We start from the raw sequence: 59856 nt of genomic DNA, 5'->3' as shown, positions 1-59856 counted from the left end.
CATCTGCCTTGGGCTCAGGTCATGATCCCAGACTCCTGAGATTGAGCCCCGCATGGGGTTCCCTGCTCTCTGGGGACCCTGCTTCTCCCTCTCCCTCTCCCCCTGCTTGTGTTCCTTTTCTCACTCTGTCTCTCTGTCAAATAAATTGAAACAACAACAACAACAACAACAACAAACAAAAAAAAACCCCACTTTTTTTAAAATAATAAAAACAAAAAAAGAAAACCAAAGTTCAGTATGTTGGCCACTCAGACAGACACATGCCCACATCGACCCCCCCCCCCCCCCCCCCCGCCTCGCTCCTTCTCTGGGCGACCCCTCTGGGAGAAACTGAGTTAACTGTCAGGTCAGCGCTCACCCGCGTAAGACCAGTCTGGGTACTCCGTCAGGGGCCCGTAGCCGGAGGGGTTGGCAGCCAGGCCCTGCCTGGGTGGAGAAAAATACTCGGGTGAGGATTCCGCCCAGCTTCTGGCTTCCCAGTACCCCGCGCCCCAGTACCCCCCAGACCCGCACTAGACCGGCACTCACTGGAGTCGCCACTGGCTACCCGCCTGAGCCGCCACACTGCTGTGCAGCCTCCGGACACCTGCAAAAAAAACAGGGCAGATTTGGAGCAGAGGCCATGGAATCATTTCAGGGGTCCCAAACCTGCCCCAGCGGGCCACGGAACCCACCGACCCCACATCCACTTACTCAATAGCAGAGAACCTAAAGCAGCCATACTGAAGCCGCGGTGACGGAAGTGGGCGTGGCCTCGGTGGCTACGCGCGACGCTGCAGGGGAAGTCGGAAGCCGCCATCTTGAATCTGGGATTCACTCACGGGCCCCGCCATCTTGGGGCACTGTACGGAAAAGAGGATGGAACTGCGACCAGGGTTTGGGGGGGCAGAGTGATTGGTCTGCGTGTGAATCGCCAGTAATGATTACATCCTATGTGGAAGTCGTGTCCTAGTCTGAACCATTTGGAACTGCTCTAGCCACCTCTGCGCAGCGATGTCTAGTCCTTCGGAATATATGTCTTTGTCTTAGAGGAGTATTTACCTCATTCTGCCTTCTTCCTCATCACTGTAACGTTTTTCCGAGCCTAAGAGTCAAATCTAGAATGAATAAGAAAATCTGGGTTTCAGTCCTTATTTATTCAACAAAATTGAAGAGCTTATATTTGACAAGCATTTTGTCAGGTGCAGGGGATTCTATGGAGAGCAAAACAGACGTCATCACTATTCTGATAAGAGCTCCGGGTCTAGAGAGAGAAAACAAAAATAATCACACACATTACTGTAATAGTACCGCTGAGATTGTAGAGGGTGCACAGGGGTGTAAGAGCACCTGGCCGTAGGGATCCCAAACAGACTAGGTTCAGCCACTTGCTACTGACAAAATCCAAAGGCTGAAAAACTGGTGGTGAAATAAGAAAGGAATTCATTTCAGTGTGAGGCCAACAGTGGGAAGACAGCAAACTAGTGTCTCAGAGATTGTCTCCAAAGTGCCAAAAATACTTCGGGGTTTATATAAGGAAGATGAGGGGCAAAGGTGGGTGAATAGATGCAGGTGGGTAGTGAAGGTCAAATAAATTCTTGTCTTAGAGTCATTCACAAGTGGGATCTTGCTGGCTCAGGACAGTTCTTATTTCTTGAGGGGTCATTTCCTTCCCCTAATAGGTGGCTTTGCCCTCAGGGTCTTCCATCTGAGCCCAAAGTGGAGCTGGAAAAAAGAACCCAACTAGGAAGTCTGAGGTCAAAATGGGAGGAGTTGTCCTCCTCTTTCAGGATGAGTGTTGGGAAGGAAAGTACTCCTTTGTAGCTATAATGGAAACTTGATCTGGAGAAGGACACTAAAGAAGGCTTTCTTGAGGAAGAGGTCTTGGAGCCAAGATCTGATTTTATCTTTGTAAGGGCTAACACCACATATTATCTAGAATAATCCGTGCAGGGCACCTGGGTGGCTCAGTGGGTTAAGCCTCTGCCTTTGGCTCAGGTCATGATCCCAGGCTCCTGGGATGGAGTCCTGCATCAAGTTCTCTGCTCAGGGGGGCGCCTGCTTCCTCCTCTCTCTGCCTGCCTCTCTGCCTGCTTGTGATCTCTGTCTGTCAAATAAATAAATACAATTTTTAAAAAAATTGAATAATCCGTGCTGCCACCTGTGAGGCAGGTAGAGAAGTTCCCCTCTTAACCATGGTTTGGCTTTCCATGGGTTTAGTTATCCACATTCAATTGCCCTGTGGAAGCCGATGATTTTTTTTTTTTTTTAAGATTTTATTTATTTATTTGACAGAGATTGATCACAGGTAGGCAGAGAGGCAGGCAGAGGGAGAGGGGGAAGCAGGCTCTCTGCTGAGCTGAGAGCCCAATACAGGACTCCATCCCAGGAGCCTGGGATCATGACCTGAGCCTAAGGCAGAGGCTTAACCCACTGAGCCGCCCAGGCGCCCCAGTCTTTCTGACAAATCATGGGAAGGCCAATAGTAGTCTAACGCTAAGTTCCAATGCCTAAATCATTCACCTCTCTTCATCTTATCATCTACAAAAGAAAGATGAATACAGTCCAATAAGATATATTTTTAAAGATTTATTTATGTATTTATTTGAGAGAGAGAAAAAGCACAAGTGTGAGGGGCAGAGGGAGGAGGAGAGATAATCCAAACAGACTCCATGCTGAGCACGGAGCTAGACACTGGTCTCATTCTTACCACCCTGAGATCAGGACCTGAGTAGAAACCAAAAGTAGGATGCTTAACTGACTACACCACCCAGGTGTCCCAGTACAATAAGATATTTTGAGAGAGACCACATTCACATAACTTTTAGTATAGTATATTGTTGTAATTTTTAATTATTGTTGTTAATGTCCTACTGTGCCTAATTGATAAATTAAACTTCATCATAAGTATGTCTGTATAGGAAAAAAACACCCATAATATATATGGAGTTTGGTACTATCCACGATTTCAGACATCCCCTGGGGTTCTTGGAAAGTATCCTCTGTGGATAAGGTGGGACTCTGCTGTATTAGTACATAGTAAACCCAGATCTGTGATTCCTTCCTTCTTTTTAAATCATTATTTGTCTTGGGGAATTCGTTTAATCTTAATTTCTTCATTTAAAAAACCCTTAACATATCACATTTCTGAAAACATTAAAAATGATAATGTAAGAGCAAATGCTTTATAAATGATGAAGCTCTTACAGAAGTGCCCATTACTTTGTGCTAGGCTAGACAGGGGCTGGGGGGAAACTGAGGGAGTGGTGCAATGGCCTATCTGGAAGTTTATCACTTCCTTCTGCAGGACTGGGAAGTTTTTCCACAGGAGGTGGCTTGGAGCTGTGCTTTGAAAGAGGGGAAGGGTGGATCCTGGTTTAAGAAGTAAAGGCAGCTGTTTCAATAACAATAATGGTATAGGCTGGGGCTGAACCAGAAGAAAGGATGGGAACAAAAGAACCTTGGCTCTAAGCCAACAGATGGATCCCCAAAACGAAGCAAGGGCAGTAGGACAATAAAGAACTATCGCCGTCTTACCTTCAGACACTTCATTTTCACTTATGGAAACACTTCTATATAAATGATTTCACATGACTTTCATAAAAACCTGTAAAGTAGATAAGACAGTCCAGGAAGCAATCACTGTACAGATTGCTTGTAGTTTTCAGAGATCAGGAAATTTAATCAAAACGTGGCTGTGGATTTATTGTTTTACAGTTGCAATCATGATTGAAGGCCACTTTCCCGGGCCTGGCTTCATATACCTTTGGCTGGTTCTGAGATACACAGCTGAGGTAGACAGCACCTGGAATCCCATTCCATAGTTTACAGTTGGCATGTCAAACAGTAGAAGGTAAGGGAAAATAACCTTAGTGTCAACATTCAAGATTGATAGGAAAGATGACAAGCTGGACTACCACCAACACCAACACGATAGAAAGTAATCGAAGCAGCAATACTCCTACCTTCCAGAAGCTCACACACTAGGGAGACACCAAATTATAAAAGAGGGCACACACAATAAAGTGAACAAATTCCGTGAACCATGTAAATTCCAAAGGCAGGAATGAATGCATGTGATAGTTTAATAGCTGTGGGAGTCAAGGAATCAGAGCTGGAGAACTTTGGGGGCAGGATGGGAAGTTTAATTGGGAAAACTGAGAAATCTGGGAGGGGAAAGGTCTTTGGAAGGAAGACAAGTTCAGCCTTTGACGTGGTTGGTGTGATGTGGACAGCCCGTGGGTTGTAAAAAGCAGGAAATATGGGTGAGGATTTTGAGAGCAAGAGAAAAAGAACATTAGTGCTGACAGCTAACAGCAGCAGCATTTTCAGCGACCTCATGGAACACTGTGGCAGGGGTGGGGGTGTCTGGCAAGTGGACAGCACTCCTTAATGACTTCACTAGACTCAAGCCACAGGAAAATGGCTTTTTCATCCCAAACTAGATGTCTTTCAGCCTCTTGACATCATCTGGGAAAGCCTGGCGTTAAGAGCAATGAGAAGCATCAGGAATCTGAGCTTCATGTCTTTCCTCTCTAAACTCCTTTGCCTCTCAAGGGCGTCACAACCTGTATTTGGTTTTAATACTTTGTTGTCCACGAACTTTTGTACAAGGGCACTGCTCTGAGAATTAGGTGCTTTTAATTTTTATTTATTTATTTTTTAAAAAGATTTTATTTATTTATTTATTTGACAGAGAGAGAGAGAAAGAGGTAGACAGTGAGAGAGGGAACACAAGCAGGGGGAGCGGGAGAGGGAGAAGCAGGCTTCCTGAGGAGCAGGGAGCTTGATGTGAGGCTCCATCCCAGGACCCTGGGATCATGACCTGAGCCGAAGGCAGAGGCTTTAACCCACTGAGCCACCCAAGTGCTCCTAAAAATATTTTGAATTAAGTAATCTCTGTGCCCAACGTGGGACTCAAACTCAGGACCCTGAGATCCGAGATCAAGAGTCACTGACTAAGCTAGCCAGGTGTCCCTGGGAAATTAGGTGCTTTTTAAAATTGTTGAGATGAATAATAATGGCATTGGAGAAAATGTCAGTGAAGCTGACTCAGGGTGGCCAATTCCATGACATTTTGTAACTTGTTCTCCTTTTTGCATGCTTCTCACCAAAGTGAAGTTTCGAGAAGAACAAACTATTTGGGAAGTGGCTTATTTTACATTCCTTCATTATTTTCCTCCTTAGGACAGCTCAACAATTAAATCACTGTCACCCATGCAGGAAGTGTGGGAGCTAAAGGCTAGCCCTCACACAATACATTTCTTTGCTTATTATTTCCTTATCACATAATTTATTGGTAACATATTCCCTTTCTTTTCCCATGGCTGCTAAATCAGTTCCGGCTAAATTTTGTGTTAAATCATCCAGCTTCAAGATGGGTAAATTATGACCTCGGACTGTACTCTTTTTTCTTGCCTGGCAACTGGGAAGTCTCTCAGCTGTGTGCCTTTTGCACGTTGGGCTTTAAGGTGGGTAGCTCTTTGTAAATCTCTGCAGAGTGACAATGCTGGCTTTAAAAATGCTGGAGTTTGACTGGAAGGTGTAAAAAAAAAAATCACAATATTTACAAGTCATCTTTTAGCCTTAAAACATGGTGAAAGGGGGCGCCTGGGTGGCTCAGTGTGTTAGGCCTCTTCCTTTGGCTCAGGTCATGATCTCAGGGTCCTGGGATCTTGCCCCACTACCAGCTCTCTGCTCAGCAGGGAGGCTGCTTACCACTCCCCCCTGCTTATAGGTCTCTCTCTCTGTCAAATAAATAAATAAAATCTTAACAAAACAAAACATGGTGAAAGGAGTGTTTCCAGATCCCTTTCCTTGAATCAGCCCAGCAACAACCTCTTTTGTTGTATCCACGCTGTCAGTAGGACTCTTTAGATGAGAAGATGCGTTGGGGACTCCAACCTCTCTGGCACCCTAAGACAGGACATTTTTTGTTAAGTGCTGCCTCCTGGCGGCGGCTCTACTGCCGACACCTTCCCGGCCTGGTGGAGACCACTTGCTTTGAGCTGGGGATCTCGTAGCTGATGCAACAGCTCCCCAAGGGGGCGGGGAGTTGAGACGTCCATCCGAGAGACCCCTCCCCTGGGTCTGGGCGGGCGCCGCACCCTTCCCCCTCCCCCACGGCCTTCGCAGTCCGGAGTCCCTCCCGAGTTTCAGGCTGGCGTCTCGGGACTGAAGGCGGGGTTGTCACGGTTTGGGGCTCCTGCCCGGACCCCCGTCGGGCCGCCAGCGCGAGGAGGCTTGGGAGGGAGGGAAGAGGAAGCTGAGCGGTCTTGGGGTGGAGGACGCGTCTAAGGGTATCCGCAGTCACTTTCAGGCAGCGCAGCTGTACCTGAGTGAGGAGAGGGCAGGAGAGCGGGTTGCGGGCTCTCGGACCCTGGTAACCTTCGTCTACACGGTCCCCATTCCCCCCGCCCCGGGGCTTCCTGGAGCCCGGATGGGGGCTGCTCCGCCAGGTGTAAGGAAGGAAAGGAAGGCACGCCGGGTGGGGTGGGTTCCTGGCCCCCCCAAGGCAAACCTGGACATTGGTGGCGACCGAGCTCTTAAGAGAGGCATTGGGGGAGGGCGGTGGCTGATTCCGGATTTGGGAAGGTCTTCGGGCTGCCGACTTGGAACAACCCGGGGTTAGGGGAAAGATGGTAATAAAGGGACCGGCGGGGGCGACTTTAAGGGCCGGGCAGCGTCAGGCGAGGCGGAGAGCGGAGGAGGAGAGCGTGGGAGAGGGGCAAAGGTGAGAGGTCCGGCGGCCGCTGGGTGGAGGCGGAGAAGTGTGGGGCCTGGGCCACCGGGAAGGGAAGGGCTTCGGGAGAGCGTCCGGGAAGAGGTCACGCTTAAGGGTTTGCGGTTCTCCCCTTGAACTCGCCTGCACGCTCCTGAACCTGAGCCCTAGCCTCGCTCTGCCTCCTCCGCCTCTCGCCTCACCCAGACCGGTCACCTGAGCCGGAGTGTGGGACAGCAGCGGTCCCAGAGGGCGCGTGAGATAGTGGCTTTTTGTTTTTCCGCGACTGAAACGAAACGTTCATTTCAAACCATTCTAGGCCTCGTAGTCAAACTGAAGATCATACCCTCCCTCTCCCTTCAATCCATTACTGTCAAAAAGGATAAATACTTCCAGATACTCCTTGCTTACTTGAGGAGCCAGACCAGCCGCAGCGTAAGTGGGCCAGAAGGGCAAGTTCAAGGAGGTTCCTAGAACCCAGGCTCCTGGGAAGTCAGTCTAGTGGGAACAGCGTTGTTCATTCATTCATTCATTCATTCATTCATTTATTCTTCCAGCAATTTTTCTTGACTGTGTGCATGTGCTCTGCCCTGGGGACACAGGGTGAAGAGCAAGCGCTCTGGTGGGGCTTGCATTCTAGTGAGGGAGATGACAACCAACAGAGCAATGAGCTCTGAATGGTGGTGCCCTTGCAGAAAAGTCCAGAATGCTGAATGGATGAAGAAGGAAGAAGTTGCCCCTTCAGAGACTCCTCAGGGAAGGCCTGTGGTAGTGTGGTGCTTAAGCACAGTCCTGGATGGAGTGAGTGAAGGGATGAACAATGTCACCAAGCATGTATGTTGTGTGGCGACAGCAAGGAGGTGGCCAGGGTGCTTGAGTGGAGTGACAGTGCAGGCGCCATGTCAAGGGGACCATGTTAGGGTGGACATCCCAGGACTTCCCTCCTGTACATCGTGGGCCTGACCCAAGAGGGGAATGAAGGGGCAGGCCATCTGGGCAGTGGCCTGGGTGTAAAAAGGCACTAAGTGATCCTTGGAGGAATTCAGACGTTTGGTGCCAACGAACTCCGATTTCTGTCTCTTGGTGAGTGGTTAAGTTGGCTCCCATCCGCAGACAGAACTCTTGATGACTGCTTACCTGGACTGTCTGTCTCTAGGATAATTTTGCAACACGCAGGTACAGGTCTGAGTTGCAGGGTGCAGCCCTGAGACTAGCCAGCGGGTAGTTGTAGGGAGGCAGGAGTCATAGCTGGAATTCTGAAAATGTCCCATGCACTGTGAAGTGCCATTCCCCCCAGAGAGATTTCCTGAGGCATTTATGCTCTTGTCTGCGATTTATTTTTATTTTTTAAAGATTTTATTTATTTATTTTACACAGAGAGAGACACAGCCAGAGAGGGAGCACAAGCGGGGTTGGAAGTGGGGGTAGTGGGAGAGGGAGAAGCAGGCTTCCTGCTGAGCAGGGAGCCTGATCATGACCTGAGCCAAAGGCTGACGTTTCAGACTGAGGCACCCAGGCGCCCCTCTTGTCTGCAGTTTAAGTGGTTTAATATGCGCACTGAGAAACTACTTCAGAAAGTTGTATGTGATGAATGTAATGAATTCATAGAATAAGCTCTCCTTTTGAATAGGAAGAATGAGTCTTCCTGTTTTGATTCCAAGAAAATCGGTATTCCTCCACCTCCGCTAAGTCGACATTCAACAGATATTTCAAGGACCCTGGTTTGAAGGGGTGCCAACTCATTAGCTTGCCCAAGGTGCCAGAGCTGGCTCTTAGGCGGCATGTGCCTCCCCTGAACCAACTGGGGACCTGAGCTGTGAGTGGGCTTGTGCTGCGGCATCTGGCTGTACTTACACAAGAGGTCTTGGCATGTGTTGCCTGCCATAGGGGCTGAGTTCCAGAGCCCTAACGATGGAGCTGATGCCCTCCGCAGGACCAAGGATAGTATGTGAGTGGGAGATGAGTAGGAGACGGAATGAGGGGAACAGGCGAATAGGAGGGCACTGTCAGTCGTTGGGAGAGCTTTAGTGCTTGGGAAACGTAGGGCAACAAGGAATATTGTTGGGTAGGGGAACAGGAGTTGCTGAGACTGGGTAGAGAAGGTGCCTAGAGGAGGGCAGGCGACGAGGTCCTCTGGGTCTGACCAGGCAGTCCCAGCTCCAGCCCATCCCCTGGCCCCTCCCCGCTGCCGGTCAGAGTCACACATGTGTTTTCCTGTTTTCCATTTCGGTCCCCGTCACCCTCTGCCTTTTCTGCTCCTCGGAGTCAACAGCCGCTGCTGCTCGAGCCTTAGCTGGCTTCCCTTCCTAGCACCTTCCCCACCCCGCCCCCAGTGTGCTGGTAGCCCCTCCTCCTCGCACCTGCCCAAAGGTCACGGGACAGGTAAGAGGTGGGAGAGGAGGGACTATGGGTGAGAGGGGAAGTGCTGGAGAAGGATGTAGTGAGCGTCCTGAAAACTGGCTCACTGGAGACCCAAGAGCCTGTTGTGTCTCGGTCTCGGTCCCGGTCCTAGTCCCGGCCCTCCCCAGGCAGAGCCCTCTGCCCAGAAGCTTCAGCCCTACGCTAATGGGAGCCCTGGCCACAGGAGTAAACAATTTCTTGTTTCACTTTTTTTTTTTTTTTTTTTAAAAGGGACTATCGTAGCCACAGTGGAATATAGAAAAACAAATGGAGAACTGGGGAGGGAGGAGCTGAGCTTCCAGCTTGGGGTGATGGAGGCATCCAGCTGAACCACAGTGTGTAAGTGTTTTCTGTTTCTGTCGTTAGGGGAGGCAGCACAGGCCAGTTGGAGCTAGGAAGGCAGGACATGGGGTATGTTGGGGGTAAAGTGGCTTCTCACATTTAGCACTTGAGCTTGACCCAGCAGGCAAGACCCTGGACTGCGGGCTGGTTCCTGCTTTGGCGTTGCCATTCACGGGTGGGTTTGGGAGCAGGAGCTTCAGTGGCTGTTGTGCTGGGCATGGCACATTGGGGGCCCTGTGCCTGTGTTCCTTGAACCCCTGAATCTGAAACTTCACCCATAGGCTGTAGGTTGAGTGTGTTGTCCTGTAACCTCCACTATGTCCTCAGAGTTGAATGCACCTCAGGCAGGAAGAAGACAGGGTTCTGTGTATCAGGAATGCTCCTATCTTCTAGGGTTCCAGACTCTACAAGTTTCTCCTGTAAAGCCTGTGGTGGGAGAGTGCCCTGGGAAAGGTCCTCCTGGTCCCAGGCTGCCTGAATGGTGGAAGCATTGCCTGAGGGCCAGAGTCTCCGGGAGGAACGTGAGCTGCCAAAGACGGTGCCTTCCTGCCCACAGCCTCCGGTGCTAAGCCGTGGTTGGGGAAGGAGGGCGCATCTTTTCTCTGAAGGACAACCGCCTCTGTCGTTTGTGTAGACTGGGCAGGCTAGGGAGATTCCACTGGCAGCACTTCCTGGAGAGGCCGCTAGGGTGTGCTGTCTGCTGTAGTGTGGGTTTCACAGCCCTCCCCCGCCCCACCCCGCCCCCTCCCCGTGGGTTTCCGTCTCAAGATTCCCTGATGTGGACTTCGCTTTCCCGCAGCGGGGGACTGAACCCTGCACGCTTCTTCCCCACCCGCCCCACGGGTTCCCCTTCCTTTGTCCATCCTTCATTTCTTGCTTTTATGTTCCATTAGGACATCCGTCCACCCCTTGGTGCCAGTAAATGTGGTCTTAAAATGGCAGGCGGGATGATGTGTTTCCGTGTGTTTTTGTTTGCTAAGCAGTGGGCACCCTAGCAATAGCGTCGCTGCCAAGAGGACTTGGGTGATTGCCTCTCATCCCTGCAGACGGATGAGAAAGGGGAGGAGCAGCCGGGAAGAAGATGGACCGGCTTTTATCGAGTCTTGAGCCTAGCCTGCAGGCTAAAGGATGGCAGAGGCTTTTTGTTTAATCTAATCACACCCTCCCCCAGGTAATTCAGGAGGGAGCCATCTGAAGTGTTTTCTTGTCTGAGGGCTAGGCCTGGCGGTGGGGCAGGTCTGAGCAGGTCGGAGTAGGTGGGAGCTGTGTGCGCAGGGGGGTTATAGCACAGGGCCGTTTTTTCCAGCTCTCTGCTGGAGAGCCTCCCCACCTCCCTCGCTTGTTTGGCATCCTGGCACTGGGTCGCAGGCAAGATTGGCTGAGATAAGGCATTTGGGTGCTTAGTGGTATGTCTGGCACCGGGTAAGTGCTCCATAAAAGACAGCTATCATTATAGGAGCATGGAGGGAGGCAGCTGGAAGACACGTACAGGCTCCTCTAGAGGGATTTCCAGATATTTGTGAGGATGGCTTGGGAGAACTGTGATCTCTGGGAAGGCTGACACCAGGATATGCCTCTCTATTAAAAAAAAAAAAATCAAGGATCTTTTTTTTTTTTTTTTAATTTTATTTATTTATTTGAGAGAGAGACAGGGAGAGAGAGCATGAGTGAGGAGAAGGGCAGAGAGAGAAGCAGACTCCCCGTGGAGCTGGGAGCCCGACTCCGAGATCATGACCTGAGCCGAAGGCAGTTGTCCAACCAACTGAGCCACCCAGGTGTCCCTCAAGGGTCTTTTTAAAAAAAATTTATTTATTTATTTGACAGAGAGAGATCACAAGTAGGCAGAGAGGCAGGCAGAGAGAGAGAGAGAGGAGGAAGCAGGCTCCCCACTGAGCAGAGAGCCAGTCGCGGGACTCGATCCCGGGACCCCGAGATCATGACCCGAACCGAAGGCAGCGGCCCAACCCACTGAGCCACCCAGGCGTCCCAAAATCAAGGGTCTTTAATGCAAAGATATAGGGTAGAGATAAGCCCCCCACCCCTGGGGGATTTTTAGAACTTCATTCTCAGGTTGTAGGGTTAGAAGGAGTGTGGGAAGGGACTGACAGATCTCAGAATGGATAGGATGTATTTCTGTTGGTGAAAGAGACGCAGAATACCAGATTGAAGTAGACTGAAAATAGAATATGTAATTTCCAAAAAAAATGCTTAACTTTCTCTGCCTGTTCCGGGCCTGTCTGTCCAGGATAGCTCAGTGAAATCTTATTTCTCCGTATGTTTAGGAAATTGGACTGAACTTGTATGTGAAGGTGTTTATAGGAATTGATGGTTTCCTTTGAGGATGAAAGGACACAGGAGTAGGGAGGGGATGCAGCCAGGGGTTTTGAGTCTCATTTCTTGACCTTGTTTCCTTGGACATAGCTGGACGCTCAGCCTTGGGGTCATGGCTCAAATTTGGGGGCAGCCGAGGGGAAGTGTGCAGAGTTCCTCTCTTAGGACACCCGTCACGAGGCCACCGACTGTGGGGACTGCACTTACACTTCCTCTAATCTCAGCACAGCAACAGGCCTTCATGGCACCCTTGCCACCTCCCTGCCTTTCTCCTAGGGCGGTGAGAGGGGAGCGGGGCTAGGGTGGGGCCCAGAGGACTGAGGGTTGTGCCTTCTCAGCCGCCGCCGCCAGCCCAGTCCTCTGCTCATCGCCTGAGGGCCATCTTCCCAGAGCTGCAGAAATCGCACCCAGCAACCGTCCTTTCTTCTGGGCCGTCAGTCCCGAGCAGCAGCGCTGACAAAGGAGATTCCTGAGAGAGTGCCTTCTTATCACGGAAAGTGCTGAGCCAGGAGCTCCTAGCTGCCCCTTTTGCAGATGTGAAGGGCCCATGAACCTTGGACTCAGACAGTTGCTTAACCCTCCTCTCCTCCTCCCTCTCACCCTCCACCCATCTTGACTTCTCGATTTGATTTAAATCCATAAGCATGCGCCTGGCCTTTCCTTTTACTGCTGGCTGAAGAGGAGGAGCGGTCAGGCCACAGTTGCCAGAGGCCGTGTCTTTGTGGCTGCCGCCCAGGGGAACCTACTAGAACCCCGGCCAAGGGTGTGAGTGTGCTTCCCTCCTCCCCCATTTCCCTCCGCCTGGCCCACCTCGCCCACCTCGCCCACCTGCTGTGCTGTTTTGCCTTGACCAATAACTTCCTCGCCTGGGGCCTCTGGCGGTAGACCTCTCCCTTGGCTGGGACGGAGGGCCTCTCTCTCTCTCTTCCTCCCTGCTGCTGGGGTGGAGCCGGCACCTGCGGACACTTCAGTGGCTTCCTCGCCTCGGCTTTGCATCTTTGGGTGCCAACTCTCCAGCTGCAGCTCCTGGGTGGGGAGCTGTCATCAGCTGCCTCCAGTCACCTCGGGGTTGGGCTGTCCCTTTGGATCACCCTTCTCTCATTCATAATCTTTTGGGTGATGCATCTCTGTTAATGTGAGGAAGTTGACAGCAGGAGGCCTGGAAGACCAGGGGCCTGGGAAAGAGGTCTGGGAAGGGAAAGCAAGGGAAAGAGACTAATCTGTGGTCTTTCTTCCAGGGTGGGTTGCGGGGTTGCCAGTACTGCTTGGTACTGCTTGGGCTGCCAACTTCACCTAAGGGTGGTTAAGAGCGGCTCCCTGAGCAGGGGGAGGGTTGTAGGTTTCCAGCAAGAGGTCCCCAGGGCCTCTCTTTAGGTTTGCTAGAGCCGGTGGCCTTGGGGGGAAGGGGGAGAGAAGTTTGTGAGGAGAACCCAGAAAGGCTGCTTGCAAGGCTGGTTGCTCACTTTGCAGCTTTGCACAGGTGACAGGTGAGGCTGAAATTAGAAGGAAGACAGCCTGTTTGGGGGTGAGGCCGAAAAACGCAGATTCAGATCATGATGGTTATACCCGGGAACTGCCAACTTGCCTTTTATCACAGCAGACTCCGATAAAACCAGGATTTAGTTTTCTCTTCTGTAAATCTGGTGGGCAGCCCCAGCCTAATGAGGAGAAACAGCTGTTTTCTCTCTAGGAAGTGAGAGCCTTCCCTTAACAATTTAAGTTGGGGTTATTTTAGTGAGCCAGTTGGAGAAGAGGAGGCTAATGGGAGATGGGAGGCCAGAGAGAGCTCTCTGAGCTTCCGCAGGGTGTGTGGGGGGGCATTGCCCATATCGACTACTGTGGGCGAGAGTTCTACGTAATCGCCAGCCCCTGATGTATATTTTCTTCCTTAGAAGGTGATGCCAAGAAGCTGGTGACGGCTTGCTTCTCTGCCATGGCCGAGGGCGTTAAGTATGAAGTGGCCTCACAGCGGGAGGGGGATGGCCCCGCTTCAGCCGATGAAGCCAGCCCAGGGTCTGAGCAGGTAACGCTGAAGAAGGAGATCTCGCTGCTCAATGGCGTGTGCCTCATTGTGGGGAACATGATTGGCTCGGGCATCTTTGTCTCCCCCAAGGGTGTCCTCATGTACAGTGCCTCCTTCGGCCTCTCCCTGGTCATCTGGGCTGTCGGGGGCCTCTTCTCTGTCTTTGGGGCCCTTTGTTATGCGGAATTGGGCACCACCATTAAGAAATCTGGGGCCAGCTATGCCTACATCCTCGAGGCCTTCGGGGGATTCCTTGCTTTCATCCGACTCTGGACCTCGCTCCTCATCATCGAGCCTACCAGCCAGGCCATCATTGCCATCACCTTTGCCAACTACATGGTGCAGCCCATCTTCCCGAGCTGCTTCGCCCCGTATGCTGCCGGGCGCTTGCTGGCTGCTGCCTGCATCTGTGAGTGGGGCCGGGACGGGAGGTGTGGGCTGGAGCACCTGGGCAGAGGCGGGAATGTGAGCCCAGGAAGCCAGGGAGAAGGAGCTGGAAGGGAATGCTCCTGACAAACACTCTTGTTTTTATTTTAGTAGTATTTTTAAAGAGTTTACTTTTAAGTCATCTCTATCCCCCAATGGGGTGGAGATCCAGAGTTGAATGTTCTACCAGCTGAGTCAGCCAGGTGCCCCCTCTTATTCTTTTTACATTTGTGTATGGTTCCTGTGAAAATTCAGATGGTAGCAATGTGTAAAAGCAAGCAAAAAGCAAAGAACAATTTACTTTTCCCCTGTTTTCCCATGTGAGGCCCATTAGCAGTTTGTAGGCCATTTGTGACTTTTTCTCGTTCCTTTAAGAAGTGTAGTGTTTTTGGGGCGCCTGCATGGTTCAGTTGTTGGTCATCTGCCTTTGGCTCAAGTTGTGATCCTGGGGTTCTGGGATTGAGCCCGGATCGGGCTCCCAGCTGGGCTGGAAGTCTGCTTCTTCCTCTCCCACTCTCCCTGCTGGTGTTTCCTTTCTCTGTGTGTGTGTGTGTGTCTGTCAAATAAATAAGTAAAATCTTAATTTTTAAAAAATTTTATTTGACAGAAATCTTTATTTTTAAAATTTTTAAAAAAGATTTTGACAGGAGAATCTTATTTTATTTTTATTTTTTATTTTTTTTAAAGATTTTATTTATCTATTTGACAGACAGATCACAAGTAGGCAGAGAGGCAGGCAGAGAGAGAGAGGAGGAAGCAGGCTCCCTGCTGAGCAGAAAGCCCGATGCGGGGCTCGATCCCAGGACCCTGAGATCATGACCTGAGCCGAAAGCAGAGGCTTTAACCCACTGAGCCACCCAGGCACCCCTATAATCAATGAGCCAACCTGAAGGCAGACACTTTATGACTGAGCCACCCAGGCGCCCCCTAAGTAAAATCTTAAAAAAAAAAAAAAAGGTAGTGTTTTGGTTTCTTTTGACTGACTGATTAATTAATTAGTAGACTCCATGCCCAGCATGGAGCCCAGTGTGGGGCTTGAACTCATGGCCCTGAGGTCAAGACCACCGCTATAGACCAAGAACCAGATGCTTATCTGACTGATCACCCAGGCGCCCCTCAAGAAGTGTTCTGATTTTTTAAAAAATAGGATCATAGGGGCGCCTGGGTGGCTCAGTTGGTTAAGTGACTGCCTTCGGCTCAGGTCATGATCCTGGAGTGCCCGAGTCCCATTTTGGGTTCCCTGCTCAGCAGGGAGTCTGCTTCTTCCCCTGACCCTCCACTTCTTGTGCTTTCTCTCTCTCTCTCAAATAAATTAAAAAAAAAAAAAAAAGGGGGTCATAATAAACATATAATCCTACAGTTTTTGCTTTTTTTCTGCGAATTTACCACTGACATTTTCTACTTAGAGATCTACTGTTTTTATTATTATTTTTTATTTTTTATAATATTTTATTTATTTATTTGACAGATCACAAGTAGGCAGAGAGGCAGGCAGAGAGAGAGGAGGAAGCAGGCTCCCTACAGAGCAGAGAGCCCGATGTGGGGCTCGATCCCAGGACCCTGGGATCATGACCCAAGCCGAAGGCAGAGGCTTTAACCCACTGAGCCACCCAGGCGCCCCAAGATCTACTGTTTTTTAAAAAAAGCTTCATGGCTTCCATGTAATTTCAGGGCTATGTTTCATAGCAAATCAGTCCTCTGTTAGTGGCCACTTAACGTTGGTTCCGTTTTTTCTGTCGTACAGGTAATGCTTCGGTGAATATCCTGTTGCATTTGTATGAGTTTTTCTGTGGGTTAGATTCCTTTTTTTTTCTCTTAAAAGCCAGATATATTTTTGAACGATCATGCCTACAATAAGTATATTATGTAGGGATGGAACATTAAAAAAATCGATGATCAAAAGGCACATTCTAAGAGTTTAGGAGTAGAAAGTACAGAAGAATTCTTAGAAAAGGGAAACCGGTATATTAAAGTTATTTTTTAGGTGAAGGTTTCTTCAGTTGAAGCGGTTCACATTGGCTTCTTTCTCCCCAGTCCAAAGCAGTCTTTTCTTTCTTTGGCTTCTGAGAATGTGTTTCATCTTCCGATGTGGAGAGGTGACACATGAGAGCCACCACTGGTGCTGAGACGGCTGGGATCACGCAGCTGGGTCCACCAGCTGGAACTGGAATCAGCAGTAGTAATGAGAGTTTCCAAAGGCTTGGTTGCTCTGTCATCCGGGTGAAGTTGCCCGATGATGTACGTTTTGGACGTTCCCTAGCATCTGTAGGGTACCCCACATCCTCAGAACTTTCGGTAGCGTCCCCTTCGACTTGTTCCCTTAACGGTTCTTCCCCAGAATCAGCCAGATTCTCTTGCTGTGGTTGTGCTTCTGGGTCCCTTCCAGGGTGTAATACTCGACAGTCTGGTCCAACTGTTCGGCCATTTCGGAAGGCGGCAAGCCTTAGGCTGTGTAGACACCAGCGGAGCCAGGAGAAGCAGAGTGCGCATCTGAGTTAGCTGGGCCCAGGACAGGGTGTTCCCAGGGCTCCTGCTACCTGCCCAGAGCAGGACAGTCTGCCCCAGAGAGGAGCTGTCCTCTCCTGCCTTTTTTTTTTTTTTTCCCCCCTAAGATTTTATTTATTTATCAGAGGGACAGGAATAGGGAGAGGCAGGGAGCCAGATGTGGGATTTGATACCGGAACCCTGAGATCATGACCTGAGCAGAAGGCAGATGCTTAACCGACTGAGCCACCCAGGCACCCTGTGGTCTAGATTCTTTCAGTCTCCCTTGACTTTTGCTGTGTCTCATAAATAATGCATGTAAGCTCGTACAGTCAGCAAAGCCACACTGGAGGGACTGAGAGGCTGATCCTCTGTAGCCACATCCCTCGGGTGCCTCTGTTCTGGCCCTCCTTGCCTGAAACCTTGGAGACCCTTTCCGTGCCGTGACTGTGCGGAAGGTCAGAGCTGCTGTCATTTCAAGGAGTGACTACCCAGCAGCAGCAGCTGTGAGGTGCAGTCCTGTGGTACTGGCTGCAGGTGCTCCCTGGATCAGCTCTATCCAGCCAGCCTCAGGTTTTTCCACTGCTTCGTCTTACTCCTCAGCTTCCCCCAGCCTCCCTGCTTTCACTGTTGTGGAGTGTGGGTGTCTCTGTAGGGCACCCCCGTGCTTTGTGTGTCCATGTGTGTGTGGCTTGGACTCCTCTTTGTGTACCCTCGTGTAGGGGGATGTTTGTCCTGCGTGGGAACAGTCAGGGAGGGTGGAAGGCACTGCCTCTGTTACAAGAAGGAGTTTCTCCCTTGAGGTCCTAAATGTGTTCTGTAATTTCTCTTGCATCATCTACAGATGATCTGGTAGGTTGACTTACTGGTGAAACTAATTTTAGATCTGTCAGGCTTGAAGTGCCCTCAGATGTGGGTATGCAGTACATATCTTGTGTGGTGTAAGGATTATTCCATCTAAGTAAAATTTCCAAGATGGCTACATCCCTTTAAGCCCTAGGATCTTATTATGTTAATCATGTTTGTCACAGCCTCTTTTAAAACCAACGATATGTCTGCTTGCCTCCCTAACTTGACATTTCTTTTGATGACTCAGAGTCACCATTGCACATCTCAATTCTTGTATCACTGTGAGGGCTTCCCAGGCCACTGGGGTGACGCGGTGTGTTGTCTTAGTGGCTTCAGAGTGCTGGCCTAACTTGAGTTCATCAGGTTTCCTTCTTTATGGTTTTGATCTGTGTCAAAACGGCTGTCACCTGACAGCTGCTCCTGGCTTTTGGCATCACGGCTACCTCTGTCAGTCACCGCCTTTTAATTTGCTGCATCTACCTGGGGAACAGAGATGTCCTCAAACTCTGGTACACCCTTATAAGAAGACGCACAGAGTAGCCGTGGTTATGATTAGTCTGCAGAACTCTTCGGTTAGTGAAAGACACAGTTGTGTGCGCAGGTTTATGGCATATATTGGACACAACTCTGGTAGAATGACAAGTGCACCAGACTTGTGTTTGTAGCTGGGCTCAAGACCTGTGTGACCCTGGGCGAGATGAGGTTACTATTGTATTCCAGGCTGCTGTGTGGATGAAGTGAGATTCAGTGAAAACCATAAATCATGACTCAAGTCCAAAGTATTGGTGAGGATTGTGTTTGAAATGACTCTCTCTCAGCTGCTTCTAGGACTTTGTTCTGTCTTTAATAACTTCCGGGGAACTTAGAGATCTGGAATGAGGTTCAGAAGGGCAGCCAAGATTGTAAGGAAGAATTAGGGACATACGATTCATGAGTTTCTTCCTCTAGCCATTGTCTAATGAGCTCGTAGTACATGTCAGGTACAGGGACCTGGGAGGACGTTCTGTAATGTACCACCTATGCAGTGGTATGTCGTTTATCTAATCGTAGCCATTCAGGAGAAAGCCAGGAGGTAGGCCTAGAAGCAGCCAAGAAAGAGAGTAATTTCAAACGTAATAATCATCAATATGTTACACTATTATGTAACATAGGTTTGGTGCACTTGTCACTCTGCTAGAGTTGTCAAATATATGCCAGCAGTTTACACACAAAGGACGGACTGAGGCTAAATCTTCAAATTCAGCAAGAGAAGGGATTTACTACAGAACATTCCTTGATTCAGGACACATTTAGGGTCTGCTATGTGCTGGATATTCCACCTAGTGCTGGGAAACAAGAAAAAGGTGTGGCTCTTGCCATCCAAGAACTCCTAGTTGAGGTGGGAGACAGATATGTTGACCAATAATTGTCGTGCAGTATAGTAAGTGTGGGGATAGAGGCGCCATGGGAGTGAGCAGGACAGCTTTCTTCCTGTGGGGAAGAGAGCTTAGGAAGACCTCACAGAGACCATGATGTCTAAACAATTTTGGAAAGATCCGCAGCTGTCCCCTGCAACAATTTTCACAGAAGGAACTGCATGTGAAAAGGTGTGGAGGTGCAGAAAGGCATGGAATGTTCAGGGAATTCCCCGTGGTTGGTATGGCTGGAATGCAGGATGGGAGCCGGTGAGAATGTGGAGACTGGAAATGTAGCCCAGGGCCAGCTCCAGGACTGGTTTATACAGGGCCTAAACAGGTTAGACTTTATAGAGAAAGTCAGTGGGGGGCAGGGGGGCGCTGTTGGTTGTAAGAAGGGAAGCAAAATCGGAATAACTGTTTTTGGCAAGCGTGAGAAGGTGGGCAGACAGGTTCAGCGAGCTGAAACCGGGGTCCACATGAAGGATAGTGAGGCCCGCGCTGTGGGCAAGGCCTTTGGACCAGAGATGGGGGATGGATAAGGAAATAGTTATAAGGTGGAATTTCTAGGACTTCTGGATGGGGGTGAGTGGGGGAGCTCTCAGAGGTGATGCTATGGGTTGAGGCTTGGACAGTTGGGCAGTGATAGGGCCTCTATCTGAAGCAGGGAAGGTGAGCCAAGCGATGAGCAGAGGGGCATTGGGCATCTGCTGGGCTGCGTATGGGGCCCTTCCCTGAGCAGTGCCTTCGTTGGGTCTTCACGACCCAGAGTTGGTCATTTTCCCATCCACGGAGTCCTGCTTACCTAAAAAAGAAACTGATGGCAAACGATGATGCCAGTCTATGACCATACAGTGTGAGCGTACATGTGGAATTTCTAATGACCAGGTGGTGTGTATTTGCTCCAGGCTTCCTAACACCATAGCCCCTAGGAAACCTATCAAGTCATCAAGGAATTGCTTGCAGGGCATGGAATCAGAACAAAGGAAGAAAGTTTTGATTATGGGAGAAAAATTTACTGAATGTGACGGGCTCCGTAGAGAATGTGGAGCTGAGAGGTGGAGCAGGGAACTCATGGTGTGGTGGTGGAGATCGGCAAAAGTCGTCAATGAAACCTATGATCTATGGTCAGACAGTGCTGGGAGGGCATGGAGAATGCCTTCTTCAGGAGATGTCTGCTTGCAGCAGTGAAGGATGAAATGGAGGCCTGGTGTGGTTGGAGTGCCCGCTCGCACAGCCCGTGAGGCCCGCTCCATCTCTTTTCTCTGGCCTCTCTCTGTTCCAGCTACACTAGCCCTCTTGCTTTTCTTCCACTTTGCCTGGTCTGTTCCTGCTTCAGTGGTTTTGTACTTTGTCGTTCCTTCTGCTGGGAAGGCTCTTTCCCCAGATACCCTGGGAGCCTACCCCCAGCCCCCATTCCATTCATGTATAGATACTACCTCACCGGAGACTCAGCCTGTCTAAAGTGGTGCCTCTCAGTTTCCCATCCTGTTTTGTTTTCCTTTGTAGCCCTTGTTACCACCTGACATTAAATATTTACTTGCTTATTGTCTGTCTTCCCCACTAGAATGTAAACCCCACAAGAATAAGTGCTTTGTTTTGCTCGCTGCTGATTCTCCGGCATCTAGAACAGTGCCTGATCTGCTGGGTACTCAGTAAAATTGTTGAATGAAGCCTCAAGGACATTCTCAGCACAGGGATGGAAAGGACAGGCAGTGTAAAGCACAAAGGGGAGAAAAAGTATGGGGTGTGGGGTGTGTGGGGGTGATTGTGGGGATGTGAGGGGACAAAGGGAGGCAAGGGGCTAGAACATGAGGCAAATAAATGTTCCTAGAGAGTTTAGGTTTTACCCTAAAGCATCTGAGGAGCGACTGAGGGGTTTTAAGCAGGGGAACAGTGTAGCTGCGGTGGGACATCAGAGCGAGGCTGGGGGCAGAGACACAGATTAGGAAGCTCTGTGGCAATCCAGGCAGGAAGTGACAAAAGCCTGAACTAGAGCTGTGGAGTGGGAGTGTGACTTGCTTAGGAGGTGATGTCTCCAGGAAAGGAGAGGGAGGGGAGCAGATTAGAAGGCATAATCAGTATAACCAATAATACTCATTTGGATGTCCAGTGTGGGAGAGAGGTAGGTGAGGAGGAAAATATTCAGCAGCCTGTAAATCCTGAGCTACAGGGGCTGAGCCTGTCTCAGGAGTCCCCTGTATCCCCAGCAAAGAAACAAAGAGAGGAGCTTGATAAAGATTGCTTGAATGAACTGGGGTTTCTGGTTTGGGCGATTGGTAGGTGGTGGCATCACCATCACCAGGGGTGGGGAAGATGGAATCATGTTGAGTTTGAAATTTATTTGTAGGATAGTAGGTGGATTTGCCCATTTGGAGCTCAGGAAGGAGATGGGGCCAGAGATTGGCAAGTGCTTCGTGACTGTTGGATGTTCCTTTTCCCAGCACTACCCTTTGTCTTTATGGAGCTCTTGGGGTGTGTACGTGCGTGTGCATGAGCACGCTGGGGGTGGGGCAGGATGGGCAGCCCAATACAAGATTACAGTGGATTATGATGAGTATTTTGATTCCTTAGGCACAGGGGGCCACAGGAGGAGACCTATGCTAGCCGTGGAGTTTAGAAACTCTTCATAAGGAAGTTTAAGCTGACACCTACATGAATGATGAATTAACCAAGAGTAGATAGGGTAGAGGAGCATCTCAGGTAGGAAGAACAGAATGTATGAAAATTTGAAGACAAGAAGAATATTTTTTTTAGAGATTTAATTTATTTATTTGACAGATCACAAGTAGGCAGAGAGAGAGGGAGAAGCAGGCTCCCTGCTGAGCAGAGAGCCTGTTGCAGAATCCCAGGACCCTGAGATCATGACCTGAGCTGAACGCAGAGGCTTAACCCACTGAGGCACCCAGGCGCCCCAAGAAGAACATTTTTGAGACTTTTTTCAATAAAGGAGTTCAGGGTGGGCTTCAATATTGAGTTTAAGGGGGGGTGCCTGGGTGGTTCAGTGGGTTAAGCCTCTGCCTTGGGCTCAGGTCATGATCTCAGGGTCCTGGGATTGAGCCCTGCATCTGGCTCCCTGCTCAGTGGGGAGCCTGCTTCTTCCTCTTCCTCTGCCCCTCCCTCTGCTTGTGTTCCTTCTCCCACTGTGTCTTTCTCTGTCAAACAAATAAAATCTTAAAAAAAAAAATTGAGTTTAAGGTAGGAAATGTTGAGGTGGCTTACAGAGAGGTAGGTGGAAATGGTAGGACAGGTTGTTCAAGGCTTTATAAAACGTTCTAGTTACTATTGTTATATAACAAACCACTTAAAACTTAGTGGTGTAGACTAACAGCCATTTCATTCATTCATTCATTTTTAAAGTAATATCTCCATACCCGGAGTGGGGCTTGAACTCACAACACAGAGATTCAGAGTCACGTGTTCTACCATCTGAGCTAGCCAGGTGCCCCACAGCCATTTTATTCTTTTATGGTTTCTATAGCTCAGGAATTTGGGAGGGCTAAGTGGGGCAGTGCTGCTGGCTCGGGGTCTTAATGTGGCTATAGTCAGATGGTGGCAGGAGCTAGAGCAAGGAGGTGCTGAAGAAGATGGGGACTAGCTGGACATCTTTTTCTCTTCAAGTTGTGCTGATGTGTCTTTCCATGGAGTCTCTCCCTATGGACTGTGTTGAGTTTCCTCACATAATGGCAGCCCCAGAGCAATCAAACTCTTTACTTGGCAGCCGAAGACTTCAAGAATGAGTATGTCAGCAACGGAAGGAGAAGCTACACTACCTTTTATGACCTAGCCTCTGAAATCACAGGGCGTGCCTCCTGCTGTACCCTGTAGGTGGAAACATTCACAGAAGACCACCCATTCCTGAGAGAAGAGGCACAGCCCCTATCTCTGGATGATTGGAGTGTTAAAGTCACATTGTATGAAAAGTGTATGGGTTGGGAGATCTTGTTGAGACAACTTTGGAAGATACAATCTGTTGCACAGACCATATTAAGGAGTTTGGTGGGCTTTCTCCTAAGGCAATGAAAAACCTTTTTAGGTTGTAAAACAGAAGTGACTTGCATCATTTGTGATTTAGATCTTGGAATTTGTGATTTTTATTTTTTAATTATTTTTTGTTTTTGTTTTTTAATATTTTATTTATTTGTGGGTGAGTAAGAGAAAGAGCACAAGCAGGGGGAGCAGCAGGCAGAGGGAGAAGCAGACTCCCTGCTGAGCAAGGAGCCCAGTGTGGGGTTCTATCCCAGGATCCTGGGTTCATGAACTGAGTGATGGCAGAGGCTTAACTGACTGAGCCTCCCATGCATCCTCAATTTGTGGTTTCTAGAAAGGTTATTCCAGAGAGCCTGGGTGGCTCAGTTGGTTGAGTGACTGCCTTTGGCTTGGGTCATGATCTCAGGGTCCTGGGATTGAGCCCCATATTGGGCTCCCTCTCCTCTGCACGGAGCTTGCTTTGCCTTCGCCTTCTGCCTCCCGCCTCCCCACTGCTCGTGCTTTCTGTCAAATAAATAAAGTATTTAAAAAAAAAGTTATTCCAACTTCTGTTTGCAAAAAAGCAGGGAGACCAGTTCGGAAGCTGCTACCATGATCCCAGTGATGGTGGCTTGTATTAGAGTCACGGGATGAGAGAAGAGGAGACTGATTTAAGACTTGGCTACTAATTATTATTTTTTTAAAGATTTTATTTATTTGACAGACAGAGATCACAAGTAGGCAGAGAGGCAGGCAGAGAGGAGGAAGCAGGCTCCCCGCAGAGCAGAGAGCCCGATGTGGGGCTCGATCCCAGGACCCTGAGATCATGACCCGAGCCGAAGGCAGCGGCTTAACCCACTGAGCCACCCAGGTGCCCCTTGGCTACTAATTAGATATGGGTAGAAGCTGAGGAGGATAAGATGGCCAGGTTTCTGGCTCAGGCAACCGGACGGATGGAGCTGCCAGTTACAGGGAGTAAGACTGGAGGAGAAATAGGTTGAGAGAAATTGATAGGGTCCGTTTGGGATAGGTTGAGTTTGCTCCTTCTGATGTCCAGTAGGTGGTTGGATATTCATACATATCTGAAATCCTGATAGGTGGGCTGGTGATAACACTTTTGGGAATCATCAGTGTAGAGATGGTCATTGAAGTCAGCAGATGACATGATCTTGGGACAGGTTGTAGCAAGAGAGAAGGAAAGAGCTTAGGATAGCATTCTCAGGAATGCCAAGATTGAGGGAGAAATACTCTGCAAAAAGGAGAAGAAGCATCTAGAGACATAAGGGGGAAGTGGGATACGGTGAGTAGAAGAGAACAATTTGAGGAGGAGCTGGTAGCCAGCAGTGTGCAGTCTAAGAGGCCAAGCTAGGTGTGGAGGGTATTGGCTTGGATTTATCAACAGGTCACTGTGACCCTGGAGAGGGAAATTTCAGGGCAGTGAGGGTAGTAGAGTCAGATTCCAGAGAGATTGTTCATTTATCCAGTGAAATCTGAGTGTCTGCTATGTGCCTACCTCTGAGCTAGGCCCTCGGGATCCGAGGATGATGGTTCCCCAGTCTGCTCTCACGTAGCTCCCTGTTGCTGGATTAAACTGTTACATGAAGCATTCTATGGCGGTGTGGCTAGTGTGGGGATGTGGGAGCCCAGAGCAGGGGCAGTGTGCTCAAGGGTGGTGGGTTTATGCTCAAAAGTAGCCTTTGTGGAGGAATTGTTAGGATAAGGCATGGAATGTCATTTGGAATTGGCAAGCAGGAGGTCTTTAGTTGGAGTGGTGGAGTGGCTGTTAGTCGAGAGAAGGGGAGAGAATCTAGAGGTACCATCCAGAAGGCTGAATTTGAAGACAGGAAGGGTGGTTGTTAGCGGGAGGGATCAAGGTTGAGGGAGGAATTTATGGGAAAGACTTAAGTCTGCCTTAGGTGGGTTTGGGGGTATATTTCTGGAAAAGTTGGATGAAATATCCTTAACAAGAAGGTCTGGCCCGTGGTTGGAATGCTTGGGTGCCCTGAGTCAGCATTTCTCTCCCTTGACCAGTGTAGAGGTTCCCCTCGTCAGGAGGGGAACAGCAGTGTGTGGTGGTGAAGAGGGTGGCATCAGGCCAGATTTATTAGTCTCAGGTTCCTCATCTGTAGAACTGGGTCTCTGTCTCATACAGGCGTGATTCACATTTTTGCCATACTTGCCCCCTTTTCTATTCAAACGGTGGCCCTTTCAAGCAGATAGAGTTTCTGCTCCTTTCATGGTGGCTCACTGTCCTTTTCTAGGTATAGTCTTCCTTTTCAACAGCTGATGAACTCCAGCCCTGGATAGGCTAGTGTTGCTACTAGACCTTGAAGTCATTTACTGATTATTGCTTAAGTAAGTTTTTTTCTACGCGTGGCTGACTTCACTCATTGCTGATTTCATTGTCAGGGGAATCACGTGCTGTCCTCTCTGCCAGGAATTTGTCCTCTCCTCTGTCCTCCCCCAGCCCTAGCGCCTGCCTCTGTGTGCTCAGTCCAGGTAACACAGTGGTCCTGGTACCCACCTGCACCTGCTTCACTGCCCCAGACTGGATGTGGTGCCACACACGGACTTTTAGAGCACCCAGTTCTTACCCATATTCACTTTTCTGTGAAGGCTGGGGACTGGGCCTGTACAGGCCCTGGAGCACAGCCGATGCTCAGTGCTTGCTGGCTGGCCCCACAAATGAATGAATGAATGATTGGGAGTTCTGAAGGAACCTTGCTGTCCTGGTTACCGTTGGGGTGCCTGGGTGGCTCAGTTGGGTAAAGGTCTGCTTTCAGCTCAGGTCTTGATCCCAGGGTCCTGGGATGGAGAGCCCCACTTTGGGCTCCCTGCTCTTCAGGCAGTCTGCTGCTCCCTCTCTCTCTGCCTACTGACCTCTCTCTTTGTGCTCTCTATCTCAGATAAATAAAATCTTAAAAGTTTACTTTTCCTAACCAGAGAGGTATGTGGATGGACCCTCTTGAAGCCAGTTATTCTGGAATCTCAGGGTTCTTTGAGGATTGGTCCAGTTTCTGCAGCCAGAAGGCCCAATACCCCAGGGAGATGTCATCTCACATTCTTGCATGCAAATGGGGAGGCACATAGTGTTCTGGAATGTATACAGGCTGTGAGGCGGTGATGGACTGAGCGGCCTCCATTTTCTCTATCATAAGATAAAGACAGTCGGCCTGCTCTGTGCGATTAAGTTAGATGATATGGGTGAGAATGTAAGTGACCTAACATTTTATTGTCAGTCACAAATGGTCTCTCCTGCTGCAAATTTTTCAGTCACGTGCATCTTATTAATTCAGTCACAGGTGTCTTGCTAATTTCCGGATACTTTCTACATTGTCTTTGGATGACCTAGGAGCTGTTTTAGTTTTACAGAGATCAGAAAGGAGGGCTGAGACCCTTCTTCCTCTTTGTGGGTGAGACAGAACTTTTCTCTTGGTGGAGGTGGGGCTGGGTGTCCAGAAGTCTGGCTCCGGCTTCCCTTTTCACTAATGGGATATTTTTCATCCTGGGTTCTCACAGGCAGTCTGTCCATGCTCTACCCATCAGCCAGCTCTACCCATTTTCAGGCTCCTGTGAACAGAGCGCTGGTCTTTAGGGATCAGGCAGAATCTTCACATCCCTGACGCTTGACCCTAGTGGCTCCATCACATCCCTGATGCTTGACCCTAGTGGCTTGCATGGAGCAGGTCCTTTGACAAATGGCCGCTGGATGGATGAACAGGAGATAGGCCTCCAGCTACAGCTTGGCCGAGAAGGGCATTGCGTGCTTTGGGCTCTTGGGGGGCTTTTGGCTGACGGCTGGGGCGACTGTGGGAGCAGGGCACAGGGGAGGGCAGATGGCTCCTCCTGAGTCTCCCAGAGCTGCCTGTGGGCTATAGAGGACTTCAGATCTCAGCGTGTTTGTCTGAGAGCTTTGGCCATGGGTCCCCGTGCAGCTCCTTCTGATAACAGATGACTGACTTCATGTACTTGGGGCTAAAGAAGTGGAACAGCCAGGTGCTTGGCCCCCAACTGATTTTTGCCCTTTGAACTTTCTCCTTGGAAGCTGATTACTTTCCCAGAGGAGTTTTCTCAAGAGCCACTTTAGGTTGGAGGTGAGGAAGCTTACATTTCATGTCCCATATTCACAGCAACAGACAGGCTGCGGTCAGAGCCTAGGGTTCTTTGTTACGGGGTCGGTGTAAACTTTGGCACAACCTCAGCGGCGGTGAGAGGGTAGAACTCTGTTGGTCTGATTCCCAGGGCTCTTCAGGGGTTTACTCTTGGTCTCCTCCTTTTTCTGTTTTCTTTCTCTCTGCCTCAGAAGAGACTGAGGGGATAACCTAAAGGGGACTGGGGAAGGAGTTAGTAGGGACATTGGGTCCCCACGCTGGCTGTACATTGGAATCACCTCAGAATTTAGAAAAATGCTAATGGCCCCTTCCCCTCCCACCTGTTTCCCCAACCAAGTAAATCCAAACTGCTGATTAGAAGAATGGGAATTGGGGATGCCTGGGTGTCTCGGTCAGTTAAGTGTCTGCTCAGATCATGATCCTGGGGTCCTGGGATCAAGTCCTGTGTTGGGGCTGTCTGCTCAGCAGGGAACCTCCTTCTCTCTCTCCCTCTGCTGTGCCCTATGTTCATGCTCTCCCCCTCCCCCCGCTCTGACAAATAAATCTTAAAAAAAAAAGGGGGGGGAATTGGCTTGGAGAATGAGAATTGGGGGAAAGTTGTTGCTAAGAACTGATGGGGGCCTTGGAAAGAAAGGTTCTCAGTTGGCACTGTCCTTTAGAATTATGTGGGGATTGGGGAGCTTCAGGAACGTGCTCATGCCTGGGCTCTACCCCAGAGTCGCTGACTTCTTTGTCCAGGGTAGGCCGGAGCCCTGGACTTCATTAATGTTTGTCAAGTGATGCCACTGTGCAGCCTGGATAGAGGGGCTCTGAGTTAAGTGAAGGGCTGGGGCTTGTTCTGCTCAAGGTGGTTCTGTAGGTGATGATTTCACTTAGTGAGTGCCTTTACCTAGCACATCCAAAGCAGGTAGGTCATCAGACTCCTCCAGGAAACCCTGTCTCAGGTCTCCTGCATCAGAACTGCTGGGTTGGAGCCCTGAAGCTGTAGCATTCCCCGGGTGATTCTGACGCTCACTCAGGCTTGGGGTCCTGTTTCTGAGGACCTGAACTGTACCTGGCTGAGCAAACCAAGAAGGAGCTGATGGACAAGGGCTAGCCAGCTTTGAGAAGGGAGCAAATAGTGTGGCTTAATAGAAGGGCCTCCTGGTGCAGACTGCCTGCTCCCTCCTTCAGAGTGGTGCAGAGCTACGGCCGGCGACCGACATGCTGGCTGAGTTCCAGGAGGCAGAGAAGGATGCCTCTGGTCTGGTGACCCATAGGGTTTATGCTTGGCTTGTCTTCTTGCCACATGCTTTCACCCATGACGTCTGAGTGAGCAGAATGGTTCTGTAGCCTGAAAGGTAAAAGAATTTGAGGACCTTCTGCTGTCTGAGACCTATAACAGCACCTAGGAAGGGTGGGAGAAACAATACATCAAGGAAGCCAGGAAGAAAAAAATGTGTGTGTGTGTTTAAGAGTTTATTTATTTGACAGAGAGAGAGAGAGAGATAGTGAGAGAGGGAATACAAGCAGGGGGAATGGGAGAGGGAGAAGCAGGCCTCCCAGTGAGCAGGGAACCTGATGCGGGTCCTGATCCAGGACTCTGGAATTAGGACCTGAGCGGAAGGTAAGAGCTTAACGATCGAGCCACCGAGGCACCCCAAGAAAAATGGTTTTTAAGGTGTAGAGAGTATCCTAACCCAGCATGAGATAGCACAGACAGACATACAGTAGAGAAAGGGAGGAGAGACTTGAAGTTTGTAGGGTTAGGCCACAGACCAGAAGCTTTTTCATAGAGCTTACATGTGGTTGTTCTAAGGAAATGACAGTGATAGAACATTCTAGAGACATCTGGGTATAGCAGGCCTGAGCAAACCAGTTAAGAGGTTCGGCAGCTCCCCAAAGGCTGTGACTCTGGATTATATGTAGACCAGCCTAATGCAGAGACATGCGGTTTTCCCTGGAGCAACATACCACAAAGCTTGCTCGAGTCAGTTAAGCCCACCGATGGCTATCCTCTTGCTGTCCTTTGGGTTGAATGATGTCACCAGTCAGGAGATACCTGAGGTATGTCTCTGGTAACTTTGAAGTTCAAGATAGAGTACTGAGTGGAAGGTAGCATCTTCATGTCTGTCCATTGAAGGCTGGGTATATGAAAGCAAAAAGAGAACCTAGAACAGAGTCCCCGACCGTGAATGCTAAGATAGCAGAAGGCTAAACTCTGGCAAGGGATAGAGCAGATTTCATGGAGACTGGGGGAGAGATTTTTAATACAGGTTTCACCTGAAATTTTAGAGGAAAGGATAAAAATGCACAGATGAAAGTATAAATCTGGGTATTCTGGAGGCTGTGAGGAATTATAGGGAAGAATAAAGGTGGAAAAGTTGCTGAGTAATGCGTTTGGAAAATCAGGGTAGAAGATTGGGAATGATGGTTTTGGACTCCTATTCTGTAAACATTAAATAAGGCCTATAAACATTTGCTTTTTGCTTTTCTTTGCAAGGAGGAAAGAATTTCCTATGTGATGAGAATAGGACCGGGAAAGCATATAAACCTTGTTGAGAAATGGCGGGTTTCCTAGAAAAGCTGAGACTGATGCGGTGTGTCAGAGAGAGCTTTGCTTGTATCAGGATCTGCTGTAGAATGAGATGATGCTTGCTCCCTCTGGGCAAGGTCGAGTTTTGATTCTTTGGATTGCAGTGAGAGGGAAATTTCAGTACTCCCCAAGACACAGAGACCTGTCAAAGGATTTTACTTCCCCGTTTTTTCATTCTGACAAATGCAGTGAACAGTCCCATCCTGTGCTGCCCTGGGCTCTCTGCCTGCAGATGGGTTTCTTCTTACAGCCAAATAGAAGTCTTTCTTCTCTCCCCCTGGGCCTCACAATTATGTGGCCCATCTCTCAGGGAACAAAGACACTAGCCTCTGTTAATCTGTCAGCTTACCTGGGGAAGAATTATTACATGGTGCTGTCAGAGACTCTCAGATTCCCCTTGGGGAATTTTTCTGAAGGTCTCCTATAGCAGTAGTGCATGGAAATAAATCCCCATCCTACGGTAAGAAGCATGGTGGAGAGAACAAGAGGATAAAAGCAAAAAGAAGTAGGAACGATGTGATTGTAGGTAAAAACTGCCCATCATCGGATCAGAGGGAGGAGAAATAGTTTGCTTTCCTAAAAATCACGACAAAATTTGTGCTAAAGGGAAAATAAGGCAGTGATGGAAGTCTCAACTCCTTGAGCATTTTTTGCTAAAATCTTTTTCATTCCATTAGAAGCAGTACCTCTATAATAAAAAAAAGTTTATTATAAAACAGTTCAAACATACAAAAAGAGTGAATAATGTGATGAACTCCCAGGGTTTAAGCACCAGCATGAATGATTAATCACTCTTGTTTTATCTATACTCCAACCCGCCCCCTTATCCCATTAGATTATTTAAAGCAAATCCAAGACATTATACAATTTAACCTGTAAAGGCTTCAGTATGAGTCGCTAAAGGATAAGGATGTTGCTATTGTTTTAGTATTATTAATTTAACATAACCAGGGGAAATGTGGGATTCTTGTGTGAAAGTGACTCTGCGTACCCAGAGTTTGTACCTTCCAGAAGAAGAAATCGTGTATTTCCTCAGAAATACACTCCAAATTTGGGCAGAGATTGCAGAAAAGTTCAGGGAAAACAATTTATAATCTCGTAGCTAGGGACTCAAAAAAAAAAAAAAAAAAAAAGGACCAGTAGCTTCTCTGAATGAAATTTTCATCTATTTTATCCGAATTCTCTTATTTAGGAAGAGGAGAACCATGTGAACAAACTGGTAACTGAAGCTTTTTGATAAACTTAGATTTTTAGAAACGAGATCCATAAGTGATGGTGAGAGGTGGTATGAGGAGGACTAAATGCAGGAGTGACCCAGAGCTGTGAGAAGAACACCCGAAGGTCGGTGCCCAGCCTCAGCCTAGATCTGTAGAACCGACTGCAGGAGATAAAAAGCTCTAGAAGCAACAAACAGAGTGAGAACAGCAAGGGCAGTTAGTTCTCGAATAACAGATGGTGGAGAGAAAGGAGAAGGCCATAGTCCCAGTTTCCCTATCGTTACATAGCAGAAAGATTGCTAACCTAGTAAAGAGTCAGTAAAAAACAGATCCAGGCCAACAAAAAAATGAAGACCAGGAGAACTGAGGAGATAGTGATAAAGCATGGCATTGCTTGAAGTGTTCCTAACTATTCACTTGCAGACAAATGGAAAGAATTTATAACTAGCTCAAGCATTCTCCCATGAGGCCTCTCCCTGATCTTAAAGAGCAGGAAGGGTGTGAAAAGAAAGCTGTTGAGTGAGGTATTAACTAATTTTCCTATTGCTGCTGTAACAAATTTTGACCAATTCGGTTACGTAAAGCAAACAAATTTAGGGGCACCTGGGTGGCTCAGTCAGTTAAGTGGTTTTCGCTGGGGTCAGGATCTCATGGGTCTGTTTTTGTTTTTGTTTTTGTTTTTTTTTTTTTTTGAGATTTTATTTATTTATTAGAGAGATCACAAGAAGGCAGAGACGCAGACAGAGGGGGTGGGCGGAAGCAGGCCCCCCGCTGAGCAGAGCGCCTGATGCAGGCAGGGCTGGATCCCAGGACCCTGAGATCATGACCTGAGCCAAAGGCAGAGGCTTAACCCACTGAGCTACCCAGCCGCCCCGGATCTCATGAGTCTTGAGGTGAAGTCCTGCATCAGGCTCCATGTTCAGTGGGGAGTTTGCTTGAAGATTCTCTCCCTCTGTCCCTCCCCGAGTTCCCATGTGTGCATCTACTTACTTTCTCTCTAAAATAAATAAATCTAAAAAACACACAAGTTTATTATCTTACCTGTAGCAGTCTGAAATGGGTCTCATTGGGCTAAAATCAACGTATCAGCAGTGTCATGCTACTTTCTGGGTTCTCTAGGGAAGAATCCATTTTCTTGCCTTTTCTAGCTTCTAGAGAAGGTCCATATTCCTTGGCTCTTGGCCCCCTTTCATCTTCAAAGCTAGCAGTGGCTAGTCAGGTCTTTCTCACATTGTATCACAGTGACACCAACCCTTCTGTGTTCCAGGGCCATTATTGTGCCCACAGAAATGATAATCCAGCTTTCTGAGGAAGAGGTGGATTCTGAGCATTCTTTTTTTTTTTTAAAGATTTTATTTATTTGACAGAGAGATCACAAGTAGGCAGAGCAGCAGGCTCCCCGATTCTCAGCATTGTGCACTGAATAATTTGAAGTTGATTCCAGTCTAAATTCTAGGCTCATCTGTTAAACCTGGTTAGCAGTGTGTGAGGAAAAGAAAGGAAGATCTCTAGTCACCTTATGGATTCACTAGTAATAAACCATGCTAAGCTAACCTCATTTTTGGTTCAATTTTGGCCTCATTTTGGCTTAACTTTAATTTTTTATTCAAGTATAATAGGAACAGTGCATGTGTCCTAAGTGTACAGGTTGATACATTTTCACAAATTCACATACCTGTGACCATCATCCACATCAAAAAGCCAGCCCCCCGAGCCCCTCTTGTGTTCTCTCAGTCACTCCCTCTTGTCCCCCATGCACACACAAAGGGGAAATGCTATCCTTCTTAGTAGCATGGATTTGTGTTGGCCATTCTTAAGTGAGTGGATATACAGGATATGCATTTTTTTGTGTGCCTGACTTTTTCACTTAATATGTTTGTGAAGTTCATATTTTTATAGTTGTAGATATTTTAGTATTTAGTATTCCACTGTATTTAGCCGCTCTACTCTTGATTGGCATTTGAGTTGTTTCTAATGATTATTTTTGCAGTTATTATTATTTTTTAGAGATTTTATTTATTTATTTGACTGAGAGAGACACAGTGATAAAGGGAACAGAGGCAGGGGGAGTGGGAGAGGGACAAATAGTCCTCCTGCTGAGCAGGGAGCCCAATGCAGGCCAATCCCAGGACTCTGGGATCCTGACCTGAGCCGAAGCAGAAGCTTAATGACTGAGACACCCAGGCGCCCCTCAGTAATTTTTTTTAACTAAACTCTACACCCAACACGGGGCTCGAACTTAGGACCCTGAGATGAAGAATCATACGCTCTCGGGTTCTTGACTGGCTCAGCTGGTAGGGCATGTGACTCTTGGTCTCAGGTCCTGAGTTTGAGCCCCATGTTGGGTGTAAAGATTATATTTAAAAAAATAAAAAAAATCACATGCTCTATGGAACTGTGGTTATTTCTAAAAAGCGATGAACATTCTAGTGTAAATATGTGCTATTTCATTTGGATCATTGGATATGTCATTAGAATGCAAGAGCAGAGATGCATACGGATTTTAGAAAATCTCCTGGCAAATTATCATATTCTTTTTTTAATTTATTTTTTATTTTATTTTGTTTTTAAAGATTTTATTTATTTATTTGACAGAGAGACATATATTTATTTGACAGAGAAAGAGAAAGTACAAGGCCCGGGGGAGGGAACAGTAGGGAGAAGGAGAGGCAGGCTCATGCTGAGCAGAGAGCCTGACATGGGTCTCTATCCCAGGACCCTGGGATCATAGCCTAAGCAGAAGGCAGATGCTTAACCGACTGAACTATCCAGGTGCCCCTCTCATGATACTCTGGTTGAAGAGGTAGAAAAAGGTGGACTAGATAAGAGTAGTTTGATGGATTCTTGGTCGATGTAGAATAATGACAGCATAGGGGAAGGTCTATAGTCATGACTACAGGGTTCTGCCTATCTAGTCAACATTTTTTTTTTTAAGATTTTATTTATTTGACAGACAGATCACAAGTAGGTAGAGAGGCAGGCAGAGAGAGAGGAAGGGAAGCAGGCTCCCTGCTGAGCAGAGTCCAGGACCCTGAGATCATGATCTGAGCCGAAGGCAGAGGTTTTAACTCCCTGAGCCACCCAGGCACCCCTCTAGTCAACATTTTTGTCAATGACTTCAGGGAAGACTCAGAGAATGTGCTAATCAAATTTGCAGATTTCACAAAATTGAAGGCTTTTGACATGCCTGATAAAATTAAGGGGGAAAATCCATTTTTAGTAGTTGGAAATGATCTCTAAAAATTTCAGAGGAAAGTTGCTAGGAATAAATGTTAACATCTCATATTTGGGATTAAAAAAATTACTTTTAGGGCATCTGGGTGGCTCAGTTTAAGTGCCTGCCTTTGGCTTGGGTCATGATCCCTGAGTCCTGGGATTGAAGCCCACATAGGGCGCCTTGCTCAGCGGGCAGTCTGCTTCTTCCCCTGCCACTCATCCTGCTCATGCTCTCTCTCTCTCAAATAAATAAAACTTTTTTTTTTTTATTTTAAGATTTTATTTATTTGTCAGACAGACAGTGAGAGTGCATGAGTCAGAGGTGGAGGGAGAAGCAGGCTTCCTGCTCAAGAGCCTGATGCAGGGGAACTTGATCCTGGAACGCTGGGATCATGACCTGAGTCACCCAGGCTTCCCTCAAATAAATAATTTTTTAAAAACATAAATAAAATCTTTTTAAAAAATCACTATTATAGGCCCCAAAAGGGGGATAGGGAAATGCTCATCAGTTTGAGGTGGGATTGTAGTTGACAGTGAATTCAAACTGAGACCCCTTAGTCTGCAGAAGTGTCTGGAGTGTTCTCTGTCAGTCTCCTGTTTCAGGGACATCCTGACAAAGTGAAGTGAATGCAGAGGGGAGAACCTCGGTGGTGAGCAGCCTGGAAGCCACATTTGCACAGTGGAGGCTGAAGAAACTGGGTTTTTAGTCTGAAAGGGGGAAGCCTCCAGGGGGACAGGATGTTAATCTTTGATAAGAAGGGCCATTATGTGGATGCAGAGTTAGCCAAATTCTGTGTGGTTCCAGAGGCGGGGTCTAGGACTACTGGATAGAAGTGGTGAGGAAAAGGTTTTTGGCTTTATGGAAGGAAGAGCTGTTGATCTCTTTAAAAAATGGGATGAGTTGTCTCATAAAGTACTGAGGTTTTATAGTCCCTGGGAATTTGAAGCAGAAATACGCTGAATAGTGGCCTAAGTTTTATGTGTTCCATTCTCTGTATATAAAACTAACAGTGCTAGAAGAAAACAAAACATCCCCAAAACTAACAGTGTTGGGAGAACTGTGGGGTTAATGTTCTTTTTCAGGGACTGTTTAGTGTGGCATCTAAATCAGATCTGGGCATCCGATCCCGAGTGGGCTTGCGTGCTTTGTTCTGTTCTGGATCAACCTATGTGGGTGCTTTCCTGGCTTTTGAGTTCTGCAGCCATTGCTGGGCCTTAGAGCTATAGGACTAGCCTGCTTGCCCCTCCAGGAGAGCCCATGACCATTTAGGAGCATCTCCCCGCCCCCTCCCTTTTTTAAAAGATTTTATTTATTTGAGGCGCCTGGTGGCTCAGTGGGTTAAAGCCTCTGCCTTCGGCTCAGGTCATGATCTCAGGGTCCTGGGATCAAGCCCCACATCGGGCTCTCTGCCAGTCTCTCTGCCTACGCGTGATCTCTGTCCAAAAAAAAAAAAAAAGAGGATTTTTATTTTATTTACTTGGAGAGCAAGCAAGAGAGCATGAGCTGGGGGAGGGGCCAAAGGAGAGGCCCCACTGAGCAGGGAGCCTGGTGCCAGATCCCAGGATCCTGGGATCACGACCTGAGCCTAACGTGGGTCCAAGTGACTGGGCACTGAGCATCTCTCTTTTTTAAAATAAAGATTTATCTATTTAAAAGAGAGAGAATGTATGCATGAGAGTATTAGAGGGCGAAGGGTCAGAGGGAGAAGCAGATTCTCTGCTCAGTGGGGAACCCAACCCGTACTTACTTGATTCTGGGACTCAGTCCTGGGACTCCAGGATCATGACTGAGCCACCCAGGGGCCCAGAGCATCTCTTTAGAGGATTGTGAGAGTGGCTCCTTCAAAGCATCTTCCTCCAAAGCAGGTCAAAACAGGAATGGAACTGCACGTGAGTCAAGGGTCCAAGGTGATTTCAGGCCATCTTCTTGTGGACTTGGCCCAGTGTTGGGTGGAGATGGAATTACACCCTAGAGGTAGGAGGGTAGGGCATTTCTGTCCTTGAAGCTGACTTGCAGTTGCCTCCTTATTATTCTAAGGCTATGGTCCCCCCCCCTTCCCCTGCCTCTGAAACAGGAGGTTGGGCCTCACTGTAGGAACAGTACACTAGGCTGGGCTTTGGGGTCTCCGATGAGCTGTGTCAGCTGTGGGTGATGCAAAGAGCCCAGTCAGCGGTGCTGCCTGGCATACCCATTCCCTGCCCCCATAGCCAAGAGGCCCCAAGGAAGCTGGGTGCTGGAGAAGGTGAGAGCCAGCTTTCTTCAGGCAGTTCCTCTGCTCCTGGTTTCTTTCCAGAGGAAAGGTCAGGCAGGAAGATGGGTCAGTGGCTGAGAAATAAGGCTCAGGTACTGGGGAGGGTGAAAAACCGGCAGGTCAAAGGAGGGGTGTGAAATGGATGGATACAGAATTTACGTAGAGAAGTGGTAGGGATGAAAATGGCAATAGTCCATTGTTTTCATTGCAGAATTTGTTGTAGTAAAGGGTGATGAGTTGTCTGTTTGCTGCCCACAGGCCTTGGCAAAGCTGAGAGCAGCTCCCTGTGGCACATGGCTGTAGACTGAGCCAGAACTCGGCCTGTCCCGGCTTGGTGTTGTGACTGTGGGTCCCTGAGGGCTAACCATCTACCTCAACAAGGTGATCCCTTCCCTTGTGAATAGTGCAGCATCAGGTGCCCCTGGTGGTGGGTTTTTGTTTGTTTGTTTGTTTGTTTGTTTTTCCCTTCAGTAAGCTCTGGACCCAATGGGCCTTGAACTCAGATCAAGATCAAGAGTTGCGTGGTCTACTGACTGAGCCAGCCAGGTGCCTCCCCCTTTTTGTCCCTGGTCTGTCTGTCTTTTTAAAAAAATTTAAAAAAGATTTTTTATTTATTTCAGAGAGAGAGAGAGAGTGCAAGTGAGCAATCCTGAGCAAGGGGAGAGGGAGAAGCAGGCTCCCTGCTGAGCGAGAAGCCCAAGGTGAGGCCTGATCCCAAGATCCGAAGATCATGACCAAGCCAAAGGTTAAGGGAAGGCAGATGCTTGACTGACTAAGCCAGGCAGGTGCCCCTGTCCCTGGTTTCTAATCAGAAACCTGGGCTGGGGGCCACCTGCACCTGCGTGGCTCAGTTATTAGTGTCTGCTAAGCGTCTGCCTTCAGCTGGGGTCATGATCCCAGAGTCTTGGAATGGAGCCCCGAATCGGACTCCCTGGCCCCAATGGGGACCTGCTTCTTCCTCTCCCACTCCCCCTGCTTGTGTTCCCTCTCCCGATTTCTCTGTCAATTAAATAAATAAATAAAATTTTAGAAAAGAAAGAACGAAAGAAAGAAAAACCTGGGCCAGGACCTGTTTGTAAGGCAGCAGCAGAGCCCAAGGGTGAGGCGTAGGGGCTACACAATGGAGAGAAGTTGCAGGAGGGCTGATGGCTGGCTGGAAACAGAAGTCCAGTGGTGATTAAAGGATGGGTGATTGACTGCGGAGGATTAACAGGTCTGAAAGATTAGTGGAGGGTGAGACACAGACACTTCTGTCACTTTGTGGGGTGCTAGTGGAGACTGTGCGCTTGTCCTTAATTATTAACTTAGCATTGAGGAATTATGGGTGTAGTCTTGCCCAACCCTGTGATACTGTTTGGTTGTTTATTGTCTTGTTTATTAGGTAGAAAGGCAAGTGTTTGTGTAGGACTAGGATGCCCTTTCTAGGGAAGAGGAAAAAAGAGCTTGGTCAGCCAGGAGACAGGAGGGGTGCAAAGGAGGGAGAGGGAGAGACAGAAGACGATCCAGCTGTTTCTTGAGGTTGGTCTTTCCTGCTTCTCAGGATGAAGATGCTTCCGGGCCAGTGTGGTAAGGCCAGGACACAAGAAAACAGGAGGATTAGGGACAATGAAGGACATGCCTCTGCCAGAACTGAGACAGGGAGGAGGCTTCCTGTGAAGCATGCAAGCCCAACACCAGACCCCCCTTTCTCTACTGGGAAAGAAGGCAGGCTGATGCTGACCTTGCCCTTGGAGCTCTTACAAGGACTGGCGAGCCTTCCACCTCAAGCTCCTGTGGCTGAGCTGGGAAGGCAGGGGCAGTGAGGTGATTGGCTTCCACAGTGGAGGTGGGCTGCAGGGCCCTGCCCACTTCAGATGCTGGTGTAGGATCCAGAACATTCAGTGGGCTCTCAGAATCCTTTCTTTTCACTTTCTTCCCAGCCACATCCTGGGACTACGGGGCAACCTAACAGCAAATGTGGGCTTCCTTTCTTGAATTTTTTCTTCAGTAGTGGATTGAAACTTTTTTGGGGGAAATGGATTTTCCCGAGATTCTGACAAAGGCTATGGACCTTTTTCTTAGAAAAAAATGCATATTCTTTGGACATGTGTACTTAACTATTTACAAGGAATTTCAGGCGTTGTGGAAGCCCTAGGTTAAGCACCATGGCTCTAAGGGTGATCTTTGAATTTTCCCAGAGCGTGTAGGGGTAAAATTATTGCCTCTACCCCAGGGTAGGACTTAAGGAATGTTTGTGGCTCATTCTTTTGCATTGTCCATCAGGAAAAATGCCATTCCCATTCTATAGGAACCTTGGCTCCAAGGATCTTTCCAAGTACAAAAACAAGTGGCTGTGCTGGCAGGCGGAGCAGGAAGTCTGGCCCCCATTCTAATCCTTGGCCACACGTCCTGACCTGCTGGCCCAGCACTGGATAAGTCACAACAGGAATCGCCAAGGTTAACAATACCACAGATTGCTGAGTCCTGGAGGCTCTATCAGGAGGTAAAGGGGTGCAAAGCTGGGAGGACAGTGACTTTTCAAAGCCATAGCCAAAAAACATCAGTAATCCTGTATGGCTGCCAGTCACCTCCCACTGCTGGGAACACTGTTGTGTGTAAGCAAATCCAGTTACTTTGTTTCCTCCTGATTAAGTGCTGTGGGTATGTGTGGTGCTGCCTACACCTCAGCGGGGCCTTTGAATGCTAATGCTGAGGACCTGCTGGGCAGAGGTTTCAAATAGCTCAGGTCTTTGGCCAACGGGTCTGTTTTGATGACTGCTTCTGGAAGTAATGCTTGGGGGTCCTAGGCTCTCTGGGTGGTAGGGTCATTCACCGATCAGAATTCTTATTTTTTCAGGTCTCTTAACCTTCATTAACTGTGCCTATGTCAAGTGGGGAACGCTGGTACAAGACATCTTCACCTATGCTAAAGTGTTGGCACTGATCGCCGTCATCATCGCAGGCATTGTTAGACTTGGCCAGGGTAAGCTGGAATAGCCGTGAACTCTTGTGCATTTTCTTTGCGTCCTACTTCTTTAAATGCCTTTTGTGCATTCTCATTTGCTAGGTGACATGATTTACATTTTATAGAGGAGGAGACTGAGGCTGCAGAATTAAGTATCTTGCCCAAGTCCCTAACTCCTGGTACGTCAGTGGGGATTTGTACACAGGCTGACCTCAAACCTGTCTTCTCTGCATGCTCCCAGAGGCTGATCTTGGCAAAAGGGCTGATCGTCATGCCCTGGGAGTTGGCTTTAGCCGACTGTCTAGCCCAGTGCTGTAGCTATGTTTGGTTTACCCTTGGAAGTTCTGCAAGGGCAGAAATGAACTCCTTGTACCCACCCCCCTCCAATTTCCAGGCAGGAACACTAGTGTGCCCCTCTAGTCTGTTGCCCTGGGCATAATAAGTGCTGTCCTTCTTCCATCCCGTACCAGCTGTTTGTAGTGTTAGAAAGCGGGTAAGAATGGGGCAGCTTACAGGGCAGGACAGAACCACATCACTTCTGTTCTATAGGCCTTCTGCTCTGTAATGGTTCCTTACCCTAGCAAGCTGCCCCAGTCTTTCCTGTCAGGATCCCCATGCGGTCTCTGGTTCCGTTTTAACAGTGTCCTTGCTGTGGAAGGGGTTCTAAGCCCCTCACTTGCGGTGAGCACCATGTTCTTCTCCTTTTCCGGATCACTTTGAAGCTGGGGGTAGGCCGCTAATCCTTCTGCCTTTGCATGTTCTCTGGATTCTAGGAGCCTCGACTCACTTTGAGAATTCTTTTGAGGGTTCATCATTTGCAATGGGTGATATTGCCCTGGCACTGTACTCGGCTCTGTTCTCTTACTCGGGCTGGGACACGCTCAACTATGTCACTGAAGAGATCAAGAATCCTGAGAGGTAGGTATCTCCCCATCAGTTTTCCATGGCTTGTAAGGATAGCTATCATTTACTGAGCTAGCTCACCATAGCCACCGAGACAGATTTTACCAGCTGCACTTGAATAGATGCGGGCCTAAAGGCCAGAGAGATAGCTTGTCAGGGGTAACCGCAGGCCTTTTCCCATCTGTCACTTCATTCTTCCAGTAAGCACAGCAGGTTGTATCTGTTCATGTGTGCTTTCTCTTAAGCGTTTTCCTTAATATTCACCTATCCTTATTCCCACATAATTTTAGGTCACAGATGCCCCCAAACTTCCCTGTTTTCTTTTCGAGCCCTTCCTGGTTTCTCAAATTTGTACTGACGTAGTGGTATGATGTCAGCACTTAACAGCATTATTTCAGCCTTGTTATTCTAAATTATTCCACAGTTATTCAGAATGACAAGAGCACTGGACAGGGAGTCAAAGGGTCTGGAACCTGTCTTTCCACTGATTTGAGTCCCCTGCCAAGGCTGCCAGCTTCCTGATCTGTAAATTGAGGGGGTTGAATGATGTGATCTCCAGAGCCCTTCCTGGCTCTCAGATTCAATGATTCTTGGAACTAAGATGTTCCAAGAGTGGAGTGGAGTTTCTGTAAATTTTTAAGTCAAAACAATAAACTCCTCTTGGTCCACAGCCAGTGTTGCAATCCCGGGAGCAGAAGAGAGAAGTAGGACTGAGGCCCTGGGTCAGTGGTGGTGCTTCCACCTACTGGACAGAAGCTAAATGACTTGACTATGCCCCCTCCCCCGCACTGTGAAGAATGTTTATGAAAGTCATAGCTTTATTGCTTTAGAGGACCTTGTCTTTGTGACTTTCTCCTAGCCACTGGTTAGGATAGCCCCCAAGGTTCTCGGACTGAGTAAGGGGATGGAGTGAACCCAGTTCCCAAGTTGCTTATTTAGATACACACATTGTTCTGGTCATTGAGGACCTTACTCTCTGGATTTCACAATTTGCATCCCTAATTTCCTCTTATATTTCTCAACCTTAAGACATATTTCCCAATGTTGGCAATCTTGTAAAGGGAATTCTAACACCAAGAGGCTTGGGATGTTAAAAAAACAACAACCCCCATTGGCCACCTCCCCACCCCCAACGTCTTCTGTGCTATTACACAGTGACATTGTTTTTTACTAATTCTTTTTCTGCTGGTTAGCCTTTTCTCTAAATGTGATATTCCTTTCCCTTGATGCTCTTTTTTTTAAAGATTTTATTTATTATTTATTTGACAGAGAGAGAGAGATCACAAGTAGATGGAGAGGCAGGCAGAGAGAGCGAGAGATAGAGGGAAGCAGGCTCCCTGCTGAGCAGAGAGCCCGATTCAGGACTCGATCCCAGGACCCTGAGATCATGACCTGAGCCGAAGGCAGCGGCTTAACCCACTGAGCCACCCAGGCGCCCTCCCTTGATGCTCTTTAAGCTCTGAGCTCAAGAATGAAGTCACTATTGTACACAGCTTCAAAAGCAAAAGCACTGGGGAAACAGGAGGACCCATCCCTGGATTGGTGTTAATAGTCTAAGGATTAGGGGCGCCTGGGTGGCTCACTGGGTTAAAGCCTCTGCCTTCAGCTCAGGTCATGGTCCCAGAGTCCTGGGATCGAGCCCCGCATTGGGCTCTCTGCTCAGCAGGGAGCCTGCTTCCTCCTCTCTCTCTCTGCCTGCCTCTCTGCCTACTTGTAATCTCTGCCTGTCAAATAAATAAATAAAATCTTAAAAAAAAAAAAAAAAAGAGTCTGAGGATTAAAGGATGTGACCCTGAGACTAATGTCTGCATTATTCTATTTGGCTGTAGGAATCTGCCTCTGTCCATTGGCATTTCCATGCCCATTGTCACCATCATCTACATCTTGACCAATGTGGCTTACTACACTGTGCTAGATATGAAGGACATCCTGGCCAGTGATGCCGTTGCTGTGGTAAAGAATTTTCACTAGAAGGCGGCTGAGGGTGTGTTTGTGGGCTTTTTGGAATATTGTAGGTCCTGAAAGTCCTGGAAAGGGGGTAGTCCTTGAAAGGACTATGCTTAGGGGTACCTACCTGGCTCAGTTAGTTGAGTGTACGACTCTTGATCTTGGGGTTGAGTTTGAGCCCCATTTGATGTAGGGAAACTAGGCTTACAAGGTTGTCACCCCAGCTGTGGAAGGAGGGTTGGTTAGATTAGGGACCTCTGGGGGCATACTTTCATCCTTTTTAGATCCTAATGACCCTTCTGTTCCTTTCTCTTAGACTTTTGCAGACCAGATTTTTGGAATTTTCAACTGGACAATTCCGTTTGCAGTTGCATTGTCCTGCTTTGGTGGCCTCAATGCCTCCATTGTGGCCGCTTCTAGGTAGGAGTGGTGTCTTTTATGGGGGGTGGGTGTTGTGAAGAACTATGGCAGGGGAGGGTAGGACTTACAGGACCCAGAGTTCAGTCACTATGTTCCCCAAATCGTATTAACCCCTTTGTTCTTGTTTCCATTAGCAGCCTCCAGTTCTCACTCATCTCCAAACTGAACCCTATTCCATATTATTCACACTCTTTTGAAGGAGGGGAGGGCAGCAGGAGTGCTAGGAGGCATGTGAACCAGCCCCACCCAGTATCCCACAAGTTTTTCAGCCTCTCTTATCTTACCCAAAATAGGCTTTTCTTTGTGGGTTCAAGAGAAGGCCACCTCCCTGACGCCATCTGCATGATTCATGTTGAGCGGTTCACGCCAGTACCTGCGCTGCTCTTCAATGTAAGTAACCTCAAGGATGGGGCTGAAAGGCAGACTGGGGGGAAATGTTAACAGAAGAAGTGGAGGCACCTGGTTAAGTGTCTGACATGATTTCAGCTCAGGTCATGGTTTCACGGTTGTGAGGTCGAGTCCCCACGCTCAACATGGAATCTGTGTAAGGCTTGCTCTCTCTCCCACCACCATACATAAATCATAAAAACCAACAAAAACCAGCAAAGCAACTGTTCTGGCTTTCCCAAAACCTCTAAAAAATTTAGTAGAAAAAGTATCTTCTTGAAAAAGAAAAATGGTAACTCTTCCAGTCTAGGATAAAGCATAAAGTACACTGATTATAATGAAATGACTGCCATGATAGTAAATGACATAATGTTTAAGGGAAAAATGATCTTCTGTGGGAGTAGAAGGTAAAGGCGGTAAGACTTCTTAGACAAAGTGCATTTTTTTTTTTTTTTTTTCAAGATTTGAGAGAGAGTGCATGCCAGGGTGAGGGACAGAGAGAGGGTCTTTTAAGCAGACTCCATAGGGAGGGCAGAACCAGACATGGGCTTGAACTCAAGACTCTGAGATCACAGCTTGAGCTAAAACTAAGAGTCAGATGCTTAAGTGACTGAGCCCCCTAGGTACTTCTAGATTAATAATTTTTTTTTTTTTTTTTTTTTTTTTTGGTTAAAGATCTTATTTACTTATTTGACAGAGACACCGTGAGATGGGGAGCGGAAGAGGGAGAAGCAGGCTTCCCTCCAAGCAGGGGGCCTGACATAGGGCTTGATCCCAGGACACTGGGATCAAAGGCAGATACTTAACGACTGAGCCACCCAGGCGCCCCTAGACAAAGTACATTTGAAGTGGATTTTTAAGGTTAGGCTGCAAAAGGTGGAGATGGGCTTTAGGTTAACGAAACAGTATGTGGGGAGGTAGATGGGGCACCTGGCTGGCTCAGTCAGTGGAGCATGCCAACTCTTGGTCTCAGGGTTGTGATTTGGAGCCCCATGTTAGACATAAAGATTACTTTTAAAAAAAGGGCATTGAAGAAACCCAAAGACCGTATGAGAGTCTTAGGGCAAAGCAGTATGGAGTTGGTTAATAGGAGATAAAAGCTGAAAATGTAGGTTGGAGCCACTAGAGAGAGGTTCTTCAGCGAAAGATTTGTGAGGAATTGTACTGATCTGTGCTTTACAGAGGTTAACTTGGCAAAGGTTTGAAGAATGGGCCTGAAAAACCAATTGAGAGGCCACTGGCTTACTAGAAAAGGAAGGAGATACTGTGACTAGGGTGCTAAAGGTTGTGGGAACAGAAGAGGACAGATGCGGGTGAGCGTGGCTTCAGTGACCAAGACTGTGAGGAGCTGACCTGGGCTTGTGTCCGCAGGGTGTCATGGCACTGATCTACCTGTGTGTGGAGGACATCTTCCAGCTCATTAACTACTATAGCTTCAGCTACTGGTTCTTTGTGGGGCTCTCCATTGTGGGTCAGCTTTACCTGCGCTGGAAGGAGCCTGATCGGCCTCGTCCCCTCAAGGTAATCCACCTCTATCCTACCTTTGCCTGGGACTTGGTGGTAGTTGGGTGTGTAGGTGAAGGGGTCGGAAAGGATCAGTGTTCTCATCTTCACAGAAGAAACTGTTACTATAGCTGCCTAACCTCCACCTGTTTTCTCGGCCCTCCAGCTCAGCCTTTTCTTCCCCATTGTCTTCTGCCTCTGCACCATCTTCCTGGTGGCCGTGCCACTTTATAGCGATACCATCAACTCTCTTATCGGCATTGGCATTGCCCTCTCGGGCTTGCCATTCTACTTCTTCATCATCAGAGTGCCAGAACACAAAAGACCTCACTGCCTACGAAGGATTGTGGGTAAGCCTTTGGATCTTCAAGATGATTAGCTGTTGTATGGCCTTTTCCACCCCTCCACATCTGGTCCCCCGCCGCCCAAGTCAGCTTTGCCATAGGGCCTTCTGGTTTTTAGGCTTAACTGAATTATCCCTCAGGTCAGCCCCGTTCAGTGCCCCTTGAACTGAGCTCAGCTGACCTCTTCTTAGTTCTGACTCACATTTCTCTTTGTAGCATCTGCTACATGGTACCTCCAGGTCCTGTGTATGTCAGTTGCTGCAGAGATGGATTTGGAAGATGGAGGAGAGATACCCAAGCAACGAGATCCCAAGTCTGACTAAATACTGTCTAGAATCCATCCTGAGATGTGGAAAGCAGGGGCCTCTCACCCCTTACTGGCTGGAGCCAAGGAAGATGAAAAGGAAAGTACACTTGGTTGAAGCTGCTCAGCCCAGGTTTCTGGACAGATGCCTTCAGTTTTCGAACCTGCCTTTTAAGAGATGAAAAGTAATTTATTTGTTTTGCTACACATTGCTTTATTGTCCCTTTAAAAAATTCTGGAACAGACAGTGGTGGGGAGCATGTCAGGTGTGGGCTTGATCCCCTGTGTTAAGATTTTTACTCACCTCTGGGTGTGCCTACCCACTCCTTTTCCTTTAAAAGAGCCAAAAATGCTCTGAAATTCCTGTCTCCTTTAGAGACATGAAACTGTCACAGGTGCTAGATAATAAAAGGGTTATGTTCTAAACTTTGAATGGTTTCATTTGAGAATGGTCCCAGAGACCTAAGCGGAACACTAAAAACAGTCTTGTGCTTGAAAGTATCTGAGTATTTCTTTCCTCTCAAGTCAGCTGATGCAACCACTCTATACAAGAGAACACACCGAAGCTGCTCTGGCAAAATGAGATTTTTCACTAACAGCCTAATTATATCTAAGAATTCTGAGCACATGTACTTCTTGAATATTTATAGCATCCTGAGATAAATGTGGATGGAAAAACTCATGTATGGGGTGGGAGTGTAAGCTTGTAATGCCAGGTTACAATGCTGAGGCACTTCCTAAGAGCATGGGCAGGAGCAGTCCCCAGTCGATGTAGTCTTCAGTTTTCTGGAGCACACCATCCATTTCCCTGTTTAATAAGTATTCGGAAGCAGCATGTAGTACAGAGGTTTACTGATTCTGTGGCTGGCAAGATCACTTGGCTCTTTTACACTTAGGTTTGAGTCTGTAATGGAACCCACTTTTAAAAGGAAGAGCTCCATGCCCCAGCGCTTCTAGATCTGGGGCAAGGACTCCGGGTCCAATCTGTTCTGATGCCGAGTCTGAGGAGAGAGCTCCCACCAGTCTGAGCAGGAACAGACTTCAGCCCAGTGTGTCACGCCAGGGCTGCTTTGGCTTGGCACTGCTGCTGTTAGGGGTGCTGGGAGGCTGATTCTTTCCATGCTCTAGCAGTGGGTTGTGGGTAAAGGTCTGTCGTAAGGGACCTAGGGCAAGAGAAGACAAACATGAGGAACGAAGGAAAGGAAGAAACAAATCCGAGAATAGAGCCTGCAAGGGTTATTTACCCCTGGCGGCTAGTTCCAAGTGATTCTGCATGCGTCGTTCGCGCTCCTGGAGCTGATGCGCCAGTTCAGCATTCTTCCACCCTGTTGTAAAGAGGAGGAAGACACTGGGTCCTATGCCCATTTTTAGATGACTTCCCCAAGTCGTGTTTCACTAAGGACGTGTTTCAATAAGAACACTTACCTCTTTTGAAGCTTTTTATAAAACCTTCCCGTGGAGGTAATTGGCTAGAGTCATGCACAACACGCTGGGGGATTTTAAGTATAGTCCGTACGGCTGGAATCCGGAGGCAAGCCACCTGGACCAGGGAAAACATATTGGAGGAGAGCCAGTACATGAACACCGCCTGGAGGAGGAGAAAGAACAGTACTCAGGAACTGTCCTCTGCTGTCAGCTTGATGGGAGATGGCTGGGCTAGATGGAAAGGCTTGGAGCCAGTTCCTAAACTATTACCTACCGTGGGGAAATGGATAGTTATGGGCAAGACGGCTAGGGGCATCACTCTGAGCACATTTCTCATCAACTGAAGATCAGAACTTTGCACACCGGTCTCTGCACCTAACTGCCAAAAAAACCAAAAACAAAACAAATGCATGTCATTTCTAGAGAATCTGGCTCAGATTTCAACCCATCAATTCTACTTTCTTCACTCTCCACTTTGCAGGCCTGGCACTTAGCCAACCTGAGCTTACCTCAAGGACACCCCACATTGTAGCAGTGACCACTAGTGGTAATATGTAGGTGGGGTCAGACAGAGTGAGATCCTGGAACCACAGAAGGCCACCTGTCTGCAGGCTGGGCACAGGAAGGTTGGCCATTTCTCTCAAGGCAATGAAGAAGGAGATGAAGATCGGGGCCTATTACACAGGATAAACAGTATCAGTACCCTTTAGCAAAGGGGAATTTTCATTTCTCTATTACTGAAAACCCTATCATCACCACTTGTTTTTTGGGGGTTTAAGGCATGGAAACAGGAGTTTATCTGACTGGTATAGGACAAAATAAGGAAAATGTTTTTGCTTACCTGAGTCAGAGGTAGAATAAGAGGTCTAAAGAATTTAACATCATGCTTTTTCTGGTAAAATGTCATTTCCGAGGAGGCCTTGTAAACTGTAAAGGAGGGGAAGTTAATGGTTGGGTTAATAATTACACTGATGGAGGTGACCATCCTTATCACCTGGCCCATAAAGTTTCTACCTGATCCTGGCCAATCACTGGAAACATTAGGCCCAAGAAGCAGGTAGATCTTTAGAACTTGCCCACTTCTAGCAACTCCTGATATATGCCATTCCCTTCCCTCAGCAGCGTGTCAGGAGAGTGTAGATGTGTCCTCTCCTGTGCGCATTCTGCAGTTGACTCACACTCAGCATGGTCTCCGGCCAACTTGGCCTCTCTGATTCGAGTGGAAAACTTTTGGATCTCTGGCATGTGGTTATGGATCTTGGCTGCTTCTCGCTGGCCCTTCACGATGAGAGGAAACACCAGGCAGCGGGCAAGGATGGTACCTGGAAAACACAGACAGGACTGGAGTGAAATCAAAGCAGTCCTACAGTTGGAAGGTTGAAGGTTTTTAGGTCCTCACTAAAAGGGTCTTTTTTATTCTAGTTTTTTTTTTTCCAATACTATGACACCTGCTGAAGGAACACGTAACAAAGGGCACGGGTGGCTTGGTTCCTGCAAGGCTTAGTCCTCTGCTAAGACCTCACAAAACTCTAGCATTAACTTCTATAAGGAATGGCCAAGGATACTGTTTATTTCCTTGAACAAAAGGAGGTGAGACAAGATACTTTTCTAGATAGTGATGTCTGAAGTTTTCTATTATCAGTGGAATCTCCCTAACCCCAACTCTTTAAGTATAACCCCAATATACGTAAGAGATAAAATAGATATATAAGAACTGCTCTGAGAGAGAGAGTAGTCTGGCTACAGAACTATTCAAGCTCTAGCCTTTGCTTTTCTCAGAGGCACCATTATAGATCGGGGGCTCCTAGGAATGAAGAGTGAAAGCCACTATCCTAGAAATCCCTAGGGTAGGAAGTAATCTGGTGGCTTACTATAGTTCCTCCCTGTTTCTTATACTTCCTATTTCCTGATCATTCAAAAAATATTTAGTTTATCTGTAGACAAGGAAGGTGGGCTGGGCTGAGAAGAGAGGGTGGTGGTGCAGTGGGGAATATGGGATTAGGCTTTATCAACCTTACCACAGTTGATATGGGGTGGAAAGAGAAGGGAAGCTAAGGATGAAATGGAAAATACTAGCCTTGAAGGAGTAGACTGAGAACTGGGCAATGGCAGGGAAAGATGTGGTTAGAAAGACCGGAAGAAAATCAGGAAAGATGATCACAAAAGCTAACGGAAAGATTTCAAGGTCTAATGTGTCTAATTCAGACCCTAGACCCAAGGGGATCATAATGGATGAGGAGGAAAGATCCTGGGCTTACATCCTCTCAAGAATATACCAAAATCTACAACTCCATATAGAATTACCTCTGTATAAAGAGGAAGAAAAGCTTTCAAACTCATTCTACAAGGCCAGCATTACCCAGATACCAAAAGCAGACAAAGACATTAAAAAAAGAGAAAACTATACGGGCCAAAATCTGTGCTGAATATAAATGATGCAAAAAACCTCAACAAAATATTACCAAACTGGGGCGCCCGGGTGGCTCAGTCATTAGGCATCTGCCTGAAGCTCAGGTCATGATCCCAGAGTCCTGGGATCAAGCCCACATTGGGTTCCCGGCTTGGCAGGAAGCCTGCTCCTCCCTTTCCCACTCCCCCTGCTTGTGTTCCCTCTCTCGCTGTCTCTGTCAAATAAATAAAAAAAATTAAAAAATTTTTTTTACCCAACTACTGTAATTTATAACAATGTATCTAAAGGATGATTTAATACATTTGATAACACATTTAATAATACATTTAAAGGATGATTCACCCTGATCAAGTGAGATTTATTCTGGGAATTCAAGGATGGTTTAATATTCACAAATTCAGTGTGATTTACCACATTAACAAAATGAAAGAAAAATGTATGATCATCTCAACAGGTGCAGAAAAAGCATCTGACAAAACTCCACATCCATTAAAGATAAAATCTCTCAATAAATTGTGTTTAGAGAGAATATACCTCACTATAAGAAAGGTCATATATGAAAACCTCATATTTAAGGGGACACCCGGGTGGCTCAGTCAGTTAAACATCTGCTTTTGGCTCAGGTCATGATCTCAGGGTCCTGGGATTGAGCCCCGAGTCAGACTCCCTGCTTCGGAGGAGGCCTGCTTCTCTCTCTCCCACTCTCCCTGCTTGTGTTGTCTCTGTCAAATAAATGAAATCTCTGGGGGTGGGGGGAAGGGATGTGGAGAAGAGAACCCTGGTGCACCACTGGTGAGAATGCAAAATTGTACAGCCCTGTGTCCAACTTCACACTCAGTGGGGAGTCTGAAAGACGCACTTGCTCTTTCTCTTAAATAAATCTTAAAAACCCCAAAAAACCCCAAAACAAAAATGTATTTGCACCTGTAAGTTCACTGTAGCATTATTTACAATTGTGAAGATATGGAGGTAACCTAAATATCTGTAGATAGATGAATGAATAAAGAAGGTGTGGCATATAAACACACGACAGAGTATTAAGCAGTGATTTAAAAAAAAAAAAGTGAGGGGCACCTGGGTGGCTCAGTGGGTTAAAGCCTCTACCTTCGGCTCAGGTCATGATCCCACCTGGGATCCAGCCCTATATCGGGCTGTCTGCTCTGCAGGGAGCATGCTTCCTCCTCTCTCTTTGCCTGCTTTTCTGCCTGTCAAATAAATAAATAAAATCTTAAAAGAAAAAAAAAAAAGTGAGCTCTTACCATCAGTGACACGGATGGACCGATAGGGTATTAGGCTATGTGAAATAAGACAGAGAAAGATAAACATCTTATAATTTCACTTGTGTGAAATCTAGAAAACAAAACAGACTCATAGATACAGAGAACAGTCTGGTTGCCAGAGGGGAGGGGACTAGAGAAGATGGGCAAAATGGGAGGAAATTAAAAGGTACAAACTTTCAGGGGTGCTAGGCTGGCTCAGTCAGTGGAACATGTGGCTCTTGATCCCGGGGTTGTGAATTCAAGCCCTACACACCCAATGTATGGGTCAGGATCATGACATGACCCTGAGATAAAGATCTGCACACTCCATCAACTGAAACCAGCTAGGCACCCTAGGGATTGGCTTAAATAAACTTAAAAAAAAAAAAAAAAAAAAAAAGGTACAAACTTCCAGTTGCAAATAAAGATGATCCAGGGATGCAATGTACAGCATAGAGACTTACAGTTAATATACTGTAACAAACTTTATATGGTTACATGGTGATCACTTCATAACATATATCTTGAATCACTATGTTATACATCTGAAACTAATGTAATATTGTATTTAAACTACAATAAAATAAATTGGAAAAAGTGTCTAACACAGAAAGATCAAGTATGAAAAATGGGTTTAATAATGATGTTACTGACAAAATGAGGTGGTTTTAGTAAGTCAGATTGCTAAAAAGAAAAGGTCAGATTGCTGAGTGTCAAAGAGTGGAAAGAAAGAAGTAAGTCCACTGCATACAGAACAGTCTTTTAAATAAGAGCTTTGAAAGAAGAAAGAACTAAGGATGAAAAGAAGGGACTTTTCCTCAAGAAATCCATGGTATACTTGAACATGTTTATATTTTCAGAATAGGGCAGTAAAAAGAGAGAAGCTGAAGGCCTACGGAAAAAGCTGATCACCAGAGCAAGGTGTAGGAAGAACAGAATTTAAAGTATAGTCTTAGCCTGCAAGAGAAACAATGTGGGCACCTTCCTACTGGCTGCAGGGGTGGGTGCGTGGGGAGGTTTAAGCACCAGGCCTGACCTATCACCTAAACCAGGGCAGCTTCATCACTGTTAACAAGGTCTCCTTACTCTAACCCCATGCTCACATTAAAGATCTACACTTGTTGAATCCCAGGTGATCCAGTGGTTTTATAATGTCCTTTAGGAAAGAGTAGTAGTGTGTATCTAAGGATCAAGAGCCTCTATTCCTTGTCTGAATCATCTGCTTTTCTGACCCCTAAACTTCTGCAACTACAGTTGACCCTTGAGCAACAGGGGTTTGAACTCCCTGGGCCCAAGCATATGTTGTTGTTGTTGTTTTTAAACAGTACTGTACATGTATTTTTTTCTTCCTTTATTGTAAGAATGTAGAATACATGTAACATACAAAACGTGTACGAACTGTTTATGTTATCAGTAAGGCTCTAACAGTAGGCTATTAAGTTTTTGAGGAGTCAAAAGTTATGAAATTTCAACTGCTGGGCGGGGTTAGTGCCCCTAACCCACAGGTCGTTCAAGGGTCAGCTGTATTCCCTCCACCCACTTACAGAAAGGCTATCTTTGAAGTTCTACCCCTAAGTTCCCATTTCTTCTACCCTTGGCCACGATGTGTTTCCCTTACATGCAGCAATGGCCCCCCACCAAGGTAGGCCTAGGTTAACATGCATAGATTCCAGTAAGTTCTGAATCAGTCCCACTGGGGTGTATGACCCCAGACCCAGTTCAGCGAAGCTCTGTTCTGCAGCAGCTTGGACGACATCTGCGGTTTCTCCAGAAGCCACCTCAGGTACTGCTGTGGGTGAGGGAGTTGCAGGAGGGCCCTGAACCTGTGCAAAAGGAAATCATGTGTAATACTCAGTAGGGCGGACATACAGAAATCACAAGCCCCCTAATAACTAGTATCAGGTTGTTCTATTGACTTTCTACTTCTTGTTCTCCGGGTTAGTCTACAGTGTAGACTACACAGAATTCAAGGCTTAAAAGGACATCTTACTTTTTCCTCGGGACAGGAAGACGAGTTACTTAAAGTAAGACTTCATGACTTTCTTTCCTATTAGGAAGTTATTTCTTCTATCAGTGTTCCAAACGTCACGGTCATTTGAGTTTCACTGGCACAATTTTACAGATACTGAAACTATACTAATTTTCATTTAAAACAATTCAGTTTTTAAGACCAAAATATTCACTTGGTCTCACCATCAGAAATATTAATACCCAAGAAGTCATTCATATGAAATTTATAACTTTTCTAACACACACACACACACACCTGGAATCATATCTCATACACCATCAGGGGCTTGCCACCATTATGGCAAACAACGCCTTGTTTATAACATCAATCTATCCTGCTGTACTTTCAATTATTTCCCCACTGATGCTACAATTTTGGGAGCTGCATGGAGTGTGCCACATCCCTCCTCCTTGTAAACAAAATAAAACCGACCAACAAACACTACTCCTAATGTCGCAGGGACGAATCGCCTCTTACCTGGGCTTCTGCGAACAAGATCACGGAGGTACTGAGGCTCCGGGGTCCAGAGCCAGCGAGGACGACATAGTGCGGGCGCTCGAAGCACCGGCCGCTTGGAGAGAGGAGCCCCGCAGTCAGCGGTTTCCGCGGCCAAGGCGAGGGCCCTGCGACGCTGTGGAACTGAGAGGGTAAAAGAAGGATGGAGCCCCTTTATCAGGAGCAGATGTCACTAAACATGTTCATTCGCCACGAAGCACGCAACCTTCTACCACAGGTGAAGTCACTATTACTCTCCGCGCGCAGATGGCTGGCCCGAAGGCATGCACTTAGTGCAGCCTGGCTCTCGGTTACCGCAGGTCCACCCCGGAGCACAGAGGTCGAGGCTGACGTTTCCGTGGCAGGGGTGACATCGGGACCCACAGACAATATGCGACAACAATATGCGGCCGCTGAGACCAGGGTCGGGGACGTAACCCTCCCATGTACTCATGCGAGCCTAGGTCAAGAGAGGCAGGTCCCGGTGAGGTCAGCGTCTGCTCAGGCTGTTCCTGGCATGAGCTGTCTCTGGCTGGGATCATGGGGATAGGGCTGGGTCCTGGCGCTCAGCACTGGAGTAGCCTTACCTGACGCTGTGGCCGTAAGAGGCGCAGAAGCTCCCGGCGACCGTACATTAAACCTACCGCCATTTTGCCGGGAAATGGGCTGAGTGCGCTTGCGCTTGCGCTTGCGCACTCAGAACTTCAGCCTCGCGGGAAGAGGCCCTTTTGGAAATGGGCATGAAGCCAGAGCTGTTGCCATGATCGGGTGGTAACTGAGACTGGAACTCAGCGGCCATATTTGAAGTGGGTAAGAAGACGCTAAGGGCCCTATTAACAAGATCGCGCAGTGTGTTGGGAAGATTGAGAGGAAATTGAAGTTAAAGGCCACCTAAAGGGCTGTCAGGTAGTGACTGCAAAATCCCAGGGATTTCTTGTCTGTCAGCTCCCAACCCTAACATCTGAAATGTACTAGACAGAAATGGTAAAGAAAGGCAAAAATTATAATCCAGATTTAGTAATAGTGGGGGTTATCACCTATCAATCACAAATGTTGGATGCTATTGTAAATAAGATTTTAAAGTTTACTTTGAAAAATTAATACAGTTACAGGTGATGACAAATATACAACTACAGGACTCTTGGGGGAAAAAACCCCCGAACTGTTACTTTGGTGCCCCCAAATGAACCATCTGTCACAGTATTTACAGTGGCCTTGTACAGCCACTATGGAAAACAGAAGTTTCTCAAAAAATTAAAAATAGAACTACTATATGATCCAGAAATTCCATGTGTGGGAATATATCTGAAGGAAACAAAAACACTACATCAAAGAGATGTGTGCACCTTCATGTTCACAGTAGCATTATGTATAATGGCCAAGACGAGGAAAGAATCCAAATATCTGTGGGAGGATGAATGGAAAAAAGAAATTGTGGTATAAATGTACAATGGCAAGTAATTCAGTCACAAAAAAGAAGGTAATCCTGCCATTTGTGACAGCATGGATGGACCTTGAAAGCATTACGCTAAGTGAAATAAGTCACACAGAGAAAGTATACTGTATGATCTCTTATGTGGATTTAAAAAAAACTCATAGAAGAAAGAGATCAGATTTGTAGTTATCAAAGGCAGGGGGTGGGGACATGCAGAATGGATAAAAGTGGTCCAAAGGTCCAAACTTCCAGGTATAAATAAGTACTGGGGATATAATGTACAACATGATGACAATAGGTAATATGGCATATTTTGTATGGTATATTTGCACGTTGTTAAAGGAATAAATCTTAGGAGTTCTCATCACAAGATAAAAACCATTTTCTTTCCTTTTTGTATATGAGATGATGGATGTTAACTAAATCTATTGTAATTACTTTGTAATATATGTAAGTCAAGTCATGCTGTACACCCTAACTTAAAATTGACTGTGTGTCATTTTACCTCAATAAATCTGGAAAAATGTTATTGACACACACAGATTGTTACTATGCAAGGTGATGACTATGCTAACTTACTTTATTGGTAATTGTTTTGCAATGTATATTAACTTATTACATTGTACAGTTATACAATATTATATGCCAATCATATATCAATAAAGCTGGGAAAAAAGGAAGATTTTGAGGAATATATAAAAAACTTCTAGGGGTGTTTGGGTGGCTCAGTCAGTTAAGCATCTAACTCTTAATTTCGGCTCAGGTCCTCATCTCAGGGTCATGAGATTGAGACCCAAGTCAGGCTCTGGTCTCAGCTCAGAGTCTGACTGAGATTCTCTCCGTTTCACTCCCCCTCTGCACCTCCTCTTGCTTGCCCAGGTGCATGTGCTTGCTCTCAAATAAATAAAAAAATATTAAAAAAATTATACCAAAACTAACATGTAAATTAGATAAGGTTGCTGGATACAAGGTCAATATGCAAAAAATCAATTTCTATACACTAACAATAAACAATTGGAAAATAAAAAATGCCATTTACAAGAGCATCTAAACCAAGAAACATTTATGAGTACATTTAACAAAAATGAGTGTAAACAAACAAACAAAGGAACCCAAAATATGTGTCTGACTTGTATAATGACAGCTACAAAATATTACTGAGGGGGAGGTTTCATCAAGTGGAGAGATAAACCATGTTGATGGATTTTAAGACTCAGTATTGTTTAGAGGTTGATTCTTCTCAAAGTGATTTATAGCAATCTCAATAAAAATCCCAGCACTTTTGTAGAAACTGACAAATAATTTATATGAAATATTTATATGAAAAATATAAAAGATCTAGAATAGACAAAACACTTTTTGAAATAGAAGAACAAAGTTGGAGGACTTACAGTACCAGATTTCAGGACTTACTATAAAACAACAATAATGAAGGCAGTGTGGTACTGGCATAAGATAGATATTTAGATCAAAGGAACAGAATAGTGTTCAGAAAAAAACCCACACATACATGATCAACTTATTTCAATAAGAGTGTTAAGGCAATGCAAAGGAAAAAGGAAATCTTTTCAACAAATGATGCTGGAATAACTGGATATCCCTATAAGAACAATTCAATCCTCAACTCTTAGCTTGTACTATATATAAAAATTAATTTAAAATGGGTCATAATCCTAGGCTTAAAGGCTAAAACTATAAATTTTCTAGAAGAAAGCACAAAATACCTTGGAATAGGCAAAGGTTTCCTAGATGGGATACAAAAACACAAGTCATAAAAGAGAAATTTGATAAATAGGACTTCATCAAAATTTAAAATGCTGGCCCTTTGAAAGGCATTAAAAAAAATTAAAAGGCAAGCATAGACTGGAAAAATAATCACAATATATACATCCAACAAAAGATTTGTATCTAAGATATATAAATGATTCTTTTTATAATTTAATGATTAAAAACAATGTAGCCCATGAAAATTGGCAAATGTTTTGAACAGGCATTTCATGAAAGAAGATGGTAGAAAGAATAGTTAGAAATCAGGGTGCCTGCGTGGCTCATTTGGGTGAGCATCCAACTCTTGATCTCAGCTCAGGTATTGATCTCAGGATTGTGAGCTCAAGCCCTGAGTTGGGCTCCACACTGGACATGGAGCCTACTTAAAAAGAAAAGAAAAGAAAAGAAAAGAAAAGAAAAGAAAAAGAATAGCCAAAATCACATGAAGAGACATTCAAAATCATTAGTCATCAAGGAAATGCAAAATAAAACCACACTGATTTACTTCTACGTACTACTAGAATTGCTGAAATTAATTGATGGATAATACCAGGTATTGCGGTGGATATGTGAAGCAAGTAGAACTTTCATAAATTGCTGGTAGGAATGCAAAATGGTACAATCACTTGGCAGATTCATATAAAATTAAATGTACACTTACTAAATGACCAAGCAATGCCACTTCTAGCTATTTTTTAAAGAGAAATGAAAATATATGTTCACAAGAAGACTTGTACAGGAGTATTCACAGCAGTTTTATTCATAGTAACATCAAACTGGAAACAAATATTCATCTGTATGTGATTAGATAAATCCTGGTAGGATGGAATGCACTAGCAATAAATAGGAATGGACTACTGATACACACGACATGGGTGATTTTCAGAAACACTATGCTGACCAAAAGAAGCCAGGGACAAGAGAATCCATAATTCAGTTTCGTTATCTAAAGTTCTAGAGCTGAAAAATGTGACAGAAATGAATCAAATGTGACAGAAACAGATCAATGATTGCCTGGAGCTGTGGGTGTGTGAGTGAGGGTAGAATTGACAGCTGAAAGGTTAGAGGGAACATTTTGTGATGATAGAAATATTGCACATTTTGATTGTGTTGGTGGTTTTATAGGTGAATAACCTTTATCAAAAACTCAGCAAACAATTCACTTAAATGGGCACGTTTTATGTGTTATACATCAATACATTTCATTCATAAGTAAAAAAAGTTTATAGAAGTCATTGCTCTGTCAAAATAGTGTATTTGCCTCAGTTATCCATAAATTTAACTTAGAAATTTTTTAAAAATTAATTTTCTGGGGGTGCCTGGGTGGCTTAGTGGGTTGGGCCTCTGCCTTCGGCTCGGGTCATGAGGGAGCCTGCTTCCCTCTCTCTCTCCCTGCTTGTGATCTCAGTCTCTCTGTCAAATAAATAAAATCTTTAAAAAATTAATTTTCTAGTAATTATTTTACTTTTTCATCCAGCATGGATATTCATTCTTTGGTGTCTTTGAGATATTTGGTGCCTTTGTGAGATACACATAATGTGCTTTAACAATTCTGTGGAGAGACTGTTTCTAACTAAGAGAACACCAGGGATGGCTTCATGGAGGAAACCTTTTTTTAAAAGATTTTATTTATTTTATTTTTTTAAGGATTTTATTTATTTATTTGACAGAGATCATAAGTAGGCAGAGAGGCAGGCAGAGAGAGAGGGAAGCAGGATCTCCACCGAGCAGAGAGCCCGATGTGGGGCTCGATCCCAGGACCCCGGGATCATGACCCGAGCCGAAGGCAGAGGCTTTACGCACTGAGCCACCCAGGCACCCTTAAGATTTTATTTATTTAGGGTCACCTGGGTGGCTCAGTTGTTAAGTGTCTGCCTTCGGCTTGGGTCATGATCCCAGAGTTCTGGGATGGAGCCCTACATCAGGCTCCCAGCTAGGCGGGAAGCCTGCTTCTCCTTCTCCCATTCCCTCTGCTTGTGTTCCCTCTATCTCTGTGTCTCTCATTGTCAAATAAATAAAATCTCTTTTTTAAAGATTTTATTTATTTGACAGAGAAAGAGACAATGAGAGAGGGAACACAAGAAGGGGAAGCGGGAGAGGGAAAAACAGGCTTCTCACTGAGCAAGGAGCCCAAAGCGGGGGTCAATTCCAGGACCCTGGGGTCATGACCCGTGCCAAAGGCAGATGCTTAACAACTGAGCCACCCAGGTGCCCCAAGGAAGCCACTTTAAATCTTGGCCTTAGATTAGTTAATAGAAACAGAGAAAGGAGCGCCTGGGTGGCTCAGTGGTTTAAGCCTCTGCCTTCAGCTCAGGTCATGGTCTCAGGGTCCTGGGATCAAGCCCCATCAGGCTCCCTTAGCACGGAGCCTGCTTCCCCCTTTCTCTCTCTGCCTGCCTCTCTGCCTACTTGTGATCTCTCTCTGTCAAATAAATAAATAAAATCTTAGAGAAAGAGAAATAAAGATAATGATACAGCATTCCAGGCAGAATGGACAATAAAGCAAAGCAGTATTGTCTTTTGCAAAAATATACTGTTTGGAGAGACTTCGAGTCTGTACTTCACTGTTTATTATATCATGTCTCTATATCAAACACCTATATGTAATTATCTGTAACTTTTAATTATGCACAGATGATTTTTCCCTATGCAGAATGTTCCTTAGGCTTAATCAGGAAATCTTTTAAAAGAGCCAACACTAGGAATTCATTAACTTAAAAATTGGCACTGGCTATAACTAAATATTAATAACATAAGAATTATTAATGTAATTACTGTACAGCAATTTACAGTACCACATAAAAGGGCATTCATTCATTTAACAAAGTGTGTGTTGAGTGCCTTTAATGTACCTGGCACCATTCTAGGCAATAAAACCCCTCTGTAATTAGAGTGAAAAACCACTTTCGGTAGAGTATGATATCGGCAGTCCTATTTGGTCTTCCTTTATATTGGGGCGCCTGGGTGGCTCAGTGGGTTAAGGCCTCTGCCTTTGGCTCAGGTCGTGATCTCAGGGGTCCTGGGATTGAGCTCCGCCTTGGGCTCTCTGCTCTGCGGGGAGCCTGCTTCCTCCTCTCTCTCTCTCTCTGTCTGCCTCTCTGCCTACTTGTGGTCTCTGTCTGTCAAATAAATAAATAAAATCTAAAAAAAAAAAGATACATATTTATACATAAATATTGGTCTTCCATAATTTTTCTTTTGTTCATTTTTCAGCACTAACCGCTCTAAGACACAGAAAAAAACCCCAGAGAAATTCATAGTCTAGAGAGGAAAAAATAGAGATGCATGACATGATTAAAATACTTTAAAAACAAATTTACAGTGAAGTTTTTGGTAACAAAATACAGACTAACTGGGAGTTCAAAATTAACAGGGCCACAATAGGGAAATTCATGAACGAGGACAGTGGATGAGATTTTGGTTGGCGCTTGGAGGAAGAGGGAGCCAGACAACAGCACAAACAAAGCAATGAGTATGGTGTGTGGAGGACACTATGAACACTGGTCCGCAATTGAGTTTAACCCTGTAATTCTTTTTTTATTTAAAAAAGATTTATTTATTTTATTTTAAAAGATTTTACTTATTTATTTGACAGAGAGAGTACAAACTGGGGGAGTGGCAGAGGGAGTGGGAGAGGCAGCCATGCAGGACTCCATCCCAGGACCCTGGGATTGCCACCTGAGCCGAAGGCAGACGTTTAACCAACTGAGCCACTCAGGCTCCCCAGATTTATTTATTTTAGAGAAAAAAAGAGAGATGGAGCTCGTGCACATATGAAGGGGGAAGGGGCGGAGGGAGAGAATCTTCAGGCTGATTCCTGAGTGAGCATGGAGCCTGACCACAATGGGGCTCGATCCCATGACCCATGAGATCATGACCTGAGCTGAAACCAAGAGTTGGACGCTCAACTGACTGAGCCACCCAGGCACCCCAAACTCATAATTTTTTTTCTTTTTTAAAGATTTTATTTATTTATTCGACAAAGATCACAAGTAGGCAGAGAGGCAGGCAG

General features: G+C 46.6%; 3 protein-coding genes and 1 pseudogene across 6 annotated transcripts in view; 1 reads left to right on the top strand and 3 right to left on the bottom strand.

Annotated features, from left to right (window-relative positions):
* Nucleotides 1-766, bottom strand: part of MRPL52 (mitochondrial ribosomal protein L52) — a 3994-nt gene extending 3228 nt beyond the window's left edge. The window contains exons 1-3 of one of the 2 annotated variants that reach the window (XM_059181634.1): nt 694-766; nt 529-586; nt 359-426 (exon numbers count right to left, since the gene is read on the bottom strand). In XM_059181634.1, the coding sequence (XP_059037617.1) occupies nt 359-426; nt 529-586; nt 694-721 (154 nt within the window). In that variant the 5' untranslated portion in view covers nt 722-766. The remainder of the gene's footprint in view (nt 1-358; nt 427-528; nt 587-693) is intronic. The other variant, XM_059181633.1, reaches the window with a different exon arrangement.
* Nucleotides 767-8941: 8175 nt separating this feature from the next.
* SLC7A7 (solute carrier family 7 member 7) lies at nt 8942-45468 on the top strand. Of its 3 annotated transcripts, XM_059181623.1 has the most exons (11): nt 8942-9082; nt 9332-9439; nt 13666-14205; nt 39127-39252; nt 40008-40152; nt 41967-42090; nt 42401-42504; nt 42798-42894; nt 44263-44412; nt 44561-44744; nt 44955-45468. In XM_059181623.1, the coding sequence occupies exons 3-11, from the start codon at nt 13707-13709 to the stop codon at nt 45059-45061; spliced, it is 1536 nt and encodes a 511-aa protein (XP_059037606.1). In that variant the 5' UTR covers nt 8942-9082; nt 9332-9439; nt 13666-13706; the 3' UTR covers nt 45062-45468. The 3 variants fall into 3 exon arrangements, with proteins under 3 accessions (XP_059037606.1, XP_059037604.1, XP_059037605.1); XM_059181621.1 differs by lacking the exons at nt 8942-9082; nt 9332-9439 and adding an exon at nt 12161-12538; XM_059181622.1 differs by lacking the exons at nt 8942-9082; nt 9332-9439 and adding an exon at nt 12417-12538 and having other exon boundaries at nt 13669-14205.
* On the bottom strand, nt 16196-16725 carry LOC131835419 (cytochrome b5-like; annotated as a pseudogene).
* A 409-nt stretch (nt 45469-45877) lies between the features above and the next one.
* On the bottom strand, nt 45878-53335 carry OXA1L (OXA1L mitochondrial inner membrane protein). The gene is made up of 10 exons (XM_059181632.1): nt 53230-53335; nt 52625-52786; nt 51755-51959; nt 47646-47789; nt 47309-47394; nt 46977-47141; nt 46742-46846; nt 46468-46630; nt 46287-46367; nt 45878-46205 (listed from the first exon to the last, which is right to left on the bottom strand). The coding sequence occupies exons 1-10, from the start codon at nt 53290-53292 to the stop codon at nt 46084-46086; spliced, it is 1296 nt and encodes a 431-aa protein (XP_059037615.1). The 5' UTR covers nt 53293-53335; the 3' UTR covers nt 45878-46083.
* Nucleotides 53336-59856: the final 6521 nt, after the last annotated feature.

This window comes from Mustela lutreola, chromosome 7 (genome assembly GCF_030435805.1).
Source record: "Mustela lutreola isolate mMusLut2 chromosome 7, mMusLut2.pri, whole genome shotgun sequence".
NCBI lineage: Eukaryota > Metazoa > Chordata > Mammalia > Carnivora > Mustelidae > Mustela > Mustela lutreola.
The sequence above is the reverse complement of the archived record's forward strand: the minus strand, read 5'-3'. Positions and strand labels throughout refer to the sequence as shown.

What these genes read in the sequence shown, in the direction of transcription:
- SLC7A7 (XM_059181623.1), top strand. Translation starts at nt 13,707, where the DNA reads ATGGCCGAGGGCGTTAAGTATGAAGTGGCCTCACAGCGGGAGGGGGAT. An exon ending in GCTGGCTGCTGCCTGCATCT is followed by an intron (nt 14,206 to 39,126) that starts GTGAGTGGGGCC and finishes TTATTTTTTCAG; the next exon opens with GTCTCTTAACCTTCATTAAC. An exon ending in TACCTGCGCTGCTCTTCAAT is followed by an intron (nt 42,895 to 44,262) that starts GTAAGTAACCTC and finishes TTGTGTCCGCAG; the next exon opens with GGTGTCATGGCACTGATCTA.
- OXA1L (XM_059181632.1), bottom strand. Translation starts at nt 53,292, where the DNA reads ATGGCGGTAGGTTTAATGTACGGTCGCCGGGAGCTTCTGCGCCTCTTA. An exon ending in GGCCGGAGACCATGCTGAGT is followed by an intron (nt 47,395 to 47,645) that starts GTGAGTCAACTG and finishes CCTCCTTTACAG; the next exon opens with TTTACAAGGCCTCCTCGGAA. An exon ending in CAATGTGGGGTGTCCTTGAG is followed by an intron (nt 46,847 to 46,976) that starts GTAAGCTCAGGT and finishes TTTTTTTGGCAG; the next exon opens with TTAGGTGCAGAGACCGGTGT.